Source organism: Schistocerca nitens, chromosome 2 (genome assembly GCF_023898315.1).
Source record: "Schistocerca nitens isolate TAMUIC-IGC-003100 chromosome 2, iqSchNite1.1, whole genome shotgun sequence".
NCBI classification, from domain to species: domain Eukaryota; kingdom Metazoa; phylum Arthropoda; class Insecta; order Orthoptera; family Acrididae; genus Schistocerca; species Schistocerca nitens.
This window is the reverse complement of record NC_064615.1, coordinates 567,207,066-567,279,154: the sequence shown is the minus strand read 5'-3', so window position 1 is coordinate 567,279,154 and position 72,089 is coordinate 567,207,066.

Here is a 72,089-nt window from a genome sequence, read left to right as displayed (position 1 = left end):
AGAGGTACACGCTTTGAACTGGATACGACAATTTATTTTTGTACTTTCACCGCCATTGCGTGTAATGCAGAAACTAGCATTGGCTTGGATACAACAATTTGCTTTCGAATTTTCACCGGCATTGCCTGTAACACAAAAGCTAAAATTTATTTGTAGCGCATAATAGACCTCAGGGGATTCATTACGCTTTAATGAATATGTGCCGTAGCGTGCACAGGGCCCCGAGCCGTAATAGTGCTATTTCATCTTTAGTTTTCTGCACTGCTGCCTTCTCTTCTACTATCCTTTATATCTATTAAAACAGCTCTTCAACTATCGCTCTATCTATGATTAAGAACGTGTAAAGAAAACCTGATATGACAAATTTTACCGAAAGTGACAGCACCCAGATCTTACCAGAAATTTTTCCATTGCCACCGACAGTTCTAACACCGTTTTAGGCGTCCATATTTTTCAAGACATTGAAGAAGATGGGACTACAGTAATTAAAAACATAGCCTTTGCGGTTCGCATTGTGTCACCTGCTGAATGTAATTATTCTGTTACAGAACTTGAAACATTATGTGTTGTATGGGCATTTACCAGATTTAGGCATTTTCTTTATGGAAGACATACTACCATTTACACAGACCATAGAGCGATACAGTTTTTACTTTCGGCTAAATTTACACACGACAGATTAAGTAGATGGAAACTTTATTTACAGGAATTTAATTTTACAATTGTTCACATTCCCGGTACACAAAATATTGTAGCAGACGCACTATCCCGTTCTCTTAGCAACAATCAGCAAGACCTCGCAACCAACTTCTCCAAAGCAAATTTCAGCGTCATGTACATTCAACAAGTTGCATTTGAAAATTTCATTTCGTCGTCATTACAAGACATAGCACAAGAGCAGAGTAAAGACAACGTGTGAAAAGAAATTAAACACATTTGGCAAGATAGGAAAAATGTTACCATTAGAAACCATTACACTGTGCGCAATGACATTCTGTTTCGCCGCTCTCATCCTGACAGCAACAATTGGTTATTATGCATTCCTGACGAACTTGTTAACAAATTAATCTGGTATACTCATTTAAGTTACGCACATTACGGAGCCAGAAAATGTTTTCTTATACTGAGACAGAACTGTTATTTTGCCAACATGGAGAAACGTATACGACGAGTTTTGGCGTCATGTAAAATCTGCCAGAAAGCTAAATCAGACACGATTTCACATATTCCTCAATTACATCCTATTGTACCGATTAAATTGAGACATATGGCCGCTGTAGACATTTTTGGTCCGATTCCCAGAACTGATAGAGATTTTTGCTACATCTTTGTCGCTGTTGAACTCACTTCAAAATTTGTTACCTTCACTCCGTTACGCAAAGCTACTGCTAAAACTGTTTCGAAAGCATTTGTAAAACATTTTTTATTTCATGTAGGGCATGTGTTGAAAGTAATTTCCGACAATGGATCACAGTTTCGATCTGCTATATGGACACGTATGTTGCGAGCTAGAAACATTTCTACGATCTATATATCCAGGTACCACGCTTCTTCGAACCCTTGTGAACGATTAATGAAAGAGATTGGTAAACTGTGTAGAATATACTGCCATAAAAAACATATTGATTGGGACACATACATACTCTCATTCCAGGATGTAATTAATTCCATACCAAATTAATCTACTATGCTATCTCCGTCTGTTATACTGAAAAATGTTGAACCACCTAACAAAATTAAAGAATTAGTAACATTTCCTACATCTCGTCGACTACGACACCATGAAATAATTGACATTGCGCTGAACAACATCAAACGTGCCGCAGAGCGCCGGAGAAGACAGCAAAAACAGGTTTGTATACGCCGTGACTTTCACATTGGACAGAAGATATTAGTACGAACACACTATTTATCCAACAGAGGAAAGAGTAGATGCAGTAAATTTGAGCTTCTATACGCAGGTCCATATCGAATTCGCAGCATTCCTCACCCCAATGTAGTACACGTCGAAACTTTGAGAACCATAAAAACCAAAGGGAACCACCACGTCTCCAACATCAAACCTTTTATTGAATGAACATACTTTATGATTTATCACACTGTAATGCCATTTCCTAATTTCTTTATGACCACTTATGCAATTATATTCACATGAACACTTACTGATGATTATCGTATTTTTTCTTGGCAAGTGCCCGGCAAGGTAAGGTTAGCAGGTCGCTTTTCTTGTCGTTACACATCAGACCGTGCACAATTTTCCAGATAAACTTACGTATCTTACGAATAATTATGCAATTCTATCTAGTGACATATTAATTTTATTAAATTCTCTCTCCATTAAAGTCTACAATTCTCGCTTCTGTTAACTACACAACATACAAGCTGAACACAAAGAAGGTCACATTTCTTGTCGTTATATAGCAGACCGTGCATATTTTCCATTTTTCATGTATGTATGATTGTTTTCCTGTTTTGTTTGTTTGTATGCACCATCAAATATTTAAGATATAACAAATACCAGTTGACTTTGACATTTTTGCCTTATGATATCTCAACATCGTGACTACTTTACACTTTTTTTTGCTGCTGCATTGTGATACTCTGTGTACATTTTTTTTTGCACCTGCACACTGTCTATGTTTTTGACATATTACGTTTTCTGTCATGCTATGCTGTATGCTCAATTATGTTACTATAAACCAGTTTTTATTCAGTGGGTATATGATTTAAATGCAAGACATTAATCTTTTCAGAAAGAAATAACGTGTAAAAGAAATAAATTAAACAGAAATGGGAATTTCACCTTCGGAATGAACGAAAAGAAGGTGCAATACCTCGTGACGAAGAGTAAATGGATCAGAATTAACAAGCATTAACAAGAATATACTATACACATCGTAGAACAGCAGTCTTAACTAATTTTTTCTTTCAGAATGCGAGGCGATTGATGCAGGCTGTCAGACAGAACTACACATCTTAGTTTTAGTGATGAAATATGCTAGAAATAAGGAATAGTTGTATAATGAATAATGAAGTGTGTTTTTTGCAGATGATAATAAATGGTGATGAATAATGATTTGAATAATGAAGTTTTTCTTTGCAGATGAGGATAATGTTGAAGTTTATGTATTTATGCTATGTAGTTATTTAAGTATTTGTTGCAGTTCGTTTTGACAGTATGTCTTATGTCGCATAGTATGATGACTGAAGGTTTTGGAAAGGACAGCTAGAGAACATATATATTTTATACACATTTCACTACCTGTTAATTCGAAGTTCACTACTTTTCAGCATAATATGCGTTTCTTCTTTCAGTTTAATAATCCATTTTGTATTTTTTGCAGGAGAAATTATTCATGAAATTAATGTGCTATAAGCAGTTGGTCATTAAACCTGTGTCATTTATGAATGTGATCACATATACTCTACTTGTTTCATAACCTTGCTACAGCTGACTCATGACGAATGACGTTACACATCTTCATTTGCAGCAATAACTCAAAAGCAAATATTGTTATGCCCCAGTAATTAATTATCGATCTCAACGCAATGCATTGCTAACACAAAAAAGGGAGTTCTGAGTAATTCTGAGTAATGTTTCTAGTCACAGACCTTGAATAATAGTTACCGTATGTTACATTTTCATTATGTTCTATGTCACTGGAATGATCAGTTCTGAGTAATATGTCATTTGAATGATGAGTTCTGAGTAATGTTTCTAGTCACAGACGTTGAATAATAGTTACAGTATGTTACATTTTCAATATGTTCTATGTCACTGGAATGATCAGTTCTGAGTAATATGTCATTTGAATGATGAATTCTGAGTAATACTGAATAATGTTTTCTAGTCACAGACCTTGAATAATAGTTACAGTATGTTACATTTTCAATATGTCCTATGTCACTGGAGTGATCAGTTCTGAGTAATACTGAATGATACTTTGTAATAATGCATAAATACTATGCCCATAATTTCTGTAAATAATATTTTGTTATACTCTATAAATGCTATGCCAATAATTGAATCTCATTTTGAATGATAACTTCTGAATAACACTGAATAAGGTTTTATAAAAATATAAGAATACTTTGTAACTGGCCAATGAGTGCCAATAATTATTTTAAATATGTCGGATGTCACTTGAATGATGAAAAATGTTTTGTACTATTCAATACTTGCTATATGTTTTGTAACTGGACAATGAGTGCCAATGATTACTATAACTAAGTGAACTATGTTAATACTATGTCATTCATTAGCTCCTGTTTTGAACGATGACCTCTGATGGTTTGTAACTGGCCAATGAGTGCCAATGTTCTCTGTAAACAGATAATTTATGAACATTATTCTGTAATACTTCATACATGGTACAGAAATGTTCAGTAACTGGGCGATGAGTGCCACCAATTATTCAAATCAGTTGTTAGACTAGTGTAATTCTCAATGAAGACTAGTATGTGACTTAATGTCCTTCACCTTCTGACCTAATTACCAGAAATTACTGCAATATCCGTTTGTCCTGTCTATCCTCATGATCATGGAGCACTATATTTGGTTTTTGCACTAATTCTACGTTGGTGTACTTTACAAGAACGTGGTGTTGACACGACATGCTGTCCACCACCTTGAGCGATGGAGATGTTATTATGGTCCCACTGTTTGGTGTACCTAATGTACTACCAAAATGATAACATGGAATATTACTACGACATTTCAGTGTCTTGGCTACACTAATTAATACTTCAAGGAAAATAACTTCAGATTGTCTCACTTGGTGTTGTGCTTCTGTAGAAAGATATGGACTTTCAGTGCATCTGCGTGCAACCTAATGTGCTACAACCATGATGCAATCCTTCCCATTCCTTTCCTATTTCTTGTAAAATGGTAAACACTTATACAATGCGTTTAAATTCTTGTAAAAATGCTAAAGACTTATACAGTGCGTGTGCACTTTATTTCACTCCATGATATGTTATGTAAAAAGGCTAAAGACTTATACAGTGCGTGTGCACTTTATTTCACTCCATGATATATTATGTAAAAAAATGCTAAAGACTTCTACAGTGCGTGTGCACTTTATTTCACTCCTTGATATATTTATTTGTTGTAAAAATGCTAAAGAGTTTTACAGTGCGTGTGCACTTTATGCCATTTGTTAATATGATTTGTACTCATTACGTATACATTTTGTGATTTGCTGATATGTTGTGAAGTACAGTGCGTGTGCACTTTTGTCATTTGTTAATATGATTTGTACTCATTGTGTATACATTTTGTCTTTGCTTGATATGTTCAGTACTCAGTGCATGTGCACTATATTTTATTTCATGTTCTGCACATATATATATGTATATATTCTGTGATTGTAAAGTTGGTTAATTAAGAAAAATTTGTTGCTCATGGCAAGTCCAATTGACTCACCATCGCTGCCAAATTTTGGCCCACCAGTGGAGGGTTATGTAAGACGTAAGCTTTGCCGGCGATGGGCGAGGCATGGCAGAGTCTCTGACCAGAGAGTAGTATGTCGTTAGTTGTTGCTTGTCGCTAGTCCTTAGTAGTCTGCGCGAGTCGACAGTAGTCTTGAGTAGTCGGCGCCTGTCGGCTGTCTGCTCTGCTCGGGACTCTGGTCAGGACTCTGCAGGATGGGTATTATTGTAGAAGGTAAAGAAGCAGCCTTGCGCATATCTAATAATGTATGTTAATTGTCATTTAATTTGTTCCAAAAAAATGCCCCAATAATAATTGTTATAATATAAAGTAACTTTTTTAAAGAAAAGCATTCATTTCGATTTAAAGAATATTTCCAATGCATGATCATTCCTTCCAAGAATAAAAAAAAATATACGCCAGCATTGCACGACGCTGTGTCAAAAAATTTCTACATAAGAGCAGATATATTTGCAGTTTTTTTTTTGAGGTAAGAATTTTTGCTTTTTTATTCAGAATACAGGGCCGAAGGGCAGCGCTGCTGTCCTCATAAAATTTACCAGGTTACTAATTTTTTTATTATTATTTCCGGATTTACGAATTGAATTTTGAGGTTACATTAAATGTGAGTGTATTTTTGCACACAGATTATAAATGGGAGCCAATTTTGTTCAGAGGTTACATTAAAATCAATTTTGTTCTGAGGTTACAATATTAACAAATTCATTTAGTTATTATTTTTGTGGGGAGTTTACGCTTAGTTCATGGTCCATTTTCATTATTAATTTTCTGTGGGGAGGTTACAAGGGTTGTGGGCCAGGTTGCCTCAGGAGAGGATATGACGACTTTATGACACCGTTCCCAATCGAATCAGAGCATGTATCGAGGCCGACGGGGTGCAACGTAATATTTATAAGGCCGACTTGATTTTGTTATTACTGAAATAATATCACACACCCCCTCAACTAGTGAAGTTTCGTTTTGACCCTTCTCCCATTCTGGGTACTTTAAAATTTTTTGCAGGCAAAGCACTTGTCTTATGATATGTTTGAAAGCTTTTTTCTCGTTTGGACCCGAACCACCTCCCGTAAAGCTACGACACAATTTTTTAAACATCCTCTATAAAAAACAGACGACTCCCGAATGTATGGAACAGTGCTGAGTGTGTATTAGAGTAGGTCTTTTTTTATATTGCACGGATGGGAAATCGAATTTTGTTAATAAAATGATTGTGTGATTGCGTGTTTCCTTAAACCAGATATCACAGTCGTTTCAGTCCTCTTCCTTAGCTGAGCAGTCAACGGGTCTGACAGCCATGCAGTAGGTTCGATTTCCGACCGGGTAGGAAATTATTTTCGCTGCGTGTTGTGTTGTCCTCATCATCATTTAATCGCCATCGACACGTACTACGCCTTGTGTGGCCTTAACTGAAAAGAAGCTCGGCAGCCGAACTTCCCCAGGTGGGGATTCTCGGCCATCAATGTCCCACGATGGTTATATTTCATTTCAGTGTCCGTTTCAGGGCTCCGACTTCCCACCAAACGGAATTACTAGTAGCACCTCACATTAGGGCGTCGCATCCAATTGCATTACTAAAAGTTACAATGGAAGGACGTCTGAAGAGCCCCGCCCCGTATAACTTCTGCCTCTAGCGACTGTTCCATACACAACAATTTCACCCCAGTGAGGATTTACGTACAGCAGCTTGCAATGTTACTGAATCGTTTTTTTTAAAAGAGTGGTTAAAATGGCTCTGAACACTATGGGACTTAACTTCTGAGGTCATCAGTTCCCTAGAACTTAGAACTACTTAAACCTAACTAACCTAAGGACATCACACACATCCATGCCCGAGGTAGGATTCGAACCTGCGACCGTAGCGGTGTCGCGGTTCCAGACTGTAGCGCCTAGAACCGCATGGCCACCCCGGCCGGCGACTTTTTAAAATACTAAATGTAGCGACCACGTTTTGCGGTATAGTATAAAATACATAGCCACTCTGTTAAATTCTCCGTAACTGTATATATTATGTAAGTGCTACTGAATCGAGTACGACTTTTTAAAATACTACATGTAGTGACCACGTTATGCGGTGTAGCATAAAATACATCACCACTCTGTTAAATTCTCCGTAACTGGATACATTATGTAAGTGCTACTGAATCGAGTACCACTTTTTAAAATACTAAATGTAGTGACCACGTTTTGCGGTGTAGCATAAAATACATCACCACTCTGTTAAATTCTCCGTAACTGTATATATTATGTAAGACGAATACTAGATTTTCCGAGAGACAATAGGTTCTGCGAATATTACGAGGCACAGTCCCGAGTGTGACTTATCAAACGGGCGCCGGCAAGTATGTTCAAACAAATGGCTCGGAGCACTATGGGACTTAACAGCTATGGTCATTAGTCCCCTAGAACTTAGAACTACTTAAACCTAACTAACCTAAGGACATCACACAACACCCAGTCATCACGAGGCAGAGAAAATCCCTGACCCCGCCGGGAATCGAACCCGGGAGGCCGGGCGCGGGCAAGTATGTTCTTGGAATCCATTTATACAACCTTCTTCAGTGGATCTGTAGCGCAGTTTTGCACAGCATTACGCGAAAATTAACATTGCAGTGTTATGAATTACGAGTTCGGCCCTAAAATTTTTGTAAGCGCCATAAAGCCGTCGGAGTCTGAGAGTTGTGTCCCGGGACATTAATTTCCGCGCAGAACGCGGAGTCGCGCTGTGTAGCGGCGGGCGCGGCAGACGTTAAACACGGTTTACACACAATAAAAATAGAACAAAGGGCGCGCGCCGGCAAGTTTAAGGATGCCCTTTGAAAGACGGCGGGCGTATCGACTCGGCAAACAGCGCGTAAATAATGCGCGTGCCGTGCGACGCCGGCGAGGCTGCGAACTCTCACGGTTACTCGCCCTTCCCTTCCGGGCCAAGTTCACTTGACGTGCAGTCCCCGGGGATTCATCGACTCACAGCAGTCAAGTAGCGGTCCGGTCCACAGACAATTCGAAGGGAATTCGCGTGTGCTCGGGGTTTTCCAACGGATGGTAACTTTATCCAGTAAAGCACCTACTTTCTACATCTACATATAGATGAATACAATGGAATACCATTTACCTTTTAGTTTTTATTTCCAATCTAAACTTATTTCCAGCTCTCAAACGCACTTTCTCACACAATTCAACTATCAGGCAATACGTGTTTGTATTTATCTTAATAAAATTTAAGAAACTTACCACAAAAATATTAAAAATAATTTATGGATGTCTGTCCTACTATATAGACGATGGAATTCCTCAGGAGAGCTACCCCACATGTACTAGTAACAAGGACTCCACAATAAATGCAGCAAGGAAATCTAATACTGTTTTGGCATGGTGGAGCCTGAGGATGGTGATAACATGACACCGAAACTAGTCGTGTGAGACAAGAAAGCATTTCTCAAGATACAGCTGTGGTGCTACTTTTTCTCATAAACTTAAAGAAGTTGCATTTGGAGGCTATTATGAAACAGTCTTGATATACAGAATATGGTTGCAAAAGTGCAGATAATCACGCAAATTTTGGAAGAAAAAATATGTTATGTAGTTAAAATACAATCCTAGGATTGCTCTTAATTTTAAACCAATGGTGATTCGATAACAAAGCTGTTACATTTCTTAACTTCGAAACAAAGTTCTGAAACATTTATTTATATAGTAGTGTCATATTCATCTGTTTGTGTAAGTCACAAATCTAACCTTCGTTCTCAGCACCTGTACAACCAAGCTGGATTTTATGGAGTGCTGCGTGGGATTGGTCGAGCGGTCTAAGGCGCTGCAGTCATGGACTGTGTGGCTGGTCCCGGCGGAGGTTCGAGTCCTCACTCGGGCATGGGTGTGTGTGTGTGTGTTTGTCCTTAGGATAATTTACATTAAATAGTGTGTAAGCTTAGGGACTGATGACCGTAGCAGTTAAGTCCCATAAGATTTCACATACATTTGAACAGTTTGATTTTTTTTAATGGAGTATCAAGCATTCTATACTCCCCGAAATGCCATCTTGGTCTTGACAACATAACATCAGAACCAACTGCACCCGTAGCCAAAAATCAAGCAATACATAATGATCTACTATTCTTCCACTTTATTCAAATGCGTTGTGGTAATCGTTAGTTTACATTATCAATAGTTATTACCTATAATTGAAAATTTACCTCCAAAAATGTTAGCAAACGACGAAAGGAGTTTTTCTGCGCCGTAACTCACACGATGTTTGGAGCCGGCCTGCACTCGCTACACAGCGTCACGGGGATTTTTTTCAAGCAGATCATGCGTCTCCTGCTTGGGAGCACCATTCGACGGACGAGAAATCGCAGTATTCCATGTTGCCCGACTATTCCATAATACCGGAACTTCAATTGTATACATATTTTTCAAGCCACTGTTCAGTACGCGGCAGAGTGCATATCGTATCAATATTATGGATTCTCTTTAATACTCTATTCGCGTATTGAGCGAAGACAAATGAACGTCTACAGGGCGGTCGGAAACATTCTGAAAAAACATGTCAACATGCTGTGGGGCAGGTTCTGCTGGGAAATAATTTTTAAGAAAAAATTCTATACATTGCGGCGTTTCCGAGTAAATTAGCAGAAAGTTAAGTTATCAGGCCTTTATGGGCGCAAATACAAGCGCCCTGCCATAGACGGCGTCACCAAACGTTCATTCGCCGAACATCCTCTCGTTCCAAGAGCTCCTACATCTGCACTATTCGATGCCATCGCCCACTGTCGTCCACAAAAGTGAAGTCATGGCAAAATGCACCCCTCAAAAGACGCACGTAGGCGAGGAGTACAGTGGCTCAGTAACGTTGTCCGGTGAGTGTACGTACTCAAAGATTTGGAGGTCAGTACGCCCACGCATCATTCCTTCCGAAACAATAACACCCGAGCCACCAAAATGATCGCATTCGGCAATATTTCCAGATGCATTACGTGTTCCCACCTCTCGTCACATGAGGGTACGTCCTGAATCACTGCTCAGACGGAAACTGCTCTCATGCAAGCAGAGCGCGTCACTTCTCTCCTCGTTGATGTGGTCCCTGTGCTTTTGGCATCATCGCAAACGGTGTCACAGGTGAGCTGGTGTCAACTGAAAACAACATACTGGTCGTCGGAAAACAGACCGTTACCACACAGTCGCCGTGCTACTGTGCACAGAGAAATTGCTTGCCTTGCATCCCTCTCAAATGTGGTTGCAAGTGCACCGGCTGTTTGATGTGGGTCCCTTCTTGCTAGCTTCACAATGTAGCGGTCGTCTGCTGCTATAGCTGATCGTGGACTACCCACCCCTCTTCTTTGGGCAGCAGTACCTGTGGTTCGGAACGCTACTATGCACGTGAAACAACGCTGTGAGGAATATCAAACCCCTGGGCTACACTCGTCCATCTTCTTGGTTGTTCTCCCCTTGTGAAGTGATACACATGCTGTCACCGGGTCATGCCGTAAAGGGTGCTCAGTAAGTGCTCGCTGATGGACGCACTCTCTCTTTTCCCGTCCCTTCGACTGATCTGATGTCATTTTATCTCCAGTTTTCTGTGCACGACAAGGAGACGTCTAGCAACATGTACCCGCACTTTCTTCAAATCCACCGAGGTGTTAATACGCTATGTTACTTCATTCATCTCGTCCGTAAGTTCTACAGCGCAGTCTATTTACACATGTGAGGTTCTCAAGATGTACACCTCTAATCCTGTAATCTCACACTATGTGGTTCATTTTCTTTGTTATACGCATTACTTTACATTTATCCACTTTTAAAAAGAGCTGTTATTCATGACATCAAGTGGAATTTGTGAGTAAGAGTTTCTGCATTTTCTTACGATACTCCAATGACGATGCTTCTCCGTAGACAACAGAACAATTTACATTGTTGCTGATACTATATGATAAATTGTTTTTATGACTATGTACTGTGCAAATATTCAGTTGGTTTTCTTCTCCATTAATTCAAAGAAAAATACATTTGGAAGTACTATTCCCTTGGTCTCATTGCCGCACTTCATTGATAATTGTCCTCGTCCTTATCGATGATTTTATTTATTGACTGATTGGGTGAAGTTGCGACTATTGGTTTGTTATACCCTTTATCGGATGGTATAGTAAAATCGTAGTAACAAAATCATGCCACGAAATTTGACAAAACTTCAATCTTGGACAGCATTCCCTACGTGCGAATTTATGTTAACCATTCTTCCAACAAGCGAGTGTAAATTTCAGTACACTAGTTGGTTTCCGCTGACTGGGAGTTAGCGGCCGACCATATCTGAAAGCGGCACATTAACGGCTGGCGCGCGCTCTAAAACAAATCAGCTCAGATATGCATAATCGCTCTTTGTCGCGCGTCCCAGAGGTTGTATTCGCCCTCGCATCGATAGAGATGCAGCAACGGCGATCTCACAGTATGACATCATACACAGAAAGTAGCTTCGCCCGTTAACTATTAGAAAATACCAGTAAACCCCCGATTCTTTAAAGAATGGAACTCCCATGTAGTCGAGCGGTTTCTACGCGCTTCAGTTCGAAATCGCGCTGCTGCTACGGTCGCAGGTTCGAATCCTGTCTCGGCCATGGATGTGTGTGATGTCCTTAGGTTAGTTAGGTTTAAGTATGGACTGATGACCTCAGATGTTAAGTCCCATAGTGCTTAGAGCCATTTAAACAATTTATAAAATTGCTTCAAACGTCTGATTGCTTCACAAATGAGTTACAGTGTTAAGTATCTGACGGTAAGCAGGTAAGAGAGAAACAGTTTGGAGAAGGCGTGAAACTTTGCTGACAGTTTGTCGGAAGTTTCTAGGTGCTCTCATTATGAAACACCAGATGAATGTAGCTTGGGCAATTCGCGCTCCATTTTAAGAAAGTTTTCCACGTACCTCCTGAACAATGAGTCGTACAATGACGTAATTCTGCAGGTACATTCAGTGGTATGTATGTGGATGCTGTCTGAAAACTGTGTTGCGTAAAAGTCGGCAGTAAAGAAGTAATAATTTGAAACATAATGTGTGGTGCTAATGTTTTACTGCATGAACAGTCCGCCCCCGGTAGCTGAGTGGTATGCCGGCACGGTAGCTCAGCGTGTTCGGTCAGAGAGCCGGTTGGCCTCTGTAATAAAAAACTGAGTGGAAGGATCAACCACTGAACTTGAACAGGATGTCTTGCGACGTCCGCAACGACCAAACACAACGATCAATAACGAAATAAAAAAAGAAAAAAAATGGTCAGCGCGAAAGACTGTCAATCCTAAGGGTCCGGGTTCGATTCCCGGCTGGGTCGGATATTTTCTACGCTCAGGGACTGGGTGTTGTGTTGTCCTAATAATCATTTCATCCCCTTCGACGTGCAAGTCGCCGAAGTGACGTCAAATCGAAAGACTTGCACCAGGCGAACGGTCTACCCGACGGGAGGCCCTCGTTACACAACATTATTATTATTATTATTATTATTACTGCATGAACAGGGAAAATGTAGTAAGCGATACACTTTTTGCGTTTGTTTTCTATTTTTTTGGGGGGGGGGGGGGGGGGGGGAGGGGTGGCGAGGTGCGGATGGCATCAGCGAGAAGAAGTTTCTTAAGGGTTTGAAATTACAGGGCTATTCGGAAAGTAAGAACTGATCGGTTGCGAAATGAAAACAGATGTGGATGTCCGATGAAGCTTTGCCAGGTCTGTTGGATAGTGTATCTATTACGCCTGTCGATCGCGTCATATCGCTCTTTTCAGTTCTGCGCGCACAGTGAGTACGTAAAGATGCCTAGAAAATAGTGTCTCCCGCCAAGCATGAGTCTCAGTGAGAGGTCTTGCCTGATTTCATGCAGTCCACACAACATGACTGCCACGCAATTCCTTCTGCATGACATTTCTCGGCCGCACACAGCAGTGCCAGTGAGGACGTCCCTGCAGCGTTTTCGATGGGAAGTGTTTGATCACTCACCACACAGCCCGGACTTGGCTCCCTCTGATGTTCATATCTGCCCCCATGAACCGCCAGCTACCAAGACAAAGCTTTGGCACAGACAAAGAGCAGCAGACCAACGTAGAGAAGTAGTGTTAAGCACAGCCGGCATGACGGTACGGCAGATGTCTAAGTCGGAGCGGCTACTATGTAGAGAAATAGCTGGGAGGTGTAGCAAAGTGTTGCAAATAAAACGTTTTTGATTTTCACTGTGGTTTCCATCTCGTGAACGATCGGACCTTACTTCCGAGTAGCCCTCTTATGTGTAAACTTTGCTGGAAGTCACTAAGTGATCTGGAAACGAAATGGGCGAACGAAATTATGGGCCGGGAGTCTCCCATTCGGGGAAGTTCGACCGCCGAGGGCAAGTACACTAATGGCCATTAAAATTGCTACACCACGAACATGACGTGCTACAGACGCGAAATTTAACCGACAGGAAGAAGATGCTGTAATATGCAAATGATTAGCTTTTCATAGCATTCACACAAGGTTGGCGCTGGTGGCGACACCTACAACGTGCTGACATGAGGAAAGTTTCCAACCGATTTCTCATACACAAACAGCAGTTGCCCGGTGTTGCCTGGTGAAACGTTGTTGTGATGCCTCATGTAAGGAGGAGAAATGCGTACCACCACGTTTCCGACTTTGATAAAGGTCGGATTGTAGCCTATCGCGAGTGTGGTTTATCGTATCGCGACATTGCTGCTCGCGTTGGTCGAGATCCAATGACTGTTAAGAGAATATGGAATCGCTGGTTTCAGGAGGGTAATACGGAACGCCGAGCTGGATCCCAACGGCCTCGTATCACTAGCAGTCGAGATGACAGGCATCTTATCCGCATGGCTGTAACGGATCGTGCAGCCACGTCTCGATAACTGAGTCAACAGATGGGGACGTTTTGCAAGACAACAACCATCTGCACGAACAATTCGACGACGTTTGCAGCAGCATGGACTATCAGCTCAGACACCACGGCTGCGGTTACCCTTGACGCTGCATCACAGAGAGGAGCGCCTGCGATGGTGTGCTCAACGACGAACCTGGGTGCACGAATGGCAAAACATCATTTTTTCGGATAAATCCAGGTTCTGTTTACAGCATCATGATGGTCGCATCCGTATCTGGCGACATTGCGGTGAACGCTCATTGGAAGCGAGTATTCGTCATCGCCATACTGGCTTATCACCCGGCGTGATGGTATGGGGTGCCGTTGGTTACACGTCTCGGTCACCTCTTGTTCGCATTGACGGCACTTTGAACAGGGGACGTTACATTTCAGATGTGTTACGACCCGTGGCTCTACCCTTCATTCGATCACTGCGAAACCCTACATTTCAGCAGGATAATGCACGACCGCATGTTGCAGGTCCTTTCTGGGTACAGAAAATGTTCGACTGCTGCCCTGGCCAGCACATTCTCCAGATCTCTCACCAATTAAAAACGTCTGGTCAATGGTGGCCGAGCAACTGGCTCGTCACAATACGCCAGTCACTACTCCTGATGAACTGTGGTATCGTGTTGAAGCTGCATGGTGAGCTGTACCTGTACACGCCATACAAGCTCTGTTTGACTAAATGCCCAGGCGTATCAAGGCCGTTATTACGGCCAGAGGTGGTTGTTCTGGGTACATATTTCTCAGGATCTATGCACCCAAATTGCGTGAAAGTGTAATCACATGTCAGTTCTAGTATAATATATTTATCCAATGAATACCCGTTTATCATCTGCATTTCTTCTTGGTGTAGCAATTTTAATGGCCAGTAGTGTACTTATTGCATTCGACGCCACATTGAGCGACTTGCGCGTCGGAGATGGGGATGAAATGATGATGAGGACAACACAACACCCAGTCCTTGAGCGGAGACAATCTCCTGCCCAAGTCGGGAATCGAACCCGGGCCCCTTGGCGTGGCATTCTGCCACACTGACCACTCAGCAAACGGGGGCGGCCACTACGTGTTCTTATTTTTAAATAGTAGATGAGTAAAGTCCGTGTATTTGTGGGAAGTCTGTTAGGCTACCTCGAGACGAACACAGTTTCTAACTGCGATACTTGTCTTATTGTGTCATCAGCTTTAACGTAAGATTATACCTATCAATGAGTAGACTATGGCAGCAACTTAAATTTTGAAATTCGGGCTATAATTACGCGAAGTATTGAAAATGAAACTCTTGTTGCCTCTGTGAGCCGTTAGGTAGGCAACCTTTAACCGGTACCTGTCTCCGCAACAGTCGCTTAGCAATACAGACGTGGGGCAGCTCCGTTATCGGCGCGGCCTCCCTCGCGCTCGGTGTCGCCAAGCTGCAGTAGTGGGCGAAGTCGTGGCGGCGCGTGAGCAGGCCGGCCGGCCGCTAACTGCCGCCTAGTGGCCCCATTTGCAGCAGGCACGCCGTCGCGGTCGCCCCTCCACCCACGGCGTCGCGAATCGCGAACTTCTGTCGCCCCCGTCTCTCGTGCCCGCTCGGTGCAGAGAACGCGATACTTCAAAGATGCCAGTTTGTGTCGACATACACAGACATAATAAGTGACAGGATAGTAAGCATACTATATAAAAAATTGTCATCCCGGCTCACATCACTACAGTGTAATATCGCCTCAAGTACTCACAGAGCCTTCAATGCGTAGATGACGAGAGTCCACAAGTTTGTTCGTATAGTGATATCCACATGTACAGTTGGCGTTAGTATCGCGTACACAAGGTACAAAAGCGCAGTGCATTGACGGAGCCATCATTTGTACTCACAAGGGGAACCGCGATACTGTAAATCACGGATTTTGATGCGCTTCAAATATGTTGTAGAGGCAGTTACCCTGAGGTATCGTGTTCGAATCCTGCTCGTATACTTTTTTTTCAAAATCGACAGAATTTTTCAGTTTTATTTCAAAGAATATCAACAAACAATGTAAGATGTGCGAAATTATAAAGATATATTCAGTTATTAATTTGTTCAAATATTCATTCCGTTTGTGGTTCGCAGTTGGAGTTCCAAATGTTCGTACAACGGTCGCTTCTCGTATTACCTGAAACCGATCTCCGCCCATTATCATCCCCTCTCCCGTGAATACCGTTAGCTGTAACGGGAACCCCAGCTCGTTGTTGCGGGCAATGTGGATACAAGTTGCATTCCTTTACTTTCTCATCTAACTACAGCGTCAGTTGCTCGCAAAGCGTCTCTATTTCCGTGTATTGGAAAATTCTGTGAAATGGAAGAACCAAGTGTTTCTGCAGTAGTGCGGCCAGAACAAGATCCACAAGTAGAGGAGTTGAACGACGAATCAAAAGGCTAAATCACAAATGCCATTAAATACGCCGAAAATCTACTCCGTGATTTGAATGTCGTAACGAATACACCGCCTAGCGTGATCTCTGCCAATTCCGTTACAATTGGCGATGGATATGTATCGCAATACAGGATCTCTTGGCCGAAAGACAGATCATCATTGATGATGAATTGATAGATTTCAACCAAGAAGATGAATTGGGATATTCTTTGTTGATATTCTTTGAAATAAAATTGAAAAATTCTGTCGATTTTGAAAAAAAGAAGTATACGAGCAGTATTCGAACCGGATAGCCAGGTACTTAGGTTAAGTGCCTCTACAACATATTTGAAGCGCATCAAAATCCATGATTTACGGTGTGGAGGTTCCCCTTGTCAGATGACTCGTGTGAAAATAGTCGGTAGATGATGGTTGAAGTGATCGCTTTATCAAGCAGAAATCTACAGATACCAGTCTTTCAATGTGGCCATTGTTTTGGCCTGAACTGAGTCTAGAATCTTCCTATACATCGGTCAGGGGGCCTGAAGATGGCGTAGTAAATCGCCGAAACTGATACGCTAATAGAATAACAGTTTCGAAATTAGACGGCTGAAAGGTGTTTAATTTGATGTTCCCCATGTCAAAAGATTTCCGACGTGTTCATGGCTGCACGACGGGAATCAACTGGCTTTGAACGCCAAAATGGTAGTTGGAGGTAGACGCTTAGGACATTCCATTTGATAAATCGTTAGGGAATTCAATATTTTGAGATCCGCAATGTCATGAGGTGCGGAGAATACCAAATTTCAGACATTACCTCTCACTATGGACAACGCAGTCGCCGACGGCCTTCACTTAGGGACCTAGAGCAGCTGCATTTGCGTAGGGTTTTCAGTGCTAACACACATGTAACATTACATGCGATTGCAGTCTTTCTCGGCGTATTCCACTGATGAATTCTTCTCGGGTTATCAGCCGAGTGGTGCAGTCGTCTTGTCGCAACGTTTCAGTGAGTTTCGTACCCATCATCTTCGCCAGAAGAATTCATCAAGTAACATTACGTGAAATAAATGTACAACGAACATATCCGGTGGAATGTGCGACGAAATCTGTCGTTAATGGTCTGTAGCAGCAGAATACCGACGCGAGAACGTTTGGTAACAGCACAGCATCACCTTCAGCGCCTCTACTGGACCCGTGACCGTTTCGATTGGACCCTAGCCGATTGGAAAACGCTAGCCTAGTCAGATGAAACCTGATTTCAGTTGGTAAGAGCAGATGGTAGGGTTCGAGTGTGGTGCTGTTCGCACGAAGCCATGGACCCAAGCTGTCAACAAGGCACTGCGCAAGCCGGCCGGTGTGGCCGAGCGGTTCTAGGCGCTACAGTCTGGAACCGCGCAACCGCTACGGTCGCAGGTTCGAATCCTGCCTCGGGCATGGATGTGTGTGATGTCCTTAGTTTAGTTAGGTCTAAGTAGTTCTAAGTTCTAGGGGACTGATGACCTCAGAATTTAAGTCCCATAGTGCTCAGAGCCATTTGAACCCAAGGCACTGCGCAACCTGGTGGTGGCTCCATAATGGTGTGGACCGTGTTTAAGTGGCATGGACTTGTTGGTCCCCTGTTCCCAATGAAACGATCATTGACCGGAAATTCTTATGTTTGGCCACTTGGAAAACATTTACAGCCATTCGTGGACGTCGTGTTCCCAAACAACGATGCCAAGTCACCAGGCCGCAATTGTTTGCTACTGGTTTGAAACACATTCTGGACAGTTCGAGCGAAAGATTCGGCCACCCTTATCGCCCAACATGAATCCCATCGAACATTTGTGGGACATAATCGAGAGGTCAGTTCGTGCACAAAATCCTGCACCGGCAACTCTTTCCCCAATTATGGGCGGCTGTGGAGGCAGAATGGCTCAATATTTCTGCAGTGCACTTCCAACGACTTGAGTCCATGCCAAGTCGAGTTGCTGCAGTATTCTGGGCAAACGAGGTCTGACAGGATATGGTTCAAAATGGTTCAAATGGCTCTGAGCACCAAGGGACTTAACTACCGAGGTCATCAGTCCCCTAGACTTAGAACTACTTAAACCTAACTGACCTAAGGACATCACACATATTCCATGCCCGAGGCAGGATTAGAACCTGCGACCATAGCAGCAGCGCGGTTCCGGACTGAAGCGCCTAGGACCGCTCGGCCACAACGGCCGGCTCTGATAGGATATCAGGAAGTATCCCATGACTTCTGTCACCTCAGTGTATACACTGAAATCACCGTGTGATGATCAGATCCCGTGGAGCTACCAAATTTTCAGAACCTTGATTGCTATATTTCACCTTCTGTTCCGAACAGCCACAGTCGAGTTGTTATAGGGTGCACGAGTTTTCGTCAAATTAAGATTGTATGCGTGTAGCACTGTAAACATGGCTATTGTCGTCTTGAAAGGTGGGGGTGTCCACGGCATACTCATCATGAAGATATGAAAGAAAGAGCTACACCTGGCCATCAGGGATGTTGAAATAAACAGCCATGTTGAAGCTCGTGGTAATATGAATCAACGGACCCAAAACAAGGTACGAAATGTACCAAAAAATATCACAGAACCACCTCTTGTCCCAAATTCACCAGCCCAACAATGCGGGATAAATGCCTCATTGAGCTGCTGGTGCACACGAAGCCTCCCTTAATCTAAAAAAAAAAAAAAAGAAGGCGAAAATCGCCACTCGACATACCATAACAAACGAATTCAGTTTGTTGTTTTGTTTGGACTACTGAAGATCTTTAAAGTAATGTGCGCTCGTGACTAATGACTATCTGCAAGGTACTCCACTCCAGAAGACCATCGTGTGCAGTTACCATCCCAATATTAGCTTGTAAACCGGCTGACATGAACGTGCATTGACTGACAGCAAAGATTCCTGTCGCGTCTAGTAATACGACTCACCTCTCTGGTCTCTGCCGGGTTGCGTACTTCCAAAGAGGGCTATTCTTCCGCTGTGATACATGGCTGTGAATGGCACACAATTCCCTGTAGAGATGTTGGGCAGCCCACGTTGATACACCAACGAATTGGACAACTTTATTCGGGCTGCGGTTATGGGCAGGTCCAACATGATAACTCCTTTCCGCCATTCTGTCACGTCTTGAATTTGAACTGTATTACGGTGCCGATTCCATATAGCCGACAGGCAGATAAACATCACTTCACTGCCAAGACTTACATCAAGCCGTGAGGGATCACATTGAGAGGTGGCACTGGTGTGCCGTCTCACAGCGCACACTTATCTCAGAGTTAATAAACTGGAAGATTAAAATAATGGTTGAAAGAAGAAATCAGGTGGAAACAGATGGATGTAAAATTTTATTAAAGTGATATTGGCGGAAACCGCAGCGTGCTCCGAGCTATGGAACACGAGATATTAATTTTGATTAAGCATGGTAATATTAATTCAAAGTAGAAGGTGGAGGCCGCAAGAAGTCATTGTCGAGCAAGAGAGCGTAGGTGCACACAAAAAACTCAAGTCAGCATAGCGTGAGTTCAGACTCTTGCACCTGGAAGACAACAGTAACGGCGACAAACGTAAAAACACGGTGTAATTTCAGGGGACGGTCACCCCTCAGCTACGACCTAGGGGAGCAGATCCAAGGTGGCCCAGAAGGAGAAAGGAAAAATAATCTGTCATAAGATTATGGATTGTGCGAGTTAGGAGGTAGGAGAAATTGCGTCTTGTATCTACACTGGCGCCATCGAGTTAAACCATTATAATATGGGAAGTATTAATATTCCGAAGGCGGACTGTCTGACGTCACTGCTGCGCACAAAGATTAGCAGAGAGGAAGACAACGCGGCTGGTGTTGCCAGAGGTCGGCTTTGTGACGAACGTCAGCTCCACCTCTCTGGCGTAACAAGCTTTGCTTTGCTCATGTCGAGTTGACAACGAATAATCAAGTACATTTGTGTAGGTAGTGAATTTGACTGTTGTTGACAAAGTATATTTTGATTTGTGAGAATCTACATACATCTAGACGATGGTAGATAATGGGAAAAGCTTATACCGTGCAATACGTCATCCAACTCACGTCAGTAGGCGGGATGCTCTGTCCTCTCTTGTTGTTTCCTGCTTCAGTTTAGTGGTTATATTGTCACTGATGACTTCTTGGCAGCAGCATCAACTTTAGATGTTGTTCGTGTTTTGGAGAATAACGGGTTACTGTTTGCCAGCAGATCCTAAACCATGGTTCTGTGGTTTTAACTCCCACGTGGCAAGATCATAAATCATATGCCGTGCCGAGTTGTGGCAGCTTAGACTTGTAAAACTGGTATGTAAGTCACTGTCCCTTAGGAGCGGTAGTGCCGTTTGCGTGTTAATCGGAAGTAGTTACTCTCTCGAGAGCTCCGTGAATCCAGATAAACGCACTTGTAACTTTCTGCGATCTATGTAACGAATGGACACCTGGAGGACACTCGGTCTCAACGATATATTAAGATCTTACCAAAGTTTACTATTGATTTACAGGTGTGCAGATCTGTCCCAGAGTACCGTCGCCTTAGAGTAATTAATCACCAGAGTTCATATGTTGGAGTACAGCGTACAGGAAGCTGCACTCCAGATAAGGGTAGTTAAGTTTAACACGTGGAGGATGTACAGATGTGCAGATGGACTCCGAAGATGCAGCACCAACAGTTAAGTCTGTAATGCAACTGACTCACGCATCACTGTTAGCCTCCCGTTTCCTAGTATAGGCAGTTTGCTCCAGAGTGTGTTGTGGTTAGGGTTTGGTCAGCTATATTCCCTCGATGTAAACCCATCTGTTTTGTTTCGATTATCACAAAAAGGGCTAAATTCAGTTAACTTCTAACACGAAAGAAAGTACCAGTCTTTCACTGTCTACAGCGCTCCCAAGAGAGCAGTGAGCAAATGGTGGTGTCTGATACGTATTGCCGGCCGGTGTGGCCGAGCGGTTATAGGCGCTTCAGTTTGGAACCGCGCGACCGCTACGGTCGCAGGTTCGAATCCTGCCTAGGGCATAGATGTGTCTAATGTCCTTAGGTTAGTTAGGTTTAAGTAGTTCTAAGTTCTAGGGGACTGATGACCTCAGAAGATAAGTCCCATAGTGCTCAGAGCCATTTGAACCTGATACGTATTTTGTCCGGTGAGATAAATGGCATCCTTACATTATTCTTTATAGTGTTGTTATTCTCCGTGTTACGTTTTGGACTGTTCTGTGAATGCATGTCCTCCAATAGCTGGCAGCCGTTGAGTTTTAGTGATCTTGCTTGTGTAATGATGGACAGTGATAACGGTGACAGAACCACGTATTGTGGCGCACAACGGCACTGTGCTAAGACTTGGTAACTTGGAAGTGGAACATCAGTCACCTCTCTCTTTGAAGTTGCAGACCCCTTTCTCCCCTTGCTCTCTCTGTGCAAATCGCCTCCTGATGTTGCGAGCACAATGGCAGAGGCCACTGACAGATGGCTTCCCCTGACGGTAAACAATAAAATCTATGACAGCGGCAAAATGCTTAAGACTGCCTAAAGGCTGCGACATCAGTAGGCTGAAGAAGAAATTTATGTAGTTTGGTTCTGTTGGCTATAAAGAAGAGACCTGCCGAGGAATTGGTACGAATCATAATGGAAGGTGATCTGTTCTCCCAGAAGGAAGGAAGATAAGGATTAACGTCCCGTCGTCGACGAGGCCATTAGGGACGGAGTAGGTGCCTTCATTGGAGAAGAATGGGCAAGGAAATTAGCCATGTCCTTTAGAAAGGAAACTTCTTGACATTCCCATTACGTGGTTTAGGGAAACTAGGGCACAAACAACCGCTTATCTGAATGCTTCCCCTTCTCGTCTTGTTGTGGGTAAAAATGTCATCATCACGTTAGTGACATGGGATGTAAATTCATGGTGGGAAAAAGTAGCATTTACACGAGGAATGCCTGCATAGTGCGGTGCGGTGGCGCTCAATTCGGTGGTGCTGATGCACAGTTGCAGATCACCAAACTTTGGGCTACTGTCCTCACTTAACTTTCAAACTTCCCCGGAACATTTCACGGAGCGAGAGCATGTGAGACTATAGACGGGAATCCGTTTGTCGAATAGCAACGTTAAGTTCAGCGGCGAGATTGGCAGCAGCCTGGGGTTTACCCCGTCTCATTTTCATAAGAGCACAAACATGGCCGAGAACTCCGTGTGTAGTCATCACAATCACTTAGGCTGTACATACACAGCTGCAATATTAACAACCTATGAAGGAAAGGTTTCATTGTTCGCAAGAAAGGAAAGCTATTCCTATTACCCAACAGTATCATGCGATTAAAATACTGTGAGCCGGACCGGGACTTGAACCTGTGACCCTTTGCCTTCATAGACAAGTACTCTATTAGCTAAGCTATCGGAGTACTTGCCAGCGAAAGACAAAAGGTTCTAGATTCGATTTCCGGTTCGGCTCAAAGTTTTGATGTAACAGGAAGTCTCATACCAGCGTAAAAAATCATTATGGAACACCATACGGCTTAATTTTTTTACCGGAGTGTAATGTCCCCACAGCAAATACCCTCTACCACGCACCAATTAATCATTTTCAATCAAACCATCCACATTCATTCACTTTGGAAAAGTTATCTGATCTGATTTTCTCGTAATATATGCGGCGACAGCTCGTCGACGCCAAAGCACTTTCTAGTGCATTTATTCTTTGAAATAACAGAGATGCATATATGCAGTCTCCATGGTTGTTAGGGGGGTAACTAGGACAGCTTCTGGAGTATCTGTTGAGGGATTGACGTGTTTCTAGGAGATACATATTCTGCTTTTCTTCTCGCTAAAGCGAGCCAATTAACATTTGTGCCGCTAGCGGTTTGTTTTGAAGAGAAAGAGATTGTAAAAGTAAAATAATTAAGGCGTGGAATCACCGGAGATCTGGACATGTAATGGAGATGGATTTAATACACGATTTCCTCCATAAATAAAGTTTGTGACTTTTTTGATCTGTAGTGAATGAACGAATGAGTTTTTTCTGAATCATTTGTTGATCACGTTGGCCCTGTAATTAGTGGGGAAGTTTCAGCGGTGTCGAAGAGAGCCTGCAATCACTGAGTCTGTGTTAAATCGTCCAAAAAGGCTTCGTACACATCTGGAATTCGCAATCTTTCGTAAAAGGAACAAATTGTCCAAACGATTGATTCTCCCGACTGACTGCAGTGCTTAATAGTAATAATAAATGTAAAGATCTCTTACAGCAAGCCAGCCGCTGATTACCAAGACGATTAACTCCATCAAAGATTCTATTTGGCTGATTCCTTTTATCCCCATACCACGTAATGAAATCTTATATTAAAAACTATACGTAGATAAAGGAGAGAAAGAGAGAGAGCGAATGAAAATAGCCGGCCGGTGTGGCCGTGCGGTTAAAGGCGCTTCAGTCTGGAACCGCGTGACCGCTACGGTCGCAGGTTCGAATCCTGCCTCGGGCATGGATGTGTGTGATGTCCTTAGGTTAGTTAGGTTTAATTAGTTCTAAGTTCTAGGCGACTGATGACCTCAGAAGTTAAGTCGCATAGTGCTCAGAGCCATTTGAACCATTTTGAATGAAAATAGAGATCATACTAATAATCCCCCATTAGTCTAATTTTTCGCCTGTCTTATCACGGATCAGCCAAGAACGGGGAGGGCCTTACTTTACTGTATAGATTTATGTGTGAAGGTGAAGGGATATTAAAGGCAACAGATACACGTCTATACAGACAAGACATTACACAGAGATAGCGGCTAGCTGCATTCATCATCTATTCTTAGATAAAGAGTCGGTAACTTATTATCCGATCATTTAAAAGGTTAAAGGAGGAAAAACTGATTGTATATGATGAAGGCTGTGGAACCTGTACAACAGTATACAAGATCAGTAGATAAACTGCTAAAAGGAACATATCAGCTACTTTTAAACGAATTGTCGCATTCCTTGTCAGCATTTTGGGCATCCAGATTTTCCGCAGAACCCACCAGAGTGGCGGGCTGTATGCTCGGAAGGCGCTACACTGTGTACCGCTGATTCTCACATTGTACATCCCGAGCTGTTTTAGTGATTGGCTCTGTTAGTCGTTGGCACCCAGCTGATGCAAGGAGTAAGGAGAACATATACAACACGTGACTCACATGTGTACTTCGGTTATGGTGGATGTCGACTTGTGACTGGCAATATAAGCCTGCAAGAATAGGATAACTATGTAGCAATGTCTCTCACAGGGGAATGTACTGTATCGGACCTAAATGAGTTTTCGTGGACGATAACGGCCTTCTCTTCCAAAGACATTAAGGAGTGAGGATAACGTGTGGACGGAGCGGCCTACAAATCTACCGGAATTCAATCCCATACCACTCTCTCGAGAGATGGACTGTGCAGACTTTACCACCATATCTGTACGTAAATGCTGCACTGAAGGTGGACTGAAACGATTTCCACTCGGAATATATGAATAGTGTGATGGAGAGTGTCTCAAGCAGATGTAGATAGCGGATTGCTGTCCGCGCTGGCATAGCCCTCCCTCATCTCTTGGTATGTAAGGGACAATGACAACTCCCACCTTTACAAGTACTGTTGCAAATGTAGTTTTTCTTTTTATTCCGCGTTTGCTCATGATACTGATTCTCTTGTGTTGTGTACATTAAGTTGATGTATTCTCTTCAGGCCCATAATGGTCTGTTCATGACCCGGTGTTGGTAACTAAAAACGCGTAGAAGATTTTTCTCAGCGTGCAGGGTGCTCTTCGATTCCTGTTAAACGCTTATAGAATAGTACAGTTTATGTTTTAGATAGCAACATACGAGGGCTGTTCGGAAAGTAAGGTCCGATCGCTGACGATACAGTATCCAATATAAAAATAAAAATAAACTGTTTTAGTTGCAAGAGTTAGCTACAGCTTCCAGCTACTTCTCTACATAGTCGCCGCTCCGACTTAGACATTTGTCGCAGCGTTATACTAACTTTCCCACTCCCTCGTCATAGACGGCAGCCGCCTGTGCTTTCCGATAATTCTCTACACTCGTCTATAGCGCTTTGTCTGTGCCAGAGTGTTGTCTTCATATCTAGCGTTTCATGTGAACAGATATGATAGCACTAGCGAATTAGGGCTGTGTTGTGTGTGATCGAAAACGTCCCATCGAAAAGGCTACAGGAGCGTCTTCACTGTCCCTGCAGAGTGCAGCTGAGAAGAAGTGCGTGGCAGTTGTGTTATGTGGGCTGCTCACCTTGAGGCGAAACCTGTCAGCGGGCCCTCATACTTGGCGGGAGACATAGTTCTTGTGGGCATCTTTACTCGATCACAGAGCGCTCCGAACTGAAAAGAGCCGATTGATGCGGGTGCGGTCGACAGGCGTACCAGAGACACTGCCCAAAACATCTGTGCAAAGCTTCGTTGGATTTACACAGTGGTTTCCATTTCGCCCCCGATCGGACCTTACTTTCCGAATAGCTCTCGTAATATTTAAATGATCCGTTATCATGTTTTAAGGGAAACAATGTTGACTCACACGTTTTTTTCTTAGGAAACTTTCCTGTATCACAGACCACAAACATGATGTGTTTACATAATATATTTATAAAAATATTAATGATCTGCAAGATTCCAGTTTTGAAAAGCTTTTCAGCCATATTACGTTCTAACTGATACATTTCTCCTGAAATTTGTCATAAAAATGCAAGAAAGGCTCCAAAATCGATGATAGTTTGTTGACAGTTCATATTTTGATGGTTGGTGTGATCACATTCATCACATCACATTGTTTAATAAGTAATATTAAGAATTATTATATGTGCAGTGTCCGTTCTATTGGACATGTTCGACAGAACAGACATCATTTTTTGATACAGTGGCCATGTATATGTACATGAGTTTTGGAGAAGCACGGGACTTCGCAGCAGTTGAGCAGTGAAATAAATTCGGTGCGACATGTGAAAATTTGTGGCGGACCAGGACTCGAAACCGGATTTCCTGTTTTACGTGAGTGATCACCTTAATCACTTCGGCTATCTGGACACACTTCCCTTCCAACCCAGATTCTCTGTTTGTCGCACACTAAACATGTAGCGTCCACCGCCCGTTACCCTTATCGCTCGCAACTATATATGATTTCCGCAAGATTTCCAACATAGCGTGGATCCGCTTAAGTTATCATTACCGTAAAGGCACGTTGGACAGAACACTACATGTGTAGCGTGCGACAACGTGAGAATTTGGGTTGCAAGGGAAATGTGTCCGGATAGCTGAAGTGGTTAACCGACCACAGACTAGAGCGGAAAATCCGGGTTCGAGTCCCAGTCCGGTACAATTTTCACTTGAGGCAAATGAAAATACTAAGACATGATATGAAACTGTGTGAACAGGCAATATCAGTATCAAGCAACGTAAATGAAGACTTTGATCTGTTGAAAAGATTCTGCGAAAGTGTAGTGCGTCTATAAAAAAACTCTCATAGAAAATGCTGGAGTGACCAGTAGTTTCAACGTTTGGAGTCCTTATCAAATAGGTACGACAACAGAAACCAAACGAACCAGGGATGCACTGTTACTTTCGTAATAGTTCAGCGTGGGCCAATTTAACATGTAACGAGTGATGCCTTGGGCACTAAAATGGAAACCCACAACACGATAATGAAACAAAACAGAAAACCTTTAATATAGGTACGAAGTACCGACAGAAATACACAGAAAGGCACATAACAGTGCGTTTCATTTACATGTGTCACAAAAAAGGCCAAAGGAATAATCCGAATGAAAATGAACTGATGGGGTTCAGAAGTAATGTAAAAAAAGCGCTAGAAGGACGTAACGGAGATTTCTGTAAGTATAACGGTAAGAAAACACAAGAAAATGAACAGAACTTGTCTGAAATCAGAAAACAAGTGACAAAAAACATTACGCAAACCAAGAGGAAATGTATGGGGGAACGACTGAACTCCACCGAAGAAAAATTCGCGTATCTGTGACACGCGAAATTTCTATACGATTTTTGCACGAATAATCCATGGCTAGACCCCTTAACATTGATGTTTCAGAAAATCAGACGAAAAACTCACCTTGGACCAATCAGAAAGACTGTCGAGAATTGGCAAGATATTTTTCTCAACTCCTCAATTGCCCGGAGCACCCATCAACATACAACTAAAACTAGACTCCTCCCGAACAGGCCATGAAGGCCCAACTGTACTGACCGGCCGCCTTGTCATCCTCAGCCCACAGGCGTCACTGGATGCGGATATGGAGGGGCATGTGGGCAGCACACCGCTCTCCCGACCGTATGTCAGTTTCCGAGACCGGAGCCGCTACTTCTCAATCAAATAGCTCCTCAGTTTGCCTCACAAGGGCTGAGTGCAACCCGCTTGCCAACAGCGCTCGACAGACTGGATGGTCACCCATCGAAGTGCTAGCCCAGCCAGACAGCGCTTAACTTCGGTGATCTGACTGGGCACCCATCAACATACCCTAAGCAAATCGTCACTTCCACTTTCACTGAATCCCTACATAAGAAGAGATACACGGGCATATTTTCAAACTAAAAAATAACACAGCTTCTAGAGAATATGATACCATCACAGAACAATGGCAAAATTTTGGACTAAATTCTCTCAAAGAACTCACACAAATCATAATGGAAAATTGGCAGATAGAAAAACTTCTAGAGTATTGGAAATATGCCCTAATTCACTCACTGCACAAAAAGACGTAAAAACGGATTTCAGCAACTATCGAGGAATCTCCTTTCTGCGAAGTTCATTCAAAATTCTGTCAGCATACCTCCTCCAAAGCAACCTGATCATGAAATTGGCGAATACCAAGCCAGTTTCCACACTGATCGAAGTTGTACAGTACAAATATTCAAATCAAAAACAATGTTACAACACAAAGCGCTCAGGAAAATCGCACTAGTTCTTTCATGGACTTCAAGGAGGCGTATGATTCTGTTGGTCGCAAGTCCTTTTTTATCATCCTCGAAAAACAGGGACTTGACCCGAAAACCCTTAATTGCATCAGCCAAACAGTTACCAACACACTCTCCAAAGAAAAATTCACAGGTGGGGTGTCAGAACAATTTCTGATCGCAACCGGTGTTCTTCAGGACGACAGAAATTTTGTGGACATATCCACAGACTCCCAACAAGAAGCCTCACTCACAAAACTACGACGTAATACGTAGAAAAACTCAAAACTCTATACTGGAACCAGCAGATCAAAAAGGACTAAAAGGCCCAAATAAGTTCATCAGACATTTTCAACAGAAACTCACACAGGTGAAAAATTAGCAAATGGTAAGTACTGCCAAAGTATAAAGTCACCATCAGACCAGGGACAAAGAGCACTGAAGAAAGAAAAATAATCCTCGGAGAAAAATATAAAAGCCGCCTGGTAAGTCCAAAGACTGAAATGTGGTAGCTTTGCGTCAACTCGCACCTAATAAATAATGTATATCGAGGTTGTCCCTCCTAAGAGTGTTCAGGTCGCAGTTTCTCTGATGTTTCGGCAGATACTTGCCGTTTCGTTTTTTCGAGGTGTTGATGATGCCAGACGGAACACGTACTGCTCATCACATCTTTCAAGTGACGCCCAGTGTCGGCGGAAAGCGTCGGTTGTTTCCACTTACGAACAAAGTGATTTTTAAAGCGGAAATTTGTGTACCCATTCGATAGAGCGGTTCCAAATTAGTGTAGCGCGATATTCGATTTATCGATATGTACCAAAAGGGACAGTAAAACACGAAATATAACAGGTACTCCAGCAACGACTGAGCAGCGCTGCTGCGGTAGCAGTCAGCCCGGACCAGGGCATTGCTATCACCGTTGGAGTACTCGGAATTCTTCATGTTTTACTGTCTCTGTTAATAGATGCCGATAAAACGAATGTCAGACTAATTTGGGATCACTCATCGAACGGGCACATAAAATTCCGCTTAAAAATAATTTTATTCGTAATGGGAAACAAACCGACGTTTTCCATGGACACTGGTGTCGCATGAAAGAAGTGATGAGCTCTATTTGTTTGGGGTGACTCCAGCTACACATCGCAAAAACGAAATTGCAAATATCTGTCGGAACATCAGAGGAAATGCAACCTGGAAACTCTTAGAAGGGACACACGGCTTGTATATAATACCTGGCCAAATTAATTTGTACATTTAAAAGAAAATATAAAATGACATAAAATTAAGCAAGTTCAATATGAAAAATATTTTTAGGGAGAGAGTAGCATTTTTTTGACTAACTTCATTCTTGCAGAGGGATATTTCATTAAAACAATTGTTTGTTTTTGACAGTGTTGAAATTTTGGTATCATTCGTGTTTCTAGATGAAAAGGCGTAAGGCCAGTTTCCTATTGTCGCCTACACTGTTTGAAAGTTAAATAGTAAATTGGTTTAAATAATTTTTTTGGGAAGGACTACTGTTATTCTTGGAAAATTAATAATTTAGGAAACGTAACCTAATTTCGGAATAGTTTCAGACACGCGATCAACTAAAGGCCTTCCGCCAAGGGAAAAGGAACTCGTTAAAGTCCTCATGGCTGAAACCAATCCCTCACAATGAGAAATAGCAAAAAAAAAAAAAAAAAAAAAAATTTGAAATTTCAGTGCCTAATATTAATAATAAGTTTCGTAGCAGTGAATCCCTGATAACCAAGTGAAAGGGCTCGTGTAATAGAAAGAAACAGCTATCTCCTCGCACGACGAGTCATTTGAAAGAGATGTATGTGGCTGCCGTATGAAAACGAGACAGATGGGAAAAAAGTAAGGAAACTGTTTCTTATTTCAAAGTAATCGCCAACACAGTTGATACATTTATCCCACTGTAACCCAAGATGGTCGATGTCACCACGGAAAAATGTTTACTGTTGCCTAGGAAACGGTGATTGTATCCAGGCGTGCATCTCATCGTCCGAAGCAGATCGACGAGCACGAATGTCTTTCTTCAGGGCTCCAAAAATATGGAAATCGCTTGATGTGAGATCGGGACTGTTGGAGGATGCCTAAGGGCTTACCAATGAAACTTCTGCAGCGTAATCGAAACAACTTGGCAACAAAATGCCCAACGCCCGTCCACATGTTGCCAAGATAGTTGGGAAGCCATTACACATCCTTCATACAGTCTTCCTCTCTTCTCATGCGACTTCCGTACTTTTAGAGTCCTGAAGAAAGACATCCGTGTTCGTCAATTTGCTTCGGAAGATGAGGTGCACGCCTGGGTACAATCATGGTTCCTCAGGCAACCGCAAACATTTTTCTGTGAAGGCATCGACCCTTTTGTCTCACAGTGAGATAAATGTAGAATCAGTTTACTTACTTTTTTACATTTGTCTCGTTTCCAATTGGCTATTCTGCATAGTATTGGAAGACGGGGCGGCAACAAATATCACAGTCAGAAAGAATCTTGGGGCTGGAGGGGCTTCCATCGCTATCACAACAGTTCGTAGAAGATTGACCGACTTGGGCTACAAAAGTTGCAGATCTGTTCGTAATAAAAAAAAATTAAAAAAATCTCTAAGCACTATGGGACTTAACATCTGAGGTCATCAGTCCCCTAGACTTAGAACTACTTAAACCTAACCAACCTAAGGACATCACACACATCCATGTCCGAGGCAGGATTCGAACCTGCGACCGTAGCAGCAGTGTGGTTCCGGACTGAAGCGCCTACAACCGCTCGGCCACAGCGCGTAATCCCAGACTAAACACCAAGATGATGAAACAACTATTGAACTGGGCTACGAAATATAGGCATTTCGCAGTGGAGGACTGGAAATCTGATTGTTTCTTGTTTGATATTTCCTCTTTGTCTTATAAAAAGTATTCCATTTTCATTTTACATGATAACCTCAGTCATGTCATGGTCCGTACTTAAGTGGTAAAGAATTGGAAAGACTCTTACGTCACTCAAAGAACAGTGAGACAACAGCAGTACACCGGAATTCTAATTGCGAGATTGGTTGAACAAACAAGAAAAACCTATATTCATGGAAGATAGAGCACATTGCCACACAGCAAAGTCTGTAATAAAATGCTGAAGAGTAAAAATGTACTTCTAGTGGATTGATCAGGCAGTTCTCCTGGTCTGAATCCGAAAGGTAACTTTTGGAAGTTGGTTAAAAATGAAATTGTTTAAGACCGAGTCACAAATAAAATAAATTTGATTCAAACGGCAATATTTAACAAACCTTAAAGGGGGGGGGGGGTAAATCCTTTCGTTGCGTGATAAGTTTTATTCTGACACAAGTGTTTGTCTTAGCCCAGGCATATTTGATAAATCAGTGAAATATTATTTAAAGAATAATCCATTATCTTCATAATTTTCCTTAGTGGTCATATTAATGTGGAAAGGGACTGTGTATACATAATGCTAAAAAGAAAGAGAGAGAGAGAGAGAGAGAACTCTGAGACAGAGAGGCCTAATGTGGAAGCCTTGTTATTGCGATGGCTTAATCTCAAGCTAACATTAGAGCTGCTGCATCATGGAAATAGAGAGGATAGCAAGATGTGATTGACCCTGTCCTATCGACTTGCTGTGTCTGGAAAAATATCCTTGCAGTTATTCGCGTGAGTGAAGCTCCGGGGCGGCTGTAACTCTGCCCGAATAAAGAATTCCAGGCTCCACTCAAACGCAACGGATGTTTCACAAACTCTCTTTCTTTAGTTAGAATATGCGACGGCCGTAAACATGAACTAAAATAGATTGTAGATACATAAAACATCCTCACTGTGTTTGTGAAAAACGTTGATAACAGGCGAAAATGGAAATGCTGTAAGATTTTCTGACGCGTAAACCGTAAACATAATTTTCTGAGAGGCGCCATGAGAATGTTTGTGATGCGAAGATAAGCGCTTTGTCCTACTGAAGCACGAACGTAAATTTGATGTCACGGTTCGCAAGTGATTAATGAGCTATGGCTCTGACAGGCATATCGCGCTGACAGAAAATCCCCCATACCCGGCGGTGTCACGGCCGGAAATGTCGTTGCACTGGCTAACGGCTAATACTCCGCGACTGTGTAGCGGTAAACCACAGGTTGTAATCAATTTCAATGTCACCGTTAGAGCGTCCGTCATTTCGCTCTGAATCTCGATACGTGGCTTATTTGTGACAGCAAGACAAAATTTGCCGACGTTTGTGCAAAATTTGTGGCTGCAAAATGTCGTCAATTGTCGTACTTATCCCTCACTCGTCCTTCTCATCAATTTATCGTTGCCACAGATCCTCGCTTAACAAAAGTCATTGGTGACGTGTATGTGTAATGAAATTCTGTGATTCGTACTGAAATTTCAATGTGGATCAGGTGCACACTCACTGTTCTGAAAAATCCAAGAAGACGCCAAGACACAATAGCCTGGGAATGGTTTTGCCAAAGCTGTTTACGGAGATTTTATTGAGCCTTTTATTGTAGTCTGCGACACAGTGGGGTAATTTTGTGAATATGAGGCATGTTCTCAGAAAGTAAGTGTACTGTGACCATGACGGGATGTGTTCTTTCGTTCTGTTGAGGTTTGATGACACTCAGTGGTACATTGGGATCCCCTGACGACAGCGAGCATTGCAGGAACACGGTAGTATGTAAACACACTTTGTAGTGTTCAGTTGCGTGAAATATGTCGGTGTGACATCCCGGCAAGTGCAAGACATGTGCTGTGATCAGCTTCCTACTCGCGGGAGGAATAACACCTGCCGAAACTTTTTCGCGAGTCAAAACGGTTCACGGCGAAGGTGTAACGAACGGAACGAGTGTGTTTGGGTGGAGGCACAACCAATGTTCATGACGAATAGAGGAGTGGATGGTCTTTCACTTTGACTGATGAGTTGCTACAAGGAATCCAGAAAACTGTTGAAGACCGCCGATTGAGAGTTGATGAAATTTCTACGATGTTTCCACAACTCTAAAAGGGGAGGCTCTGAGCTCTATGGGATTTAACATCTGAGATCATCAGTCCCCTAGACTTAGAACTACTTAAACCTAACAAACCTAAGGACATCACACACATCCATGCATCCATGCCCGAGGCAGGATTCGAACCTGCGACCGTAGCGGCAGCGCGGCTCCGGACTGAAGTGCCTAGAACCGTTCGGCCACAGCGGCCGGCTCCACAACTCTCCAGAGCTCTCTTCTACAAGACACTCACGGAAACGGTGCACAAGATGGGTCCCATAACAGATGACTTAGCAGCACAAGAAAAATTGGGCCAATAGCCCTCACGAGTTTCTTGAGCGACTTGAATTGAATGATGAGGATTTTCTGGGCGCTATTGTGACTGGAGATGGAACTTGAGCAGCCCATCACGCGTCTGAGACAAAAAGACAGTCGTTACAGTGCCGTCACACTAATTCCCCATCTACAAAAAAATTAAAAACCGCAATTTCAGGCAGAAAAAATATGGCCTCAGTATTTTGGTCGAATTTTCGCCTCAGGGGGAGACCGTCCACTAGAAAACGATATTGAGAAACCCTAAAAAAAACTCAAAAAGAGCATTGAAAACAAAAGGAGGAGAATGCTGACAAGAGGGTTGTGCTTCTTTCACGACAGTGCCCCTACTCACACAGCCTTAGCCACCGTTGCCCTTTGATTCACTTATTTGAGATGTTTTCAGCTGCCCCCGTATGCCCCTGACTTAAACATTCAGATTATCATCTTTTCACCTCCCTGAAGGCACATGAGAGGAATTAAATTTTCAACCGACGAGCAGATGCAGAAAGCGTTCTGAAGTGGGAGAAGGAGCTGGTGGGAGAATTCTGCCTGCCACAAATGCGGAAACGTTGACTCGCTCGCACACAAGTTTGTTTGTGGAGCAGTGCAGAACATGTAGAATTTTATCAGCAACCAACTAGCCATCACTGATAGGACGAACTCATGCTATCTGAACGTTCGTAAAGTAATGAGGCCTGACCGCATGCAAACATTACTAAACAAATTGCAACACTATGGATGATGAAACATACAACCACCTCCATTACTGAGGTACGAGATTATACATTCTCCGAATATTTGTCTCACATTGAAGGGCAATATTTTTGGATTGCGCGGGATGACAATCATTCGAAAACATTTGACAATATGCTTCATATCACGATCAGGAAATCCTTGCAAGTTCTCTCCACTACGCCAGTTAATAGAAAATCGACACTATGTGAAAGCAGAAACTAGAGAAGTCTCTTACGCTGTTATAGCTATTTCATGTAAGTGTTACTGGTGTATGAATTGCAATAAAAATCGGCAACAAAGGAAAAAGAAGTACATGGATAATATAAATTTCCTCAAAAAGAAAAAAGATTGTCTTTTAATCATTTGGAAGATGAATTTTGAGCAACAGAAAATTGGTTTTATTTAATTACAAGAAAAATTTCTTTTTTCCTGTAGGTATAGTTAATTCTTCCCTCCATAATGTCCACAACGAAGGTTTCTTTTCTTGTCAAGTGTGAAGAAATACATTTTATTAAGCCAAGAGTAAATATGATTCACCATTTATCTTTAAAAAGGAATTTAATTACTTCCTGATGTAGGAAGAATTTTTTCATTTCAATATTATTGATTATGAGTACGTGCACGTAAAAAAAAAACTCTTGACTGGAAACTAAGAGGTCGCGGGCTTCAATCCCGGTGGGACCTTGGATTTTTCAGTCTGCATTTTAACCTGGCCTTCACTTCTCAACGAAGTGATAAGTCGCCAGAAACGAAATGTGGTTCGGATTCCACGTTAAACTGCAGGTCCCCTTTTCCCGGTTGGATAACTGGAGTAGGTTAGCGACAAACAAGTTGCCGAAGTGGGTCCAATAGAAAGATTTGCACCCGGCCATTCAGCCACACGAAATTATCATTTTTCTTATCTTTTAAGAAATAATTCAGTACGACCAATTATAAGTCACTAACAACAATGCAGCAGGTACTATTTTACGGTACCTAAGGTTCGAATTAAGGTCAGAACAATGTAGTAAATAAAATTAATATCCATCGTAGGATTTGCAGAGGGATTGCGAAAGGCAGAAAGAGAGAAAAGATATCAAAAAGAAATTCGTATGAGGTGGTCGATATTACAGTACAGTAACTAGCGACTCGTCCAGGCTTCGCACGAGTACCACTGACAAGGAAACATCACCAACTTGACCTCATATTTCAACGAGAGAAAGCCACTCTTGCGAGATATCAAGCCCCAGGAAACGAACTGTGTGAAAATTTGGGACATAATTCTGAAAGTACGCAGTTATGACCTTCTTAAAGTACAACGGTTGAACTTTCGCGTGCTCTAGTTGTTCGTCACTCGTTCTGCCCCACTGGAGCCGCGTAATTTCCGAGAGCCAAGTACTGTGCATTAGAGTGACAACCAGAGTCCTCCTGTTAGCTGGATGCTGAAGGTGCGGGGGGGGGGGGGGGGGGGGGTAGAGACGTCTGACCAATGTATTTTGAAATCTTGTTCACAAGTTATTCTGCGCGGAAAGTAATAAGTAACGTGAGTACATACCATGGCAGCCTCAAGCACAAATACTTTCAGTATTATTGTAACAATATATACTACTCAAACTCAAATTGAATAAACTGAAGAATCGTTATGAAATGAAGTTAATAATTTTCGATGTACAATTTAATCATACCGATGACGCAACAGTAGTTCGTCGCCTGGAAACATACGTCACTTTAACAGTGCCAGCTTTCACGTCAAAAGAGCATAAGGCACAACAGTGAAGGTGTGATTAGATGAATGACGAACACTAACTTCACTTAACGAAGGTTTATTAAGCACTTGCACATACAAGAGCGCGGAGCGAACTGCCTCCGGCCAGAACACATTCAGTATATATACAGCTACAGAACATTCCAGTACAATGATTCTTAACATTTGTGGATACTTTAGAATGTACTCGAACCGAATACAGAAATTAAAATTGTACAGTCCAGGTGAGTTTTGAACTCACGACCATGCAACAGTCACTACACCACGGAGTTACTCAGCTTCTTCTGCGACAATATTATGAACTACGTAGTAGTAGCCTACTTCTTTGATGACACAGTAATTCGTTTCATTCATTTACAATGCATTTGTGTATCGCGACATAAAACCGTTCAGAGCAAAGGAATCTCTGGCATCTGCTACAGGTTAGAAACCACGCAATTTGGCACAATGAACAAAGCATGATAACAATGTCAAAACAATATTTCACAAAAGTCTTATTCACATCCCTGTACAGTATTTCTCGCTCGGGCATTATGCGGCTGCAGCTGGGAGGAGCGAGTGGAAACAACCGGTGCTCGCGGAAGTTCAAAAGCTCTACTTTAAGGTCATAATTGCGTACTATCGGAATTATGATCCACATTTTCGCGCGGGATCGGTTTCTGGGGCTAATATCTTACACTTGTGCTTTTTCTACAAAAATGATATCAAGTGGGTGATATTTCCTTATGAGTGTCTCCGGCTGGACAACTTGTTTGGTGTAACGGTAACAGATTTAATACAAAAATTTACCTCGTGAATCTGTGTATTTATTGGTGAAAACCGTATCAAAGTCCCTACAGTAGTTCTTGAGATTACCCCAATACACAGACAGAAAAGCATAGTAGTGAAGTCTAATTAAGTAATTTACATAAATAAAGAAGGATGCGTGGATGTGCTAGACTCCGAACGTGGTAATAAATTGTCTCAGGTTGCTAAAAGTTGAAGCAGGGCAAATAGTGGTGGGTAAGTTGACACAGAATAATGACTACACATTTATTCTACAGTTGGAAAGCTGTTGAGGTCGGAACAAAACGCATCACAGAGAAGGGGATGGGAGGGGGACAGAACAAAATGTTGATACCGGATTGTTGTAACTAGCTTAGCACCCGCGGCGTCGCTCGCGTAGACTGTGGGGTCTGCCAAGATTTTTTTTTTGTTTGTTTGTTTGTCTTTAATCGAATTTTTATGTCGTTCACAAATAGCAACACTTTCTAAGCTTTTCACGCTGACTGAGGCCGTAGAAGCATGTTGTTTCCTGAATGTACTTCTGACCAAAAAGCGATTATGTAGCTAGAGTTCACGATTTCTATTAATCATGACTTCAGCGTACTTCTGGTAAAATTGCCATACAAGCTTTCATCCCCTAATATATATGTCTTAATATCCAACCTAGAAGACAGAGAAATGAAATACCAGTTTTCAAAGCTTTAGCTTTAAAATTTTTTCAATACAAGGAAATATTTTCTTAAAAATTTTCATCCTCTGTCTCACCCTCTTAGGTACTGAACTGACAAAAACACGCATTCTTTATTTCTAACGAAGAAGCCAAATACAAATTTTCATAAATTTACATTACAAATGCTTTCATAATGAAACATTTGCTCAAAAATTTTATCCGCCATTTCACCCCTATAGGGGTTAAATTTCCAAAAACAGTGAAACATATTTTTTTTTTAATTTCTAAGCGAGGAGCCAAATACAATTTTTATATGTTTAGTTTTGAAAACGCTTTCATAATGAAATAATTAATAAAACATTTCACAAACTATTTCACCACCTTATAAGCTCGACTTTCAAAAACACAAAAACACGTATTTTTTAAATTGGAACCGAGAGGTCAAATACCAATTTTCATACATATAGCTATAAAAATACTAATGGTTGTCCAGCCTCCATCCTTGCTACCCTCCCTGTTTACCTTTCCATGTTGCTTCATATCTTGGGTTGTGAGTAACTAAATCCACTTTCCCTTCTTCCCTTCTTTCCCCTCTCTCCTCCCTGATGAAGGAACATAGTTCCGAAAGCTAGGAATGTAAATTTTCTGTTCTGTTTTGTGTTATCTATCGGCTGTACTGAGCTGAGGTAAGTACTGGAGAGCCCCTCTAGCTCTTTGTTAGTATTTGTTTCACATCAATATAAGGAACTCTAAGATGTACGCTGAGATGCTAGAGACAGAACTGATTAGTATGGCTGGCTCTGAGCACTATGGGACTTAACATCTATGGTCATCAGTCCCCTAGAACTTAGAACTACTTAAACCTAACTAACCTAAGGACATCACACAACACCCAGCCATCACGAGGCAGAGAAAATCCCTGACCCCGCCGGGAATCGAACCCGGGAACCCGGGCGTGGGACTGATTAGTATGTAAGAGGACCTATGGGACGAAAGTCTCATGTTTCAACAACTAAAAAGTGGTTTGAGGATAAAGATATTGTTGTCTTCCATGGCCTACATGTAGCTCGGATTGGAATCCCGTGGAGAAAAAAAAAAAAAAAAAAGAATGGTTCAAATGGCTCTGAGCACTATGGGACTTAACTGCTGAGGCCATCAGTCCCCTAGAACTTAGAACTACTTAAACCTAACTAACCTAAGGACGTCACACACATCCATGCCCGAGGCAGGATTCGAACCTGCGACCGTAGCGGTCGCGCGGTTCCAGACTGTAGCGCCTATAACCGCTCGGCACCCCGGCCTGCCGTGGAAAACCTTTGCGGAATATTTGCAAGGCGTGTTTAGCGCAATGGAAAGCAATTTGAGGCCATATGTGAGCTGGAAAGAGCGGAACGAGAAGAGTGGGCGAAAATCTCACTGCAAGAACTACTAATCCTAAGAAAATCAACGGAGAAGGAAATTTTAAGGTAATTAGGAAGAAACGAGTTTGGACAAAATACTAACAATGCAATACCTCAAGAGGCCACTGAGTGCCTTTACACCAATTTCCATCAATGAAACGCAAACGCCTTATTTTGTTATTCGAGTTATGTAATTCCACCGTAATTGTTCATGTCCTATATGGTTCAAATGGCTCTAAGTACTATGGGACTTAACATCTGAGGTCGTCAGTCCCATAGACTTACAACTAACCTAAGGACATCACACACATTCGTGCCCGAGGCAGGATTCGAACCTGCGATCGTAGCAGCAGCGCGGTTCCGGACTGATGCGCCTAGAACCGCTCGGCCACACTTGCCATCTATGTCTTATATGTATCTACTACTTTCATAGTATGTTCGACACATGTGTGCCTCAGACATGAGGTACTATTACTTTCGTGGAACCCTCCCTTTATAATGAGTTCCACAACTGTATAGATTAAAATGATGGTCACCGAGCGAGGTGGCGCAGTGGTAACACACTGGACTCGCATTCGGGAGGACGACGGTTCAATCCCGTCTCCAGCCATCCTGATTTAGGTTTTCCGTGATTTCCCTAAATCGTTTCAGGCAAATGCCGGGATGGTTCCTTTGACAGGGCACGGCCGATTTCCTTCCCCATCCTTCCCTAACCCGAGCTTTGCGCTCCGTCTCTAATGACCTCGTTGTCGACGGGACGTTAAAAAACACTAACCTAACCTAAAATGATGGTTTTCCCAATATTGCAGTGCGTGCGGTATATATCACAAAATGCTGAAACACGTTTATTAATCAGTGCGCTCGTGGAGTATGCTAACAAAAATAATTTTTCCACTTTCTGCCACCAGGTGAAAATGTGGGGCTGTAAGTAGTTAGAATGTGCTGTGGGTGCAGGAAAATGAAACGGTCAAAGACATGATAACGGTGGTTGTGACATGTTTGTTAGGATATGATTATCCATTGTTATCAGAGCGATATCTCGTCGTACGCTATCCTTCAGATCTGGAATAATCCTGGTAGACACGATCTTTCAGATATTCCCATAACCAGAATACACATCGATTTAGGTCGGGGTATCTAAAAGACCACACGTCTTGAGATGATGTCATTGTTATAGAAGGTTTACCGAAGCAAATCTTTCACATACAAGCGACATGTGGTGTCGCCGCATCTTGCAAGAAAATAGTTGTGTGGAGACAGCTGCGTTCTTCCAAAATTGGATTTATATGCTGTACAAGGAGGTCCTTATAACGTGCGAATGTCACTGTACACCTAACAGCGCCGCGAGTTGTCATTTGCTCTGAGGGAAACGGTCAGAGAGTGAATGAGATTGTGAAACCACAGCAGGCAGTCACAAAACCGAGTACACTCGATATTCCTGCCCAACATGGGGCGGAGTAGAACCACAGATGCCACAACTGTGTGCATTCACGGCGCCGTGCAGAGTGAAATGTACCTCGTCTGTCCAAAGAATGATCCTCGGCCACATGTCACCCATTTCCATACGTGCCAAAAAACGAAAGGCAGAGTCACAGCGTTGTATCCTATCATGCGGCTTCATTTGGTGCACATTCTGAATCTTGTACGGATACCAGTGTCATATGAGCCGCAACATTTTGAGAATTGTTGACCATGTGAGAGACAGTTCTTGTGACATGACTCGAACATTGGCTGAAAAATTTGAGACATGTGCTGCACGGTCGGCTATAGCTACAGAAACTTCAAAAACTGCCATGGGAATGGGCCGACTCACTGTCCCTGCTACACCATCCACTTCTTCCGTTTCCGTTAATTTCTTGATCATATTCCTTAACCCATTTATTAATAAGGAGCCTCTTCACAGCAGTGCACCGTCTTTTTTCTCAGTAGCTATTGCGTTTCGTACTGAAAACTTCAACCTTCTTAGCTCTTGACACCAACAGTCTCTTCAGGAAAGAAATCAACACACGTCGCCGAGCGACAGAGACTCAACTTAAGACAGGAAACATTTCACCTTCTGACTCCTTACAATATCATATTTTCACCTCGTGACGTAAAACGAGACTATAATTTTTTTTCAGCATACTTCTCGAGTGCGCCGATTATTCAACATACCTACAATGTTTCAACGCCCTGCGGTGTATAAAGCGTGCACTGCAGGACCCAGAATACCGTCAGTCTAATTACCTGTATAGCCAACTGGTATATGAATAAGCTACTTTGTAAGCTCCCTAGAGTCGAGGGACATGAAAGGGAAGCAGTGGTTAGGAAGGGAGTGAGACAGGTTTGTAGCCTCTCCCCGATGCTATTCAATCTGTATATTGAGCAAGCAATAAAGGAAACAAAAGAAAAGTTCGGAATATGAATTAAAATCCATGGAGAAGAAATAAAAACTTTGAGGTTCCCCGATGACATTGCAATTCTGTCAGAGACAGCAAAGGACTTGCAAAAGCAGTTGAACGGAATGGACAGAGTCTTGAAAGGAGGGTACAAGATGAACATCAACAAAAGCAAAACGAGGATAATGGAATGTACTCGAATTAAGTCGGGTGATGCTGAGGGAATTAGATTAGGTTCAAAAATGGTTCAAATGGCTCTGAGCACTATGGGACTCAACTGCTGTGGTCATAAGTCCCCTAGAACTTAGAACTGCTTAAACCTAACTAACCTAAGGACATCACAAACATCCATGCCCGAGGCAGGATTCGAACCTGCGACCGTAGCAGTCGCACGGTTCCGGACTGCGCGCCTAGAACCGCGAGACCACCGCGGCCGGCAATTAGATTAGGAAATGAGACAAAGTAGTAAAGGAGTTTTGCTATTTGGGGAGCAAAATAACTGATGATGGTCGAAGTAGAGAGGATATAAAATGTAGACTGGCAATGGCAAGGAAAGCGTTTCTGAAGAAGAGAAATTTGTTAACATCGAGTATTGATTTGAGTGTCAGGAAGTCGTTTCTGAAAGTATTTGTATGGAGTGTAGCCATGTATGGAAGTGAAACATGGACGATAAATAGTTTAGACAAGAAGAGAGTAGAAGCTTTCGAAATGGGGTGCTACAGAAGAATGCTGAAGATTAGATGGGTAGATCACATAACTAATGAGGAGATATTGAATAGAATTGGGGAGAAGAGGAGTTTGTGGCACAACTTGACTAGAAGAAGGGATCGGTTGGTAGGACATGTTCTGAGGCATCAAGGGATCACCAATTTAGTACTGGAGGGCAGCGTGGAGGGTAAAAATCGTAGACGGAGACCAAGAGATCAATACACTAAGCAGATTCAGAAGGATGTAGGCTGCAGTAGGTACTGGGAGATGAAGAAGCACAGGATAGAGTAGCATGGAGAGCTGCATCAAACCATTCTCCGGAATGAAGACCACAACAACAACAAGAACAACTTTGTAAATGCAAGAACAAGAGGCAGGGGAAGACTTGAGAAACCTATGAGAGCTCTCTTACTACAATTCGTCTGGTTTCAAAATGTAGCATATATGCAGTCACTTACTGGAATGGAACCAAATGAGTGAAGGCAAAGTTGAAAAGTGGAGAGCGACATATTTGAGAGGCTAACATAGCGATTTTGCAATTTTTCCCGCCGTATTTATAGTAAAATAATCGACGAGAAGACTGGTTGTTGTTATTGTCCAAAGTGCACTACATTACGGCGATCGATCCTGTCACTATCGCCAAGTGCTCACGTGATGATATCGATAGGAGCAATGGCTGAAATATTGTACCTTTTAGACAAAAGCAGCCGACAGTTCACCCGTGGATTGTTTTGTAAACGCAGTAATTTTATACAAGGCACTAAGTGAAGAATATATTCCGGTTTTTAAGAACTGACAAAAGCCATAGGAAACGTTCATTATTACCCTAACTGCTGTATTTGCGCGGAAGAGCTATATACGGGGAAAGGACTAGATCAAATGATGATTGTTTTTGAATCAACAGTCTTCCAACTGCTTGATACTGTCCTACAGCCCTTCTTATTTTGTGGTAATCTTTTCGAATGTTTTTGTTCACTACTTCCAAGATCCTCTGTAACCAATTATACATATACTATTAGTTATCTTGTTGTTGCTGTTGTTGTTGTTGTTGTTGTTGTTGTTGTGGTGGTGGTGGTGGTCTTCAGTCCAGACTGGTTTGTTGCAGTTCTCCATGCTACTCTATCCTGTGCAAGCTTCTTCATCTCCCAGTACCTACTGCAACCAACATCGTTCTGAATCTGCTTAGTGTATTCATCTCTTGGTCTCCCTCTACGATTTTTACCCTACACGCTGCCCTCCAGTACTAAATTGGTGATCCCTTGATGCCTCAAAACATGTCCTACCAATCGATCCCTTCTTCTAGTCAAGTTGTGCCACAAATTTCTCTTCTCCCTAATTCTATTCAGTACCTCCTCATTAGTTATGTGATCTACCCATCTAATCTTCAGCATTCTTCTGTAGCATCACATTTATAAGCTTCTATTCTCTTCTTGTCCAAACTATTTATCGTCCACGTTTCACTTCCGTACATGGCCACACTACATACAAATCCTTTAGAAACGGCTTCCTGACACTTAAATCTATACTCGATGTTAACGAATTTGTCTTCTCCAGAAACGATTTCCTTGTCATTGCCAGTCCACATTTTATATCTTCTCTACTTCGACCACCACCAGTTTCTGTTGCTCGTTCAGGCGCGAAGTTAACTATAGCGTCATGTATACTTTTAAGATTTTTTTCAGTGACTTCTTTCCTCGCATGTTCTTTGCAATATACCTTCATTCTTTACATTTTTGTGAGCATAATTTTTTAGCAGTCATTGAAACATTACATTTTAGACGCTTCCGTCTTCTCCAGCTCCTATTTTTCCTTCAATTCTGCGCGAATTAGATTCCGAAGTTTTTCTTAGTTCTGCCATCATGACTAATATTCATTCTTAACCCTAGATTACTAAACTCCCGGTAACTTTGCCATTACAGTGGAGTATAAAACAGGACATTTGGTGTTTAATTTGGTGTCTAATATACCCTGGAGATCTAATAATGGTAATTAACTAATGCATAATTTATAAATTATGACTTCCTTGGGATTAAATGCGGAGTAGTGTATTTTATGATGGTTTAGTAACAATGTAACATTTGCCTCCTTTAGTGTCCTAGGGTTGAGTAGTCGACTTGTTTTCTTCCAGTCTTAAACGTTTTCTTGATAAATTTTGATGTTCATAAAATTGCTGATCTTCGTTATTTTTACTGATCGGCTCTTTCGTATTTGGATTGCATTATCATTATCTGAAGTTCTATGCCTGATAAATCCTCGGTTCTATTCAAAAGCGTATTTTTGAACGGAAATGTTTTTGTAAGTGAGAACCAAGAGACTACGAAAGTGCAGCTGAAATTATTGCATCGATTCGATACATGGCGTCTTGCTGTTGCTGTTCTGCACGCAACTGTCCAAGTAGGAACACAGTTTGGGTAAAGCATAGCGAGCGCGGCGTCTCATTAGTTGCCTCAGACACCGCGGCTGCATGCAACGAACGGCAACTTTATCCTAATTGCTGCCGGGCCCGGCTCACAACAGCGCGGAGCTGCCTGCTCTGGCTCAGTACAGGGAACATCAGCTGCGAGTGTGGCGTAACAGAGCCCTCTGCTGCCGCTCTAGGATGGCGCTCGACGTAAAGCGCAGTCCCTGAGGCCGGTAAAACCTTAGTGGCGGCTAAAGAACCTCCAACTACTTTGTAAACTAATACTGCAACTTCATTTGTTGATGAAATTTTAAAGCAAGAGGGCTTCAATAACCGACATCAAACTCCCGCATGCTTTGCACATCATCGAAAAATATTCTAAATGTCTGTATATTTGAGGGTCCCTGCCAAAAGAAAGCTCACAATTCGTTAAAACTAGTATGTATGTATGTTAACCGGGGACCTAGAAACGACGGAGAGGCTCCGTTCCCGCCGCAGCCGCAGTGGTCCCCACGACGACCACCGCAGTTCACTTCACCCCTCCGCCGCCCCACACCGAACTCAGGGTTATTGTGCGGTTCGGCCCCCGGTGGAAACCCCCCCCCCCCCCAAGGGAACGTCTCACACCAGACGAGTGTAACCCCTATGTTTGCGTGGTAGAGTAATGGTGGTGTACGCGTACGTGGAGAACTTGATTGCGCAACAATCGCCGACATAGTATAACTGAGGCGGAATAAGGGGAACCAGCCCGCATTCGCCAAGACAGATGGAAAACCGCCTAAAAACCATCCACAGACTGGCCGGTCCACCGGACCTCGACACAAATCCGGCTCGCCGAGGCAGATGGAAAACCGCCTAAAAACCATCCACAGCATAGACTGGCCGGTTCACCGGACCTCGACACAAATCCGCCGGGCGGCTTCGTGCCGGGGATCAGGCGCTCCTTCCCGCCCGGAAAGCTGTGCGTTAGACCGCACGGCCAACCGGGCGGGCTAAAACTAGTAACTGGCCTAACATAGAGGTTAGATCCCGCGACCATCGTCCATTATGTTGTTGCGCAGCAAATGGTGGGAGAGGAATGTGGTGTGGAGAGGGGTTACTTCTATTTAAATTCTTAACAACATTTCAGTGTACTGATTACTCAGGTTCGACAGCTCCGAGTGCAGACGCAAGATAACAAAAGTAGAGTATTCAGCGACCAGTTTACCAAAAAGCAAACCTTAATTTCCAACACGATAGAACATATGATAATGTAATCTTCCCTTTTTGATTTCACCAGTATTGGAATAAAGGGGTCAAGAAACATTATACCAAAAGTAATAAAGCAATGGGAGAACAAGAAGTCACAGAATAATCAGTCTTATCCCAGAATAAAAACGCCTAAAATATACGCTATCAAAAGCTGTCACCCTAGCTAACACTAAACAAATAATTAATAAATGAGCAAAAATCAGCAATAGAATAAACTAGCCCAAGTTACCCTATACTGGACACAATAAGTGAGAACAAGGACAGCAACAAGGGGAGATTAAAATTATACGGAACACAACAACAATAAAACAAAATTTTCAAACATCGCTGCCGGTAGCCGAGAAACAACAGAACGATTCACATTAAGTCATCGGGTCACATAAGTTTGCGATTGTCCAACTTACATTCTTCCTATTGCCTTCCACTGCAGAGTGTCTAGCAGGCATCTTCTCTGTGCCATACTGCACCGTCTGTGACTGTGCACACAGAGATTGTGGTTGTTCATACTTCCCGCAAACACTACCCTGTTTGCCGGCCGGTGCGGCCGTGCGGTTCTAGGCGCAGCAGTCTGGAGCCGGGCGACCGCTACGGTCACAGGTTCGAATCTTGCCTCGGGTATGGATGTGTGTGATGTCCTTAGGTTAGTTAGGTTTAATTAGTTCTAAGTTCTAGTCGACTGGTGAGTTCAGAAGTTAAGTCGCATAGTGCTCAGAGCCATTTGAACCATTTTTTAACTATCCTGTTTGATAGGTACCCTAATGTCATTGTTGGCGTGGTTGTCCGTTGACCAGAATGCCATCTCCCGGGCAGAACGCGATCTTACGGACATCAGTTGACAGTTTATATGACCATATCGTGAATTAGACACAGGACGGGGAAATAGAGGTTTGTTGCTTTAATTTTTGAAATCAGTGTATATTTCGAAGTTGATAGGATTGAGGTACCAGCGACCATTTGCCAATGGTCTTTGACGCACTCGTTTTCAGATCTAGTTTCTTGTTTAGTTAGCACCTGTTGCTTAGTAGTGTACTCTCCCGACATCTTGTAATATAAACGACGGTATTTGTAATTCACAGTAAAATTTCCTACGTTATAAAATATAAAATCCATTGGCGAGTCGTGTGTAAGCATATTTACAGCTAGTTATCTTCAGCACCGTACAGAGAAGCAAATAGATTGTCGTAAATTCAGTTCCTTCTTACATCCAATTTTACTGATTTTATGGCGTGAAATACTGCTTCAAATGAGGAATGAACATTGCAGATAATATTGTTTCACAAATTAGCTCGAAAATAGTCGCCGATGAGATTTCCGCTGACAGTGCAAACGTAGGACGATTATTGAAAATATACAACATGACAGAAACAGTTTATGCACATACGCATATGTAACAGTCGTGTTATGTACTAATTATTGATTGGTTTTTACGTTCAGAGGGATGATACTAACATTCGCGAATATTTATTTTAGATCTATAAAAATGACGTGATGGAGATAGCATAGGTCTGTGGCAGTAGTAGTTCTGGTTGATTTTGTAATGAAGTGTTGAGTAGAGGCTACAGAAAAGCACGCGGAATATTGAGAGTTTGGAAGACACTTTGATGCAGATGATGTAGCTACTATTTCTACCGCCTGAGACACTACTACAGCGACTGATGGCACCCTGTAATACAGTGTCGAGTGGCACTGTGTGTGAAACGTCTGGCATGGGTTCGGCATCTAGCGTAGAGAATCAGGCAGTGCTTGAAGAAGCATTTCATGGACTTGAAGGTACTAACCAACTCAAAGCACTCGTAATAGCTGTAATTATTACTCTGCAAACGAAGTAAGTTCAGACAAGACATCCTCTCTACTTTCTAGTGCTGAAGTGGCTGCAAACGTGAAATTACATGCAAGGACTAAAACTGATGCTTGATGTGAAGCACAGTCCTTTGGGATATGTCTTGTTCCTGAGGACATATGTTTACTACACTCCTGGAAATGGAAAAAAGAACACATTGACACCGGTGTGTCAGACCCACCATACTTGCTCCGGACACTGCGAGAGGGCTGTACAAGCAATGATCACACGCACGGCACAGCGGACACACCAGGAACCGCGGTGTTGGCCGTCGAATGGCGCTAGCTGCGCAGCATTTGTGCACCGCCGCCGTCAGTGTCAGCCAGTTTGCCGTGGCATACGGAGCTCCATCGCAGTCTTTAACACTGGTAGCATGCCGCGACAGCGTGGACGTGAACCGTATGTGCAGTTGACGGACTTTGAGCGAGGGCGTATAGTGGGCATGCGGGAGGCCGGGTGGACGTACCGCCGAATTGCTCAATACGTGGGGCGTGAGGTCTCCACAGTACATCGATGTTGTCGCCAGTGGTCGGCGGAAGGTGCACGTGCCCGTCGACCTGGGACCGGACCGCAGCGACGCACGGATGCACGCCAAGACCGTAGGATCCTACGCAGTGCCGTAGGGGACCGCACCGCCACTTCCCAGCAAATTACGGACACTGTTGCTCCTGAGGTATCGGCGAGGACCATTCGCAACCGTCTCCATGAAGCTGGGCTACGGTCCCGCACACCGTTAGGCCGTCTTCCGCTCACGCCCCAACATCGTGCAGCCCGCCTCCAGTGGTGTCGCGACAGGCGTGAATGGAGGGACGAATGGAGACGTGTCGTCTTCAGCGATGAGAGTCGCTTCTGCCTTGGTGCCAATGATGGTCGTATGCGTGTTTGGCGCCGTGCAGGTGAGCGCCACAATCAGGACTGCATACGACCGAGGCACACAGGGCCAACACCCGGCATCATGGCGTGGGGAGCGATCTCCTACACTGGCCGTACACCACTGGTGATCGTCGAGGGGACACTGAATAGTGCACGGTACATCCAAACCGTCATCGAACCCATCGTTCTATCATTCTTAGACCGGCAAGGGAACTTGCTGTTCCAACAGGACAATGCACGTCCGCATGTATCCCGTGCCACCCAACGTGCTCTAGACGGTGTAAGTCAACTACCCTGGCCAGCAAGATCTCCGGATCTGTCCCACATTGAGCATGTTTGGGACTGGATGAAGCGTCGTCTCACGCGGTCTGCACGTCCAGCACGAACGCTGGTCCAACTGAGGCGCCAGGTGGAAATGGCATGGCAAGCCGTTCCACAGGACTACATCCAGCATCTCAACGATCGTCTCCATGGGAGAATAGCAGCCTGCATTGCTGCGAAATGTGGATATACACTGTACTAGTGCCGACATTGTGCATGATCTGTTGCCTGTGTCTATGTGCCTGTGGTTCTGTCAGTGTGATCATGTGATGTATCTGACCCCAGGAATGTGTCAATAAAGTTTCCCCTTCCTGGGACAATGAATTCACGGTGTTCTTATTTCAATTTCCAGGAGTGTATTATAAATTGATACTTACAATTTTCTGCAGATTTTTCAGACTTAGCAGTGAAACTTTAATGTATGGTTTTATGCTCCTGATTCATTAGTACGAATATCTACCGTCTCATAAGTCACTATCGACTTGGAAACACATAACATCCTGGGCAGTTTTACTGTTTACGTTTCTCAAAGAGTACATATTGATAGGTATTTCACTGCTATGTTGGCTAGACCATTTTGACATTTGAGGGGTTAAAGTTCTAGGGGTAACACTTCAAAGCTAAACATGAGAATGCAGCATGGGATGTCTGATAGAAGCAGTATTCGTGAGAAGATACCGAGAATGGGCGGCTGTTTCCCATAGGCCAAGCGTACAAAATTCTTGGGCGATCAGTTCTTGGGTATTATTGCAGTGTTTGAAGTACGTATCGAACTGGACTGACAGCATGCAGAAGCTAGCTACTAGGATCGATGCAGCACATGGGAAAGCGAAACACTTATGTTCAAACAACTGAAAAGAAAGTGTTTAGAAGAAAGACTGTTATTGTGAAACCCTTTTGCGTAAATTTAGAAAACCGGTACTTGATGCAGACTATGAAACAATTTTACAGCCTCCATCGTACATTTCGCATAGGTATCATCAGGAAAAGAGAAATTAGGGCGCCTGCAGAATGGTGCAGGCTATCATTTTCCCCTCGCTTCATGTCCATATGGAACAGAACAGTTGATTTACTCCACTCTGACGCACGAATTGAGGTCAGTATTCATTCAAAACTAATATGGATAGAGGAGCACGCATTACCCATTACGCACTTTTAACCCGAAATATAAGGCTCAGAAATTTTATGCGGTAGCACACAAAATATTTAGCAAAAGTCAGTTATTGGCACGTTCTGCTAGCACGTTTGACAAGTAACATTATATTATTTTTAAATAAGGTAATGACGCAGCATTGCGCTCAGCTAATAATGTAAATTAACTGTAACTAATTTGTGCAAGAATCGCCCCAATAATAATTTTGTTTTCAAAGCAATTTTTTAACAAAGAATCCTTTAATGAAAGAAATATTTCCCTTGCTATTCCTTACAGAAAAGTTTCCCTTAAATTCAAAAATTTTTGCAATGAATTTCCTCCAAGCTATGGCAAAAAATTAGAGCAGATGCAGTTTTACTAAGGTAAGAATTTCAGTTTAATTAGTGAACAGGGCCTATAGATCGACATTTCGGTCCATTTGTGTTTTCATTGTCACTGAGATTTCATTATCATTGAATTTTCTTATATTTTTTGTGGGGAACTTACATTTGGGTCAGATTGCTATTGTATTTTCATTTAATTGTCTTTGTCATTAAATTTATTTGCTGGGAGGTTACATTTAGCTCTAGGTCCATTAGCATTCAAAATATTAACATATAAAATTTTTTGTGGGGAGGTTACACTTGGCGACCTCCGGTCCAGGATCGTATTTCGTTGAGAATCTTTTGAAAAACAGTCAGATATCTGATCTTATTTGCTTAAATATAATTAGAACTTGGCGCAACGCTTTTACTAATTTTGTGACTTTCTTTCCTCAGATCATCGGCAATTCGTTGCTCTGTTGTATTTGTGTGTTGTTTTTGCATTTGTGCTTATTTGTTTTGTGAATAATTGTGACTATTGTGAAAATGCCGCGAAAGACTGTGAACAGTGTATCGCGTGGTATTTTGAATGAAATTACCGACTTAAACAACGTGACCGATAGTAATTGTGACACGCAGTGTAATGATGACAATCCTGCGTTCACTGACAATCAGTGCGTTCCAACCTCTAATGATGATTATTATCTTACTGTTGAACAAACGAACTCAATTGTCTCCTGTGTTAATTTGACGACAATTGATGACGCGGGGCGTTCTGTTGGAATGAGCGCTGCCCAGCTTAACACACCCGGTTTGGAAAATTCAAATAACGTACAGACAAATTTTTCTAGTGAAAATGGACAGTGTACTGAAAGTACGACGGATGCATTTAATTCCGAAATAGCGACGCACAGTGCACATCCGATAAGCAAACCCTTTTCTGAATTACAGAATGACCAAATGGTCACACAAAACGCGACAATTGCAGATACATCATCAAACAGTACAGAAAATAGAGTGGGTAATACTACCTTGGAACAAATTATGGCAATATTGCCACAACAGAGTGAAAAACAAGACAAACTTAGTGAAAAATTAGACAACAATGATGTAAATCTCAAACAACTTAGTGAACAGGTCAGACAACAGAGTGAAGATTTCAGACAACTTAGAGAACAGAACAAACAAGATAACGAAAATCTCAAACAGCACCTAAATGAAAAATTAGACAACAATTCCAGGCAGCTTAGTGAACAAATTAGAGCCGTTGCCGCGCAGTGTCATGACACTAAGGAACAGTTACGCGAGGAAATTGAGGCTTGTTCAAGAAAAAGTAGCGAAGAAATTAGGTCTGTTGCTCAGGAATTAAGGGAAATGCAAACAGCTACAACAGAAACACTTAGAGCGGAAATTAGCGGAGTCGCTAAACAATGCTCTGAAAAGGCTACACAATTACGCGACGAGTTTAAAACAATGACAGCAGAACTTTCGCGCACAATGGATGAAAAGATTGACGCGAAATTCGACCAACAGAACTCTCAAATTAACGAGCGTCTTAGTGTTCACATACAAAACAGTGATACGCGTTTCCGCAAATTCATACAGGATCAAAATAAAGTAAAACGACAAGTAATGGAAACAATCACAGCACAGAGACAGGAAGACAAACGTAAAATGTTTGCGAAGGCAAAAACATATGTAGACAACAATATTGCTACGGTATCGGACAAAATTAATACCATCGAACAGTTGAACGCGGAATTACGTGATGAGATTTCTGACCTTAAATCAAAAACAGATACACACACAGCAGATATTCAGATAGTGACAGACAGATTCGAACAATTAGAACTAACACAGGATTCCGATGTAATTCAAGCTGACGTTAAAAAACTGAACGAAACTACACGTAAGTTGCAAAAACAGATTAATGCCTCTGATTCTAAAACCGATGATCAGGTAAAAATAATTACTGAAAAATGTGATGAATTGGCCAGTCGTATTGACGTTATTGAAAGTAATAATGACAACAAATCAGACGATACTTCACCGGTTTCATTTAACCAAACACCTGAATTTCAAAATTTACAGCAGACAATTAATGAGATCGATTCGTCTAATAACACGTTGCGTAGAAAGTTGTCAAGTTTACAACAAGAAGTAACAGAGATGAAAAGTATTTCAATTAATAACACATCACAGCAGACGCCACTTTGCGAACATTTGTCAGACTCGCGCAACGCGTATAATTTGGGTAATCTACAGAGAGTACGGGACTTAGATTCCGAACAACCACAGTTCAACAGATTCTCTTACAATCCTGAACCTGTTCCATCACACAGAGACGATAATTTCGATTACAAACATTTTCTGTCAGTAAGAAAATTTAAAGTGTTTAAGAATGATAGAACACAGATTCACCCACTAGATTGGATTCAGCAATTTAGCTTTGCTTTTCCACCGACTTGGCCCGTAACACACAAACTTGAATTTATTAGCAGCTTTTTGGAAAGCGAACCGGCAACTCGTATGAGACCGATCGCGAGACAATGTTATTCAGTAGAAGAGTTTCAGAATGCCTTTCTGTCAGCGTATTGGTCGAAGACGACACAGAGCGGAATTAAAGATCAGTTAATTAGTCTACCGAATTATGAGAACTCAAATTTTCCGAGTGTGACGCAATTTTTTGAGCACATGGTGCAACAAAACCAGTATTTAAGTGAACCCTATAGTGAATCCGCACTCATTCAGTTATGTATCTCTAAGTTACCACGGTCATTAAGAGTGTCACTTCTAACGGGTCGACAAAAAGAAAATATTTCAGCATTCAGAGATCTGCTGCAGCTTTTAGAAGTGCAGCAATCAGATTACTCTTTCGTAAACAAAAATTTTTCATATAATAACCATGGCCAACAAACTCACAGTAATTACGATCAGGGACGTAATTTCAATAGGAAAAGTAACAGTCGCTTTAGAAACGACAACTACCAGAACTTTGGTAACAGACAAAATTCTAATTATAGGTATCGTCAAAATTATGAGCGACAGGAACCATATTTTAGTAATAATAGAAGTTTTTCACAACAACAGCAACAAAACCAGCCAGTTAGCATACCTAACCAACAATGTAATGCACAAGGTCAACCCAACTTCAATGTTTCGTCGCGTGCACGTATAGTCCCAGATCCAACAAATAGTAACGCACGGCAGCAAGGAAATAACTACGTACAGAGAAGACAGTATTTCAATTCCTATCGCAATGCACCGTATAGGAATGACTATTACGACAGACGTAAAAATAATGACGACAATTTTCAGCGTACATCTAACAACAGTCGGTCATACCAACAGCAGAATTATCCGCAAGAACATATTCTCATGAATGAACCCGACAGTAGGTATCATCCAGAGCGTAACACGTCTGGGAGAAGTAATAGAACAGTTCAAATTGTAGAAATGCCACAACATCCTCCAGAAAATAATAACACGTCGGATAGAATATGACTAGATACTGTACAGGTCGCATCTTCCAGTAACACAAGCACTACTTTAGACACGCAGAATGTTGTTCACGAAAATGTAATTACTTTTGACGACATCAGAGACACTCTTTTGCAGGAAAAACCAGTTGTTCAGAAAACCATTTCACATCCTGTCATCGAAATTAAAATTGGTTCATCGAAATTTTCAGCAGTAATCGATTCCGGATCACCTATGTCAGTAATAAATGAAGAAACTTTTAACGAGTGTAACAAAGAGAATACTTATCCCACATTACCATTAGGCAAAACGAAAGTGAAAGGAGCAGTATCGAGTAAAGGAATAGACGTTAAATTACAGACACATTTATCATTTTGTATTGGAGGTCATACTTTTCACTCAAATTTTTGGATTGTTCCTTTATTGACAACAGACGTTATTTTAGGTACTAATTTTCTCGTACAACACGACGCAGTGGTTGATTTTCAAAATTCTTATTTAATGTTGAAGGACGAAAATGTACAATTGGCTTTAGAATTTCAGCACTCATTATCGGCAGAAGAAGAAACAATTAATTGTACACAGGTCATTTCCGTGTTACGTAACATAGACTGTAATTCCACATTGTTCACTAATACGTACGTACATAACTATAACACTCCAGACGAAGCTGACTACGACGTAATGCAAATGATTTCTGACAAAGTTAAACAAAGCAGTGCAAATACAGACGACGAACGCACGCAACTACATAAAATTCTTTTACAGCAAGCTCCAGTTTTCGACAATATTCCTGGTACTATGTCCGGATTTATGTATGAATTTCAAGTCAAACAGCACGACACATTTAAAGCAAAGCATTATCCCATTCCATATATCCACAGAGAACAAGTTAAAAAGGAATTGCAGGATATGCTTGACCAAGGAATTATTGAACCAGCAGTTAGGTTCAAATGGCTCTGAGCACTATGGGACTTAAAATCTATGGTCATCAGTCCCCTAGAACTTAGAACTACTTAAACCTAACTAACCTAAGGACGTTACACAACACCCAGTCATCACGAGGCAGAGAAAATCCCTGACCCCGCCGGGAATCGAACCCGGAACCCCGTGCTCGGGAAGCGAGAACGCTACCGCGAGACCACGAGCTGCGGACGAACCAGCACTTAGTCCGTACATAAACCCGCTACATATTGTTAAGAAAAAAGATGGCTCACTTCGCCTCGTACTTGATTCACATCACATTAATGACATTATTATTAATGAAACAGATCGACCACAGACATTAGAGGAACTTTTACAGAAATTTCATGGTACTGCTATTTATTCTACATTAGATTTGAAATCGGGATTTTGGCAAATTCAACTACATCCGAATTGCAGAAAATACACAGCATTTCTCTGTTTTGGTGACTGTTATCAATTTTGCAAATTACCATTCGGCTTAAATATTTCTTCTGCTGCTTTTATTCGCGGTTTGAACACAATACTTCCGACAGAACTGAAAGACAGAATTACGACGTTCGTATATGACATTCTTATCGCAGAAGCTAACTGGTCTGAACACAATCTGATTTTAGAACGACTGTTGCAAACTTTTCGTGCACAAGGACTCACAGTTAACCTCAGTAAATCGCATTTTGGCAAAACTTCTATAAAATTTCTTGGACACATAATTTCAGCAGAAGGCATTGCGCCTGATCCGGAAAAACTTCAAGCTCTACGTGACATTACTGTTCCTACAACGAAGAAGCAATTACGCAGTTTTTTGGGGTTAATTAACTTTTTTCGTAAATTTATTCATCACTCTGCTTTAGATACACCTAGATTATGCCAATTAACAGGTAAAAACACTATCTGGTCATGGGATAAGCAAGCACATTCTGAATTCGTGAACCTGAAACATGCTTTGTTGAATGCTCCACTTTTATCGCACCCAGATCTTACCAGAAATTTTTCCATTGCCACCGACAGTTCTAACACCGCTTTAGGCGTACACATTTTTCAGGAAATTGAAGAAGATGGCTCTACAGTAATCAAAAACATCGCATTTGCAAGTCGCATTCTGTCGCCTGCTGAACGAAATTATTCTGTTACAGAACTGGAAACGTTATGTGTTGTTTGGGCTTTTACGAGATTTAGGCACTTTCTTTATGGCAGACATACCACAGACCACAGAGCGATACAATTTTTACTTTCAGCTAAATTCACTCACGACAGATTAAGCAGATGGAAGCTGTATTTGCAGGAATTTAATTTTACGATTGTTCACATTCCCGGCACACAAAATGTTATAGCAGACGCACTATCGCGTTCTCTCAGCAACAATCAGCAAGACGTAGCAACCAACTTCTGCAAAGCAAATTTCAGTGTCATGTACATTCAGCAAGTAGCATTTGAAAATTTTATTTCATCGTCATTACAGGACATAGCACAAGAGCAAAGTAAAGACAAATGTGTGGAAAGAAATTAAACACCTCTGGCAAGATAAGAATAATGTTACGATTAGGAACCACTACACTGTACGCAATGGCATTCTATTTCGCCGCTCTCATCCTGACAGCAACAATTGGTTATTATGCATTCCTGACGAACTTGTTAACAAATTAATCTGGTACACTCATTTAAGTTACGCACATTACGGAGCAAGAAAATGTTTTCTTATACTGAGACAGAACTGTTATTTTGCCAATATGGAAAAACGTATACTACGAGTTTTAGCGTCATGTAAAATTTGCCAGAAAGCTAAGTCAGACACCACTTCACATATTCCTCCATTATATCCCATTGTACCTGTTAAATTAAGACATATGGCCGCAGTAGACATTTTTGGTCCAATTCCGAGAACTAACACAGGTTTTTGCTACATCTTTGTCGCTGTTGAACTCACTTCAAAATTTGTTACTTTCACTCCGTTACGCAAAGCTACTGCTAAAACTGTTTCGAAAGCATTTGTAAAACATTTTCTATTTCATGTAGGGCATGTGATGAAAGTAATTTCTGACAATGGATCACAATTTCGTTCTGCTATATGGACACGCATGTTACGAGATAGAAACATTTCTCCGATCTATATATCCAAGTACCATGCTTCTTCGAACACCTGTGAACGATTAATGAAAGAAATTGGTAAACTGTGTGTAATATACTGCCACAAAAGACATATTGATTGGGACACACACATATTCTCCTTCCAAGATGTAATTAATTCCATACCAAATGAATCCACTGTGCTATCTCCGTCTGTTATACTGAAAAACGTTGAACCACCAAACAAAATTAAAGAATTAGTAAACTTTCCTAGATCAGGTCGACTAAGACACCACGAAATAATTGACATTGCGCTGAACAACATCAAACGTGCCGCAGAGCGCCGGAGAAGACAGCAAAAACAGGTTTGTACACGCCGAGACTTTCACATTGGACAGAAGATATTAGTACGTACACACTATTTATCCAGCAAATTAAAAGGTAGGTGCAGTAAATTTGAACTTCTATACGCAGGTCCATATCGGATTCGCAGTATTCCTCACCCCAATGTAGTACACGTCGAAACTCTGAGAACCAGAAAATCGAAAGGAAACCACCACATATCCAACATAAAACCCTTTATTGAGTGAACATACTTTACGATTTATAACACTGTAATGCTATTTACTAATTTTTATGATCATTTCTGCAATTATATTCACGTGACTAATTATTGATAACTATCGTATTTTTTCTTGGCAAGTGCCCGGCAAGGTAAGTTAGCAGGTCGCTCTTCTTGTCGTTACACATCAGACCGTGCATATTTTCCAGATGAACTTACGCATTTTATGAATAATTATGCAATTCTATGTAATGACGTATTAATTTTATCAAATTCTCTCTCCATTAAAGTCTTTAATTCTCGCCTCTATTAACTACCCTACATACAAGCTGAACACAACGAACGTCACATTTTGTCTTTTTTATGTACGATTGTTTTCATGTTTTGTTTGTATACATTATGAAATAGCTAAGGTATAACACACCAGTTGACTTTGACATTTTTTGCCCTGTGATATCTCAACATCGTGACTATTTTACATTTTTTTTTTTTTTTTTTGCTGCATTGTGATATTCTCTGTACATTTTTGCCTTTGAACACTGTCTATGCTTTTGACATATTACGTTTTCTGTCATGTTATGTTGTATGCTTAATTGTGTCACCATTAACCAGTCATTATTTAGTGGGTATATGATTTAAATGCAAGAGATTAATCTTTGTTCATCAATTTCAGAAAGAAATGATACGTAAAGGAAATAAATTAAACAGAAATGGGAATTTCACATACGGAATAAACGAAAGAAGATGCAAAAAACCTTATGAGGAAGAGTAAATGGATCAGAATTAACAAGCATTAACAAGAATATACTATACACATCGTAGAATAGCAGTCTTAACTAATTTTTTCTTTCAGAATACAAGGCGATTGATGCAGGCTGTCAGACAGAACTACACATCTTAGTTTTAAGTGATGAAATATACTAGAGATAAGGAATAGTTGTGTAATGAATAATGAAGTGTTTTCTTGCAGATGATAATGAGTGATGAAGAGTAATGATGAAGAATATGCTACTATGAATAATGAGGTTTTTCTTTACAGGTGATGATAATAATGAGGTTAAGATAATGTGGATAATGAAGTTTTTCTTTACAGATGAGGATAATGTTGAAGTTATGTATTTATGCTATGTAGTTATTTAAGTATTTGTTGCAGTTTGCTTTGACAGCAGGTGTTATATTGCATAGTAGGATGACTGAAGGTTTTGGAAAGGACAGCTATGGAACACATTTTTATACACATTTCACTACCTGTTAATTCGAAGTTCAATACTTTTCAGCATAGTCTGCGTTTCTTCTTTCAGCTCAATAATCCATTTTGTATTTTTTCCAGGAGAAGCCTTTCATGATACTTACTAAACTTGTTACTTATTAAACCTATACTAGCACTTACATTTTTTACCCATTTGTGTCTATCATTTACAAATGTGATCACATATACTGCCTTGTTACATAACCTTGCTACAGCTGACTCATGACGAATGACGTTACCTATCCTCATTTGCAGCAATAGGTCAAAAGCAAATATTGTTATGCCTCAGCAATTAATTATCGATCCCAACGCAATGCATTGCTAGCACAAAAAAAAAAGAATGTATTACCAGTCCCAAATAATGTTACTAGTTTCAGAAAATTCTGAATAATACTGATCAGCTCTGAATAGTATGTCACTTCAGTAATGACTTCTTAATATATAATAATGCTTTGTAACTGGCTAATAACTGCCACTGTTTATTGTAATGAGACTACTTATAATGCCCATGATTATTAATGCTATGATTGTAATTAACTGATTTTTAATAATGACTTCTTAATGATCTGAATAATACTGAATGATGAACAATGTTTTATACTATTCAATACTTACTGGCCACTGAGTGCCAATAATTAATATAACTAAATGATTTATGACCTTTCATGTTCTGTAACTGGCCAATGAGTGCCAATAATTAGTGTCACTAAATGAATTATGTTATTAATTATGACATTAATTAGCTCCTGTTTTCAATGATGACTTTTCATGTTTTAGTAACTGGCCAGTGAGTGCCGATAATTAATGTAACTAAATGAATTAGCTCCTGTTTTCAATGATGACTTTTCATGTTTTAGTAACTGGCCACTGAGTGCCGATAATTAATGTAACTAAATGAATTAGCTCCTGTTTTCAATGATGACTTTTCATGTTTTAGTAACTGGCCACTGAGTGCCGATAATTAATGTAACTAAATGAATTAGCTCTTGTTTTCAATAATGACTTCATATTTTAGTAACTGGCCAATGAGTGCCGATAATTAATGTAACTAAATTAGCTCTTGTTTTCAATGATGACTTTTCATGTTTTGGTAACTGGCCAATGAGTGCCAATAATTTGTATAACTCAATGTATTATGTTAATGCTAGGCCAATAATTGACTCTCCTTTTCAATGAAGACTTCTGATGAACATTATTCTGTCATACTAAATATGCTTTGTAACTGGCCAAAGACTGCCGCTGTTTATTGTAATACGACTACCCATGATGCCAATAATTTAATTTTATGAACATTATTCTGTAATACTAAATACATGGTACAGAAACGTTCAATAACTAGGCTATGAATGCCGCAAACTACTAATGTAATTACTAATCAAGACTTGTCTGTTACTTAATGTCCTTCACCTTCTGACCTAACTACCTGGAATTACTGTAATATCCATTTGTCTTGTCCATCCTCATGATCATGGAGCACTATATTTGGTTTTTGCACTAATTCTACGTTGGTGTGCCTTGTAAGAGCGTGGTGTTGACACGACATGCTGCCCACCACCGTGAGCGATGGAGACGTTATTATGGTCCCACTGTTTGGTGTACCTGATGTACTGCCTAAATGATAACAAGAAATATTACTACGACATTTCAGTGTCTTGGATACGCTGATAAATACTTCTGGGAAACGAACTGCAAATTGTCTCACTTGGTGTTGTACTTCTGTGGAAAGATATGGACTTTCAGTGCAGCTGCGTGCAACCTAAGTGCTACAACCATGACGCAATCCTTCCTATTCCTTCCCTAATTCTTGTAAAATGAAAAGGTCATATACAGTGCGTGTGTATTTTTGCCGTTTATTAATACATTTTGTGATTTGCTGATATATTCTCAACTTCACTGCATGTACACTTATGTCAGTTGTCAAAATGATTTTTTTTTACCTTTTGCGTTTATTTATTATGAAAATGTTCAAAAGTTTTTCAGTGCATGTGCACTTATGTTATGTGTTAATATGTCTTCTACTGAACTTTAGTGCCTGTGCATTTTTCTCATTTTTCAATATGATTTGTACTTATTCTGTATACCTTTTATGATTTCGTGATATGTTTAATACTTCAGTGCATATGCACTTATGTCATTTGTTACTCATTGTATATACATTTCGTCAATTGCTGATATGTTCTCAACTGCAGTGCATGTGCACTCATATCACTTGTCAACATATTTTGCCATTCTGAAAATGCTAAAGAATTTTTTCAGTGCGTGTGCACGTTGTTATCTATCAAATAATTTGTATATACATTTTCCTGATATGTTTTGTACTTATATTTTGTCTTTGTCTGAAATGTTTTGTACTCGGTGCATGTGCACCACATTTAACTCATGCCCTACATCTGAATATTCCGTAAATTGTTAAAGTTAATTAATTAAAGAAAAAATTTTGCCGCGCTTGGCAAGTCCAAATGACTCACCATCGCTGCCAAATTTTTGCCCCCCCCCCCCCCCCCCCCCAGTGGAGGGTTATGAAACGTGTGTATACTCGGTAGCAGCGATGGTGTGGCATGATAAAATCTTTGACCAGAGTTCCTAGTCTGCGCTTGACCGCGCGAGAGGGCAGTTCTGTTGCGAGGCAGTAGCGCGAGAGTTACGAGTCAGTTCAGTTGCGAGTTAGCTGTTGGAGAGTAGTAGCGCGTCGGAGATGACGTAGTTGCGGTCTAGTTGCGAGAGAGTCGCAGTTGTGTGTGAGCAGTCGGTGGGCATCGACATGGCACACTGGTCAAGATTCAGGACGAGGTATATTATTTTTAAATAAGGTAATGACGCAGCATTGCGCTCAGCTAATAATGTAAATTAACTGTAACTAATTTGTGCAAGAATCGCCCCAATAATAATTTTGTTTTCAAAGCAATTTTTTAACAAAGAATCCTTTAATGAAAGAAATATTTCCCTTGCTATTCCTTACAGAAAAGTTTCCCTTAAATTCAAAAATTTTTGCAATGAATTTCCTCCAAGCTATGGCAAAAAATTAGAGCAGATGCAGTTTTACTAAGGTAAGAATTTCAGTTTAATTAGTGAACAGGGCCTATAGATCGACATTTCGGTCCATTTGTGTTTTCATTGTCACTGAGATTTCATTATCATTGAATTTTCTTATATTTTTTGTGGGGAACTTACATTTGGGTCAGATTGCTATTGTATTTTCATTTAATTGTCTTTGTCATTAAATTTATTTGCTGGGAGGTTACATTTAGCTCTAGGTCCATTAGCATTCAAAATATTAACATATAAAATTTTTTGTGGGGAGGTTACAACGGTCGTCCGGCTCCTTCATCGTGCGTAACACTTGTGCGATCATTTCGGAATTTTTCAATCCATTCGTAGACATTCCGTTGTGACAAAACACTGTTCCCGTACTGTACCGAAAGTCTTCGATGAATTTCGACCCCTAATACGCCTTCCGACCACAAAAAACGGATCACGGAACGTTTCTCTTCTTTGGTGCAAATAGACAGCGGAGCAGCCATGATTAACAGCGCCGCAGCGATAACGAAACTAACTTAGCAGCTTGAAAATTGCAAAGATATAACAACAAATAAACAAATCATGCGTCGTCAACGTTAAACGACAGTACTACCAAAATAAACAAAAATATAACTAAATTGCGGATAATAAATGACTTATCCTCGTAGTTTGCCCATGGAGTAACAAATCCGTGACCTGTACGTGTAGCTTGACCCCAGGCGCTTCTTCTTTTTTTTTTCGTCACAGTCACACAATTTGAATAACAAATTACCAGACTCACTCGTCACCGGCCTCTTCAGATCATGAGACGGACCCAATACTTAAGTCAAACCACTGACAGAACCACACTGTCAACATCAACGGCTAGAGCGAAGTCCTGCTCCAGTCATATGGTGACTGCCGAAATCGGTAATTTGGCTTCAAAATTGTGTGACAGTGGTGGAGAATAAACTATTTTCAAAACAAGTATTTGAATAACTGTCAATATCTTTAGTACACCCGAATGGTCGATCTTTCTAAAGCTAGCCTTTTTTTTATCAACCTGATACGAGGGCTATCCACAAAGTACATTACGTTTTGGAATTAAAAATAAATAAAGTATTGGAATTTTTTTGTTATATACAGTGAAAGCCACACTTAAATACTACTTTTCTACATAGTTGCCATTTAAATTAAGGCACTTATCGTAGCGATGGACGAGCTTGGAAATTCCTTCGTCGTAAAATTCGGCCGCCTGCGCCTTCAACCACGTGGTTACCTCTTCTTGAAGCTGTGCGTCGTCATTAAAAAGCTGCATAGCCAACCACTTCTTCATTGCTGGGAATAAGTGGAAGTCGCTCGGTGTCAGGTCGTGACTGTACGGCGGACGAGGAAACAACTCCCACTTAAAAGATTCAAGAACTTCACGAGTGGCATTTGCCGTGTGGACCCGGGCGTTGTCGTGAATCAGCAAGATCTTTGAGCCCAACTTTCCCGTGCGCTTGTTTTGTACTGCTCTTCTGAGCTTTTGCAGAGTTTGGTAATACCTTTGAGAGTTTATTGTAGTGCCTCTTTCCAGGAAATCCACAAAAATCACACCTCTTCTGTCCCAAAAGAGGTAACCACGTGGTTGAAGGCGCAGGCGGCCGAATTTTACGACGAAGGAATTTCCAAGCTCGTCCATCGCTACGATTAAGTGCCTTAATTTAAATTGCAACTATGTAGAAAAGTAGTATTTAAGTGTGGCTTTCATCTGTATATAATAAAAAAATTTCCAATACTTTATTTATTTTTAATTCCAAAACGTAATGTACTTTGTGGATAGCCCTCGTATAATTAGTTTGTGCAATGGATGTTTCACATATGGAAACTCGTCACCATTTCACGGGAGTCTGAAATATCATTAGACACCCGTCTGGATGTCTTTGAAAGATCGCACCAGTACATTATCTGACGAACAGAAACAATAAACCAATAAATAACATTCCGTAACCTACGACTATCTTTTAATATTTATTAGGAACAAGAATGTATTTTCAGAACATTCTACGAATATACTCGTATGTAAGTTGACGACATACAGAGTGATTATTAACAAAAGTGAAGTTCCGGGTTCTGGCCCTTGATGTGCCAGTCGGGCCCGACCGACTGTCGTGTCATCCTCGGCCAATGGCATCATCGGAAGTGTTATGGAGGGGCATGTGGCGAGCCCATCGCTCTCCCGGCCGCTGTCGGATTTCTTGACCTTAGAAGTGCTTCTAATAGGTCGAGTTGCTCCTTAGTTTTTCTCTCGGGGTTGAGTGTGCCCTGTACCAGTCCTCCCCCCAGAGGAAATTACCTAGGAGTAGCTGCAATCGAACCCGTGTTCGCCGCATGCCAACCAGCCTTCTGACCACTCAGCTACGGTGATGGACTAGAACAGTTATTAGGGGATGGAAATTGCAAAGATATAATATGTCACTGCAACCACGCGTACATGCCAATGTTTGCTTGATCTTTAGTAAATTAGCTACACTGAATGAATGTCCACGTATGTGTACGTTGTTAAAATACAAATTCGAGCAGGTACATACACATTTGTTTTATTACGTGGAATCTTTCGAGTTAAACATTTCAGCCGTCTAAGTATTAGTAACAATAATGACAATTGAGTTATATTCACGCGAACTTATATGTATTACAACATAAAATTCAGCTGCGCGCATCTTACTCTTCCTCCGAAAGAAACCGCTGTTGAACGGCCACCATAAACATCTTTGCTGGAATGGCGTGGCGCTATTGTATCTGTAAATATCCTTCACTGTCACTTTCGTTCCTTTTATCCAGTTTGGAAGTGTTCTCATAGCCAGAACCATTAAAAGTTAACAAATCTAGCTTCCACTCATCTATTTTAATTGATTTTCTGTCGACCTCGGATCAATTATGGCTTCATCTTCAGGGACTTCAGCGTGGTATATCACCTCATCAGAGTTCTAATGTGTCCGAATATGAAGCCAGATTTACTTCGAAACTGACAGCAAATAAATTAAAACAATAAACACAGCTGAGTGTAAAACAGCCTCTCATTTGTATAACAAAATAGTTTCGTAGTATACCTATGGAGAAGCTCTATTTTTAACAACTACACACAACGGCTTGCTCGATAAGAGGTCCGCCCCTTACAACTTGAAAGTTACACCGGTTACACCATTACACAGGAAAGAAATAGAAGTTATACGATGAATTATAGGCCATAACATTGGCAGCGATTTTTACTGGCTCTTTACTCATATGAAGTAATGAGTTCTGTCGATAGGGGAACTCAAACTGATTTCCTGTTTCTAGATTTCCAGACGACCTTTGACACCGTTACTTCCACGCAGCTGCTAGTCCAATTGCGTGCTTATGGAGTTCCGTCTCAGTTGTGATTTCCTGTCGGAAGGCCATAGTCCGTTACAACTGACTTAAAGCCATCTAGAGAAACAAAAGTAATACGCTGGGTTCCTCGAGGAATTTTTATGCTCCTTACGCTTTTCGTTATCTGTATAAACGATTAGGAGACTATCTGAGCAATCCTCGTAGATTAGTTGCACGTGATGCTGTCATTTACCGTCCAATAACTTCATCAGAAGATCAAAACAATTTCAAAATAATAGAGAGGAGATATCTGTATGGTGCGAAAAGTTGCAGTTGACCATAAACAACTGAAAATATGAGATCCTCCATGTGGTTAGTAATAAAATCCATTTCATAACATTTATGGAATATTCCGTCGGTTCTCGGAGGAACATAGACATATTAAAAACTTTAATACACATTATTAACGTTCCACAATAATATTTATTTAATAGTTTGTCATGAACTGACTTTGAGCTTCCTAGGCTATCGTCAGATAACTTAATATTCAACGGATACTCCAGACAACACTAAAAATCCACTTCGTTTCGGTTATAAGAGTTCAGAGGCTATTGATTCAACAGAATACCTAGGCATTAAAATGATGAACAACTTAAATTGGAACTATAATCAAGAAAACGTTGCCCGGAAGGCGAACCAAGTACTACCCTTTTTTATCAGAATACTTAGAAGGTTGAAAAAATATACTGAAGAGAGTGGCTACACTACGCTTGTCCGTCCTCTTGTGGAGTACTGCTGCACGATATGGGATTCTTACCACATAGTATTGAATGAGGACATCGAAAAAATTTAAAATAAGGCCAGCTCGTTTTTTATTATCGCGAAATAAGTAAGACTCATGAATATGATACCGGAGTTAGGCTGTCAGTCATTAAAATAAAAGCATTTTTCGTTACGGCGAGATTTTGTCACTGTCTTTTTCTATAATTAACTTTGTACTTCGAATGTCACTATATGTTGTTATTTTCCGAGGCGCTGTTCGAGGATAGAACGGTCGAGTAACGATGGTGCAGTGGTTATATGAACCCTCTGTCACGCACTTAAGTGTGAAATGCAAAGTAGACATGTGTACTAGGTGAGACATTTAAAACTGTTTTTGAAAGTATCTGGAAAACTATAGATCTGATTTTAAAAATGTTTGTAATAAAAATTATTTGTCTCGAAGCGGTGGTTCATGGTGTGGGTTCCTGTAGTCATGTCCTAGTTCATGAACCACGGGCAACGTATGAGTGGCCAAGTAAGTGGTCCCGACAGTCGGGATACCAGTTACTTTGGAAGAAGGCTGGGCATCTCGGACATATTCTGAGTCGTGGTCTCCTCATACGGCAAAGACTACCAAATCCACCGGTTAGTCCCTCAACCGTTAGGGGTAAAACCCAATGGGACTCGGGGCAAGTAAGGCTAGCAACCTGCTTCCCTGGTACTTTAAATATGATGGTGGCAACAATCAGAGCAAAATGCCTCGGACCTTTGGAGGTGACGGAGTCCCACCTCTAACTGACAAACCAGGGACTCCTAAGATACGACTTGGCAAACAAATGGTAATGAGATGGGGTGCTATTAATATCAATGGGGGCTACTCTGGGAAGAAGGTAGAGCTGGCAGAGGCTGCAAGTAAGTTTTAGCTGTTAGTGACATTCGGGTAAGGGGTGAGAAAGAAGAGGAAGTGGGAGAATACAAGGTCTACCTGTCAGGAGTCAAACCAGGAATAGCACAATGGGGTGTAGGGCTTTACATCAGGAAAGAAATGGAACCCAGCGTAGTTGCAATAAGGTATGTAAACGAATGACTGATGTGGATAGATTTGACAGTGTCTAGCAAGAAAATTAGGATTGTGTCAGTATATTCACATTATGAAGGGACAGATCAAGATAAGATGGATAGTTTTTATGAGGCACTCAGTGATGTAGTTGTTAAAGGACAAGGACAGTGTTCTGCTCATGGGTGATTTTAATGCCAGGATTGGAAATCGATCAAGGGTATGAAAAGGTTATGGGTAAATTTGGAGAGGATATGGAGGCCAACAGGAACGGGAAACAACTCTTGGATTTCTGTGCCAGTATGGGCTTAGTAATCACAAACTCCTTTTTTAAACATAAGAACATTCACCGGTATACCTGGGAAGGCAGGGGAACCAGATCTGTCACTGACTATATAATAGCAGATCAGGAATTCAGGAAGGCTGTGAGGGACACACGTGTATTCAGGGGATTCTTTGATGACACCGATCATTATTTAATCTGCAGTGAAATTGGGATTGTGAGGCCGAAAGTGCAGGAGGTCAGGTCCATATGTAGGAGGATAAGAGTGGAGAAACTTCAGGATAAGGAAATCAGGCACAAGTACATAACAGCGATCTCAGAAAGGTACCAGTTAGTTGAATGTAGTCAATTACAGTCTTTGGAAAAGGAATGGACAAGGTACAGGGACACAGTACTAGAAATGGCTAAAGAATGTCTTGGAACAGTAGTGTGTAAAGGTAGGATGAAGCAAACAGCTTGGTGGAATGACACAGTCAAGGCAGCCTGTAAAAGGAAAAAGAAGGCGTATCAAAAATGGCTACATACTAGAACTCAGGTAGACAGAGAAAGTTATGTTGAAGAAAGAAACAAAGCCAAACAGATAATTGCAGCCTTCCAAGAAGAAATCTTGGGAAGACTTTGGAAACAGGTTGGAAACTATGGGTCAAGCTGCTGGAAAACCATTCTGGAGTGTAATTAGCAGTCTTCGAAAGGGAGGTAAGAAGGAAATGACAAGTATTTTGGACAGGTCAGGAAAACTGCTGGTGAATCCTGTGGATGCCTTGGGCAGGTGGAGGGAATATTTTGAAGAGTTGCTCAATGTAGGTGAAAATACGATCAGTAATGTTTCAGATTTCGAGGTACAATGGGATAGGAATGATGAAGGAAATAGGATCACATTTGAGGAAGTGGAGAAAATGGTCAATAGATTGCAGTGCAATAAAGCAGCTGGGGTGGATGAAATTAAGTCGGAACTCATCAAATACAGTGGAATGTCAGGTCTTAAATGGCTACACGGGATAATTGAAATGGCCTGGGAGTCGGGACAGGTTCCATGAGACTGGACAAAAGCAGTAATCACACCAATCTTTAAACATGGAAACAGAAAAGATTGTAACAATTACAGAGGTATCTCTTTAATCAGCGTTGTTGGTAAAATCTTCTCAGGTATTGTTGAAAGGAAAGTGCGAGTATTAGTTGAGGACCAATTGGATGAAAATCAGTGTGGGTTTAGGCTTCTTAGAGGTTGTCAGGACCAGATCTTTAGCTTACGGCAACTAATGGAGAAGTGTTATGAGTGGAACAGCGAATTGTATCTATACTTTATAGATCTAGAAAAGGCATATGACCGGGTTACTAGGAGGAAGTTATTGTCTGTTCTACGAGATTATGGAATAGGAGGCAAACTTTTGCAAGCAATTAAAGGTCGTTACATAGATAGTCAGGCAGCAGTTAGAGTCGACGGTAAATTGAGTTCATGGCTCAGAGTAGTTTCAGGGGTAAGACAAGGCTGCAACCTGTCTCCACTGTTGTTCATATTATTTATGGATCATATGTTGAAAACAATAGACTGGCTGGATGAGATCAAGATATGTGAACACAAAGTAAGCAGTCTTGCATATGCGGATGACTTAGTTGTGATGGCAGATTCGATTGAAAGTTTGCAAAGTAATATTTCAGAGCTATATCAGAAATGTAAGGACTATGGTATGAAGATTAGCATCTCCAAAACGAAAGTAATGTCAGTGGGAAAGAAATATAAACGGATTGAGTGCCAAATAGGAGGAACAAAGTTAGAACAGGTGGATGGTTTCAAGTACTTAGGATGCATATTCTCACAGGATGGTAACATAGTGAAACAACTGGAAGCGAGGTGTAGCAAAGCTAATGCAGTGAGCGCTCAGCTACGATCTACTTTCTTCTGCAAGAAGGAAGTCAGTACCAAGACTAAGTTATCTGTGCACCGTTCAATCTTTCGACCAACTTTGTTGTATGGGAGCGAAAGCTGGGTGGATTCAGGTTACCTTATCAACAAGGTTGAGGTTACGGATATGAAAGTAGCTAGGATGATCGCAGGTACTAATAGATGGGAACAATGGCAGGAGGGTGTCCACAATGAAGAAATCAAAGAAAAACTGGGAATGAACTCTATAGATGCAGCAGTCAGGGCGAACAGGCTTAGATGGTGGGGTCATGTTACACGCATGGGAGAAGCAAGGTTACCCAAGAGACTCATGGGTTCAGCAGTAGGGGGTAGGAGGAGTCGGGGCAGACCAAGGAGAAGGTACCTGGATTCGGTTAAGAATGATTTTGAAGTAATAGGTTTAACATCAGAAGAGGCACCAATGTTAGCACTGAATAGGGGATCATGGAGGAATTTTATAAGGGGGCTATGCTCCAGACTGAACGCTGAAAGGCATAATCAGTCTTAAATGATGATGATGATGTCTCGAAGCGGTACGTCCAGTGACACCGAACTATCGCTCTGCTTCTCCTCCAGGATGAGGGATGGCGGTCAGCTTTGAAATATTAGTAGGAACCTCCATTGTTATTTTCTTGTTCATTTATTTACTACATGCTCCATTACAATATTTGTAATACTACATGTATGTATTGTATGTATATGTGTGTGTGTGTGTGGGGGGGGGGGGTGGAGGTGGAGTGTAGTGCAATGTTTTTGTTGTAGGGTGGTGACGCTAAGAGAAGGCGGAGGATGAAATATAGTGCCGGCTCATAGCGTACTCCTTGCGAATAGGAACAAGAGGGTCGCCAAGCTTTATGTTCCCATTCGACGGATGGATCTCCATCAACAGTGACGCAAGCCCTCACGTCATGAGACACTGCGGAGAGGTTTGGTATTTAAACTAAGACATTGGCGCGAAGTGATCGGGAACTTACCGTTGCCACCCCTCCTTCCCTTGCCGGCCAAATGCTGGTAGTGAAAGATTTTTCCATCACTAGGCTTACCACCGGGTCGAGCATCACCGCACAAGCGTGCAATAGCGACCTCATCCACGGAGGCACCCCACCCCACTCCATTGCCTATTGCGGATTCGGATTCTCCGAAAAAAAAAGACTCCTACGCAGTTTTTGTGTTTAACATTGTTTTCGTTGCGTGAGAGGTGACACTGTAGTCGACATAGATCAAAATGGGTTAAAAACCACTCAAAAATGATAAGCAAATGTTCGAGATGGTTATCATTTTCTACCATACATTCTTTTACAATTCCAAATTACCGTCTATGAAGCATGGACTGCGATCATGCGTCGCAGTTCGTGGCCAGACTCTCGCTATAGGACTAACACTTCCAGCTTCCAGAAAGTAGTTCCACTGTTGGAGCGCGACTGTGGCCGTAACTCTAAAAGTAGTTTTTAATTCATTGATAAAAAGCCAAGAATCTGTTCCAACATCATTTCATTTCAGCGACATTGTGGACGTAATTATTCTAATAATGTGGACAGGGTAACGTATTATGTTCTAAAAAATAAAGTTTTTTTCCTATAAAAACCGGTTTGTGATTAATGATTTTAGAATAACTGTATTTCTCAGCTCCTGGGATCCTAAAATGGTGTGTATTTCTTGAGATATTCTCGTTTTCAATGATTTTAACCCATTTTTATTTTTGTCGATTACAGAGCCATCTACCAGGCAACGACAGCAGTGTTAAATACGGAATTAGTTAGAAACAGTCTTGGTTGCAATTTTAGTTTTTTTATTTTTCAACGACGCGTTTCGCCTTATTTAGGTATCTTCAGATTATCTTTTCTAGGTTGGAAGCGAGAGGCACGAAGATCTGCATAACGCGTTCCCGTTCACAGGAGAGAGTAACAGAGTATGATGGGGGCTCAGGTAGTAAGCATAATGCACCACAGTGACGCTTTGGTGCATTATGCTTACTACCTGAGCCCCCATCTTACTCTGTTACTCACTCCTGTGAACGGGAACGGGAACGCGTTGTGCAGATCTTGGTACATCTCGCGTCCATCTTGAAAAGATAACCTGAAGATGCCTAAATAAGGCGAAACGCGTCGTTGAAAAATAAAAAACTAAAATTGCAACCAAGACTGTTTTTAACTAATACTGTTAAGCACTGGTTTGCTGTATGCCACATATGGATTAGAAGAATTTCTTAAATACGGAAGTTACGTATTTTTCCCAGAGGATTGGATGTTCCTCGTCCGAGACAATTGTAGTTTTCCATATGTTTCCAAAAACATTTTTAACGTCTCACTCTGTGTAGACGTAGATGTAAGCCCAGTTGCGGAACTCGGATACGGAAAGGCCATAGACTGGTCGTTTTCAGGGCCGTAGAAAGATCCGGGGGCGCGAGCAATCAGTGGAAGCGCACGCTGGTCAAGACGTCGGCCGCATCTGGAGCGAGTTAGCCGGGGTGCGTCTGTGGCCGTATAACTAGGTGGAACTCATTGCGGCCAACGGTACTCACCCGGAGGCTGCGGCGTACTGATGGAGGAGGCGGCGGGCGTGGCGGCGAGCGGCGTGTTGGGGGCGGCGGAGGCGGCAGCGGCGGCGGCAGCAGCGGGGGGCGGCGGCTGGGCCGCCCCCGAGGGCTGCGGCTGCTGCTGCTGCGGCGGCGGCAGCTGCGGCGACCCCTGCAGGCTGCCCGCCGGCACCACGGCGCGCCTGCAACGCGAGACCACCACTCCAATGAGTTATCGCTTTCTTCCAGTTCCAAACGTGCTGCTCCACATCTGTGTATTGAAATGACGAATAACCGCTCCAGTTGCTAAAAAGTTTCGTGTTTCTCCTCGACCCATTTCGGCTTTTATTACCGAATGTATGAGTCTGGCGAAATACCATCCCACTTTTGAAAAATTATCAACAATGCAACTCAAAAGACTGCAATAGCCGACAAGTGCGAGAATAATAGCA